Source organism: Rhineura floridana, chromosome 3 (genome assembly GCF_030035675.1).
Source record: "Rhineura floridana isolate rRhiFlo1 chromosome 3, rRhiFlo1.hap2, whole genome shotgun sequence".
In the NCBI taxonomy this organism is placed as follows: domain Eukaryota; kingdom Metazoa; phylum Chordata; class Lepidosauria; order Squamata; family Rhineuridae; genus Rhineura; species Rhineura floridana.
The window spans coordinates 95,798,800-95,870,888 of record NC_084482.1 but is presented as its reverse complement, the minus strand read 5'-3'; positions in this window follow the sequence as shown (position 1 = coordinate 95,870,888).

Below are 72,089 nucleotides of genomic sequence, written 5' to 3'. Positions count from 1 at the left end.
TGAATTTTACCTTTGTACATTAAGTTTATTTCTATACACGTTCCTCCCTGGCCTGCATCCAGGCAGGCAAGAGGTCTTATCAGAATTCAAGGACACATTCTAGCCAGACCAGAAACACGCAAGGAGGGTGTAAAGCAGGGCCAATGAGGGGTGTGGTCTAGGGAGAGGGGGTGTGGCTGAGGAAAGAGTGTGGCCTGGAGGGAGCCCTGAGGGCCTGATACAGAGGCATGGAGGGCTACATTTGGTCCCTGGGCCTGAGATTCTGCATCCCTGACATAGAGCTCCTGAAGCAAACACAACTTGCAACTTAAGAGGGTATACGAAGTGTATACATAACCAAAACTGGGAACCCCAAATCATTTTTCCTCTTCCTGATTTTAAAATAATGAGTGGCGACTTGATGGAAATAGCATAAAATGAGAGCTTCTCTTCTTTGTTTTGTCTGCTTGCAAGTGACGACTTCAAAGGATCAGCTAAGGTAAGAGGCAATGAGCAAAGCAAGGAAATAAAGATAGCCGGGCATTGTTTACTTAAGTGGTATAAACATTTTCACATAATGTATGGTGGGATTGCTATAGATGAAATGCAGGGGAGACAAGGTTTCTGCCAAATGTCAGCAGGTTCAGAAATCCAATCAACTTTCCCATCAGATATGACAGCCTCTAGCTAGCATTCAGCCAGATAAGCCTCTATAGGTGTATTTTTTTAAAGCAACAGTGTCGCTGTGGCTCAGTATTCTTTGTCAAAAATTATAATATAACTGACCAAGAAAGACTATCTGGAAACCACAGTTTTGGCAATAGTATGCATATGTTTTCTTTTATTACTGGATGCTAGGCAATGGTGAAAAATACCTACCCCACAAAGCTAACATTTGTCCTTTCCTATCCTGCAAACTTGGAGTGGGCATAAGGTAGATCAGGAGATATTGGTACTTCTCTTGAGTGAATTGCAATAGGGCTCCATCTACACTATACATTTAAAGCAGTTATTATACCACTTTAAACAGTCATGGCTTCCCCTCAAGAATCCTGGGAACTGGACTTGGAATTGTTAAGGGTGCAGAGAGGAGACCCCTATTCCCTCCACAGAGCTATGATTCCCAAAGCATTTTAACAGTCAATCCCTCTTCCCAGGGAACTGTAGAAATTATACCTCTGTGAGGAGAATCAGGATCTCCTAGCAACCCTCAGTGCCCTTAACAAATTACAATTCCCATGATTCTTGATGGGGGGACCCATGACAGTTTAAAGTGGTATGATACCACTTTAAATGTATAGTGCAGAGCGGGCCTCTGTCTGTAAAGATTTCTGACTCCCAATTGTTCAACAACAGCAGCAACAAAATGACTCCCACTTGCCTCAGATTATATTGCTGAAATGAAAAAAGTTTGGGGTAAAATTCTAGAAGTGGATTTTTGTGCGGAAGGACTGTGAGTTTAGTTCTGATACTCAAAACAAGTCACCTGGGCTCAGAATTTGTTAAATCTAAGTGTCTGCCTTTTGCATCAGTCTCAGGATGGTGGATCACAAGGCTTTAGTTAATAAAGAAGTAGGAGTAGTATGGTTGTTCAACTCAACAACCTTCAGATGTAGTGCAAAACCATAGTTTTTGCTATGCTTTTCAGAATTCTGCAGGCAGCAGTCTAGACAACCGTAAGTTGTAAAGGCTATCAGAGACCTTCAGAAGAGGCTATCAGGAGGCCTGTGAGGCCTACTGGAGAACACAAAATCACCAGAAAGAAAAGCCAGTGTGATGGTACAATGTCTAAAAAGATATACAAGCAAGAACACACGCAAATTAACCACCTCTTAATTATGTTAATTATGGTAAGAAAGAGACAATTCCTTTCATTCTCCCTACAGAAGTCCCTGGACTTGTATGTGAGGAAATTGTCAGGCTTAATCCATTTGGGGGGAGGGGTGTTCCTGTGTCTGTAAATTTCATCCACTTTGGCCAAAAAGGGGGAAAGTTATATATGTTTTTAGATTCCCCATTTTATACAGAGCTATTCAGAACCTGAAACACAGATCAAAGTGGAGAGAGAGCACAAAGTGACTCAGAAACAGGTTGGAATATTTTAAAATACACGTATACAGATTCAAGACAAATCTTGAGATCTATGCACCCCTAATGTCTATGTTCCAGTCAACGTATTTGTCCAGGAACCTTGTCAATTTGCTTAAAAATGCGGACTGTATGATGTTTGATGACACTGAATCTTGTAATTACCCAGTTTGGAATACAACTTTGCCTTGCTCTTAATGCCCAAACCTAGGCACTGACACCATACATTTATTCTACTATTACTCTACTTTAAACAGTCATCGCTTCCACCAAAGAATTCTAGGAAATGCAGTTTGTGAAGGGTGCTGAGAGTTGTTAGGAGACCTCTATTCCCCTCACACAGCTACAGTTGTCAGAGTGGGTTAACAGTCAGTTCCTCTTCCCAGAGAACTCTGGGAATTGTAGCTCTCTGAGGGGGAAGAGGGATCTCCTAAGTGTCAGGACCCTTCACAAACTGCACTTCCCAGGATTCTTTGGGGGACGCCATGCCTGTTTAAAATGGAATAATAGTGGAATAAATGTATGGTGTGAATGTGGCCTTAGCGCAGATCAAGCACTTCCCCCCCCCTCAAAAACAGAACAATATGAAGCAAGAATAACACATTTCTTCTTTGAAAGCACTTATCAGTTCAGGGCAGAGTGCATACTACTTTTTTGTTTTGTTTTGCTTGAGCTAGCTTAAATTGGAATGGTTTCATGTCAGACTTAAATGCCAGGCAATCACTAAGAACACCTGGGCAAGTCTGAAGCATCCACTCTCAAGAAGAAATAAAGCCATTTCTAGAAAAGATTAATTGACATAGGACTTGCCGCATTAATACAAACAAAATCCAAGGAAACCATGTTTTCCCTCGGTTTCTCATAAATATATTATAACAGCTAAAAGCAAACTCAATAAATGGAAGAAGTAGCGTTAAAGACTTATTAAAGTAATAATACTATGTTTTAACACAGTGATTTCCCTCCCAGAGAAATGCCCAAATGGAATTTTATAGGCTGTCGATCAACTCTCTTCCACTGCCCATTTTAAAGGCCAATCTTCATTCTGCAGGTGCATGTAACCACAGGGATTATGTTGTGCCTGCAATTATCCATGCAGGAGGGGGAGAATGTTAAAATAATGCAAATCAGATAATTAACTTTTTTTAGGCATTGCTAGTTGGCAGTCCAGACAGACATTAAAAATGCGATTATATGGATGACATATAGGAAAGACTTGTTTGGTAAGTAGGTCGGTCCAACATATAGGGATCATGCATCTAACTTTACAATGTCACAAGAGGCCTGGTGGTATTTCAGCATTACTCACCCAAGTAAGGAAGGACAGAGAACCAGTGTGGTGCAGCAGATAGATACAGTGTTTGTCTTAGTTGGGAAACTGTGGGTTTAAATCCCTTTTCAGTTGGAGTATGCATACATTTCTAAAACAAATCAAATCTAATATCTTTCTATGAGAAATGAAATATTTTAAATAATCTATATCTTACAGTTTGGATCTTTTAGTTTTAACAATTGTTGTAAACTCCCCAGAGAGCTTTGGCTACGGGGTGGTGTACAAATGCAATAAAATAAATAAATAAACAATTCTGTCTTTTAATTTTTAACAGTTTTTATTGTTACTGCATTTTAATTGTGGTGTTTGTTTAGTGAATTGTCCAGAGAACTTGTGTTATGGGGCAGCTATATAAATTAAGTTAATAATCAGTAAAAATACAGAAATGAGTGGGAGAACTGCATTCATTTGCTTTGTTTCTCCCATTTATTTCTGATGGAAAAGATTCTTGAAACTGACAAGAGACCTTGTACTGCATTGCTTAGCAAATTGATACCTAAGCCCTATTCAATTGTCTGTAAGACTCTCACAGTTTTAATCTGGACTGGTACCATGCTTCTAGCCCCGCCCCCAATGTCATGTCCCTGCATTATCCCCACCCTCCAATGTCCATGTGTTGAGCATGTTTATTGGCAAAGGAACTCCTCATTTGTAGGTTGCACAGATGTCTCAGCTGTCTGGAGCCTCTATGCACCAGCAGCTGCTTGCATGTAGGGATTCCTTTACAGACAGTGGTGCTCAATGCACGAACATCAGAGAACAATGCCAGCGCAGGGATGCCACATGGGGGGAGTGGCATAATGAGCACAGTCCTTGCTCCTGATTCAAACTGTGATTGCTCTGCACATGAGTAATGTTTGAAGATGGCCATATTGTTACCTCTAGGGAGCATTCTGTACAGAGGAGGGGTCTTGGGGGGGGGGGCTCTGGAAGTAACAATATGAAAACTTCCAATCTGAAGCCTAAAGCAATGGGAAGATTAGAGGATATCTGTCAGCCTTTCAAAAACCGCAATCTAAAACGGACTTTTTGCCAATCTGTCTCAAACATGGCAAGCCTCATACCTTTGGAGAGTAGCAGAATGTCAGCAAGTTTTACAACATTTGGATGGAAAGTATCAGGTTCCAAGTAGGAGAATGCAAAAATATCTCTGTTGAAGGCAATGGGAAGCATCCTATATCATGCTTGTTTAAATTGCTTGTAAAATGGGGCCCTTTTATCCAATCTGTCCATAATTCAGCAGATCCCAGAGGGGATAAAAAAAGAACATGGAGGTTCTTCCTTAAGCAAACTATCAAAGGATTTCTTGGGAAACCAAAAGGTTTTCAATATTAAATTTAAGACTAGGTAATGTTTGTGAGAGGTGCAAGGATGCATTCCTCAATGGACTTTCATTAAGTATACAATTTCTGCTCATTGATAGCATTAAACTGGGGAAAAGAATATAAACTAAGTTGAATGGTGTGTGCCACATTTAACAACTGGAGACACATTACCATTTTATCTGCTCTGTCACTGAAATTGTGCTTAGCAGAGGAATATTGTGAGCCTGACACATTCTCCAGGGTTTTCTAAAGGAAGGCTATTCCATGGTTTGCGTTTAGATGAAAATGTTTTGTGAGTAAGCACTGTAGTAAACAGTATAAGACCGACAGTGAGAATCACAGACATATCTCTGCAGGCAGACTTAGTGTTGATGAATTCTGCCAAAGATTCTCTCGTCTGAGTTTACTTTTTAAAACAGGGATTTTTGCTTGGAACCTTGTTAGAATCAAGAACTCCCTTGTAAACTAAGGGTTGCTTGTGCAGGAATCGGGATGCAAATACAGCACTCTAATTAGATGCTAGGTAAAGTAGATAGACTAGAAGAAGCAGCGGCATATGAAATCAGCTCACCGCAGGGTTGGTGCAACAATGTTGGAATATTTAGTGGGGAGGGGGCAATGCAGAAAAAAAATTCTGAGTTCACCTAAGTTGGAGTCCATTAGGAAAATCTATACTGCATCCCACTGTACTGCCCATGCCATGCCACGTTCATATATTCTCTCTTGAAAGAGAACGTTTTATGTTTAGAGTCCTGTTTGGAAGAGACTTCAACATCAGATCTATTCCCCTGATGTCCACATCTTCACCTAGGGTCTGAATGGTGAACCTCCACACATAAAGCTCCACACACAAAGTCTCCTCCATGCGATCAGTAGCCTTGTGTGACTTGGGGCTCATCCAGACGACTGCAAAATGTGTGACATGACCGCTTTGTGTTCTCATTATTTTTCGGTCATCCTGATGACGCCGAGTGCAAAAGCGCGTTTTCGCGCGGTTAAATCCGCTTTCGCACAACCGTGGAAAATGCGATACACTTTTTTAAAGCGTGAATCATCCACGGTTCCTTCGGCCGCTCGGACGCAATACCGCGGATTTAAGAGATGACGCTGTTGCATGGGCGGTCCTGGGGTGGTTCCCCAGTCCCCCTCCTCTTTTCCAGCCAATCCCGTCCTTTGCACGTTTGCGCTTGTGTGGAAACGTCGCCTGGGAAAACGTGGCCAATCAGTGCTGTTGGATATACTGCGCAGGTGCGGAAATGCAGGTTTGCGCAGAAGCAGGAAGTAGAGGCCGGCACTCTGACCTCCTAGAGAGCCCGGCGCACACTCTTTGTGTGAAGGGAACCGCTGCTGCATTGCTTTCCAAAGTATATGGGAATTGAGACGTTCGTGTATATAAAAAGGAGTGTAACAGGGCTGTTTAACCGTTTTGGATTAACGTGATTGCAGAAATGCAAGAAAGCATATTTGTGAAAGCAGCAGAAGGAAGGGGAAACTGGAAGGGGAAACACAAATCACTTTTGCGCCCCAATTATGATGTACTTGCTGGGGCCTATAAATGGCTGCAATAGGGAGTGTTTGGCAAGCCGAAAAGGGAAATATCCAAGAAGCCGCTTGCTAAATGGAGTAACTTTTCTGCTTTACCATGAATGCGCATTTCTGCGAGACTTGCCAAGCAGATATGCTGCTATAGGTGCTCTGTCACAGAGCTATAGCCTTTCGCCCATAGCAACAGAATTAGCTGCGATCCTGACTTATGGCTAACTGTAACCAGAGGGAGTGTTTGGCAAGCTGAAACGGGAAATATCCAAGAACTCGCTTGCCAAATGGAATAACTATTCTGGTTTACCACAAATGCGCAGTTCTGCAAGACTTGCCAAGCAGACATGGTGTTGTAAAGTGGGGAACACTGTAACCATAGGTGTTGTTTGTGTGCGATGAGAAGCTTGGTGGGATGTGGCGTGTTTTTCTCCTTTGTAGCCGTGCAGCCTCGTAAGCCGCTTCCCGCTCTTGGGGCATCCCCCATCCCCAGATGAGTGGCTGGACAGCTTCCCCCCTCTCTGCTCATCAGCTGTGAATCGGGTTTGTGTGAGGTACTTTGGCGGGAGGTTTGAATCCCTTGAGTGAATTCCTTGTGCTGCCCGATTCCGGCTCATCAGCTGTGAAGCAGGCGTGCTCACGGCTTTTAGGGGAGAGGTGCGAATTCCCTGCCTGAGTGGGTTCTTTGTGCTGCCTGCCGCCCTTTCATCAGCCACATATGATTTTGCCCAGGGCCCCACAGGCTACGGGAGGACTCGTGGCCGCCTCCTCCAAATTCGGTTTGGGCCATGACCGCCAGCTTTTTGAGCTTCCGCGTTCAAGCACGCATGCGCAGAACTGATAGCAGTGGAAGGGGAGAGGGGAGCAGACGTCATATTTTCCCAACGAATCAGATGTGTCGTGGGCATGGATAGGAAAAAAGCAAGAAGATGCCGCATGTTCGGGCTGCGTGTGCGGCCGGTAAAAAAGCGTGTTTTTAATATCAGCAAAAAGCGGGAAAGGAGCAGGAAAAGGGGCAAGTGAGGACTCTCAGCTGACAGAGCGGGTATGGAAAACCTGGATTATCCCGCTCCGTCTGGATGAGCCCTTGGACTCCTGTTCATGTGGTGGAACCCACATACCTATGGCTGTATGTGTTCAGAGCTTAGTCAAACATGTGGAAGTCAGGGGCAGAACCAGTGAGTATGATGGCATTGGGTGTGGGGCCAGCGGATGCAGTGAATGCATTGCAGACCCTTCTTCATGGTTGTACAAAGGGAGTTTATTCAGTGAAATTCCTTCTTTAAAGCCTTAGTTTCTGAAGTCTTCGGTCACAACATCTTTTTACAAAACTTAAATTGAGCAAAAATATAAACTTTAACTTGTCCAGTTTATCTGGGAGATAATTAGAAGTTAAGAGAAATTCATAATGCAACATGGTAGGGATGAGTACACTATAAATTTGGCTAAATCAGGAGCAAAAGAGAAAATCACAGTTCAGATCACAGGAGCCTGACTAAATACAGCTTTGTAAATATATATTACATAGAAAAAGCACTTGCAGCATTTGGCAATATAAAAACAGCATTGCCCCCACCAGAGCAGCTTGGAAATGATTTTGCATTTCCATGGAAACGATCTTCATCAAGAGATGTTTGGGGAAAAAAATAAGGGAAACGCAGTGTTAGGGGGAAAGGGAGACATTGAGGAATGGCCCTAAGGACTCTTCTTAGGCCATGCTCCCTGTCCAGGCCACATCCTTCACCAACCTTGTTCTGCACCCTCTTATAGTGCTTTTGCCTGACTCGAATGTGTCCTTGAGATGTGATAATGTCTCCTGCAAAGGTAAGAGTCACATCCATTGGTCCATCTGCTTGTTCCTCTAGTCCCATCCAGCGCTAGCGTGCAGCGACCAGAGGGAATGTAGCCCTCGGGCTGAAAAAAGTTCCCCACCCCTCCTGTAATCTTATGAAAACTTTGTTTAGACTTGTGACAATCCGTAGATTTTGTAACTTTAGCCACCATAGGATCAATCTGGGACCAGAAGAGAGGGTGCAGGTGGGTTGATTGGAAACGAAGTGGACTGCCTTCAAGTCAATCCCGACTTATGGAGACCCCACTGAACAACCTGTGATTGGGAAGTAGATCACTATAAAACATTTTTTCTATCCTTGTCTTTGCCTTTAAAACTACCTACCACTCGAATCACAGTGGGTGCACAGTGGGTGCACTCGAATCACAGTGGGTGCACAGTGGGTGCATCACGAGATGGTGGGAACGTTTGGACAACTGCAGGAAAATTTATAGAACACTGAGAATCTGGCCAGAAAAAGGACAAGGCTCTGCTGATGCTACTCTATGGCTCTGTCTTCCCTTTGTCCTGGAAATGGCTAGAATAACACAAAACAAGATATGCTGTCATATCATGGTTCGATGTCAAAGTATGTCTTTCCCCATCTTTTACTAAAAGCCAGTGAGGGGAAGGGAAATGCACAGCACAATGACATAATGTAATTCATCTCATTATACTAACCACGGCCCCTTCTGCACTATATATTTAAAACACTATTATACCACTTTAACGGTTGTGGCTTCCCCCAAAGAATCCTAGGAATTGTAGTTTGTTCAGGGTACTGAGAGTTGTTGGAAGATCCCGTATTCCCCTCACAGAGCTACAATTCCCAAAGCAGTCTAACATCCCTCTTTGCAGGGAACTCTGGGAGTTGTAGTTCTGTGAGGGGAATAAGGGTCTCCAAACAATTCACAGCACTCTTAACAAACTCCAGTTCCCAAGATTCATGACTGTAATGTGGTATAATACTACTTTAAATATATAATGTAGAGACAAGGGGCTAGATGTTACTAAGAAGGTGGTTATAATACTAGGGGCCATTCAATGAAGCTGAATGTTGGAAGATTCAGGACAGACAAAAGAAAGTCCTTGTTCACAGAACTCATAGTTAAACTATGGGATTTATTCCCACAAGATATTGAGATAGCCACCAACTTGGATGGTTTTAAAAGGGATTAGACAAAGTCATGGAGGATAAGGCTTTCAGTGGCTACTAGCCACAATGGCGATGTTCCACCTCTCCTGCAAAGGCAGAAAGTCTCTGCCAGTTCCTGGGAAGCACAAGTGGGGAGAGTGGTGGTGTGTTCGGGTCCTGTTTGCCATAGGCATTTGGTTGGCCGCCATGAGAAGAGGATACTGGTCTAGATGGGCCTTTAGTCTGATCCAGCAGGGCTCCTCTGATGTTCTTATGAGAAAGAGACACAACAACAGACAACAGTCTTTTGTAAATACTAGGTACATGCTGAGTAGGACAAGATGCACAGAACAGTGTGTATCTGTGTGTGTGTGTGTGAGAGAGAGAGAGAGAGAGAGAGCATGCATGTATGCATGTTGGATCTATAGTTATTTGCATGCTGGATCTATAGAACGGCCATACTGTCCCTTGATCTAACTCTGCCACTTGTTAATATACGGAAGGGTTCCACAATAATCTGGCTTTAGCTTTTTACCCAATAATTGACCTCACCAATGTATCTACATAATCTGAAACAAAAAATATTTGTATCCATCTAACATGGCTGAAAATGTACTTTTCCCTCTGCTAATCTGTCTGCATCCCCAAAACAAGGTTTATATCCTGATGCCTGCCATTTAGTGCCACTCAGTCAGTGAGTCACTAATCACACAGTGAATTTCCCCACTCATGGTCCACACCAGTGTTGTGATGTCTGAACTCACAAATGCGCTGAACTACACCATAAAGTCAGGAAGTGGAAAACTTTCTGTGAAAGTGTCAAACCCCACATGAGTGTAATACAGAGGCCAACTCTTAGTCATAATGATAACTTTCATTCTACTGGCTCAAACGTCTTTTTGGTGACCAAGCTCCAATTGTGTTTGGAGGGCTCAGACTTGAGTCATGGCATGTAATACTTAGTATTAATGTTTGCTCCAGTAGGTAAGCTAATCTTCTGAAATGATCTTCAAAAGAACAGGCTGCTCTGAGGCTTCTAGAATCATGGTGCCTCTGTTGAGTGAAGAAGAATAGCTTGCAATTTTCCATGTGTGTACTTTGATTTCAGACTCCAGCACAGTAGATAAGACAAAATAATTGTTGAAACCATGTTACTGCTAAGCATCTTTAATACAAATGAGCTATCATTAGGAACCACTTTTACTGCCATTATTTAAGACTTAGAAATGATTACTGTTGGCACATTTATTGAAATAAAAAATAAATCTCTTGACATTGTTTAGGCTAATGAGTTTAAAATGATCTTTATAATAACAAAAGCAAAAGTGAGAAGAAATACCCAAGTCGTCAGCACCCTAAAGAGATCAAGCTGCATTGAAACAATTGGCCGCTTCATTATGGAATACAAAACTCCTGCTCTGAAGAATGTGTAATTCAAAAGAGTGAAAATCAGGACATGCAAGATGGAATGTAGATGCATATAGCACCACTGTTTTCCTGTGACACCAAGTACAATATTTTGTTATGAGGAATGGAGATTAAGAATGAAATGTACCTCAGTGGGAAGTGGGGATGGAAGACAATACTTAGTTGTGGAGCTTTCAGGTAGTGAGGGTAGTGAGGACACCATTGAGAGAAATGCCTATCAGGGATGGAAAGATCTGTCAGTTTCGGTGTTCTCAGTTTCTCATTTTTCTGATCTTAAATTCAGCTCTCCACATTTCTGCAACAATTTGTAATATTTTTTTTTAAATCCTCATGAAAATCTTTCAGCATTTTAATATGAATTTCTCCTACTAAACACACTTTTGTATGCAGTTTTAACAAATGTACACACTTTACAAGCAATTTCTCCTAATATAATGCATTGGTGTGTTTTATTCACGAATATATTCATTTTTATGCACACATTTCCCTAATATATGCATTTTTGTAAACATTCTTTGGTTACAGAACTGCATCGCACATTTTGCGATTTAAGTGCACATTTTGAAGAATGGCTGTATTTTGGTTCTCATATTGTTTCAGAAAGTGCAAATTTGAAAAGTTGGCTTTCAGTGTCTCCCCCATCCCTATCAGGGCCCCTGATACCAGTATAGTATCTGCTAGTAGATTGCTGTACTATGCCCATGTAATGCTGTGTTTTGTATGGCATCTTCAACACTGTAACAGTTAAACATATACCAATAAATAATTAATGTGAATGTAACCATCTACCCACTGACTAACACTTCTAACTACTGAGAGCTGGCATAGTGCAATAGCTGAATATTTTAACTATAAGCGCCAGAGTACAAATCCTGTCTCAGCCATAAGCTGTTTGGGTGGCCCGGAGCAAAAAGTCCCTCAGCCTAATCTTTCTCCATGGGAATCATAATACTGACTCAACATACAGAGTTGCTATAAGTATTAACAAAATAATCGGCTAGTATCTCCTGTGACCCTTCCTGACACTGTGGGCGGCTTATGAGACAGTTACCCCAGGGCTAACAATAGCCCAATCTTCAGCTGTCTTTTTGTAAGAAATTGTGATGTCCTCCTTCAAGCTCTCCTTGAAATTCACTTTGCTGCCCACCTTATTCACAGCATCGTAACCATTGTCTGAATGCTTGGAGTGGAGATATATTGTCCAGGGCACACAGGTTTTTTGGGTGACTTATAATAGCGGATAATGAGGGCTGCACATACTAGATAATGCTTGGTCTCTCCATGCCTTGCTGTGAGGAACAAATGGAGCTAGCCAAAGTGGTGCCCATGGCTCTGGGTTTCCATCTGTTTAAGGCAAACCCTACCTTTCCCACAAATGTATACACAACCTTGCCCTAATGACATGTATAGGGAGATCCATGTTGTCTGGAAGTCACCGTTGCAGTGGAGGCAGGTCCGATAGGACAAATGGGACACTGCCCCATCCACCTCAGTCTGCCCCCAGCCAGCCCTCACTTGTGTACCTTTCCACTTTCAAATCAGTCCAGGGGCTGGCCACGACTGTCAGCATCTTTCTCCCCTTTAGTCTCGGTGTTGCCCTTGTAGAACTCAGCAGAGTTGAGGATGGGAGCAAAACTAGATTTAGTTGGCTCTGCCTGTCATGGGCTCTGGGTCCACCTATTGCTTGGACTCCCTGTCTTCTGCTCCACCAATTTCAATGAGTTCCAGCCACTGGACTGGTGAGGATTACATGGCTTTTTCAAAAAAGTATAGAATGGATGCAACACCCTATTTTAGTACTCTAGCTCCCAGAGTAAAGTCCATGCATGCTCAAAGCATCTGGCTCTTTTCTATGTGTGGAAAGGCATAATGCCAGCATTGTGTTTTAAATGGCACTTTAAAATCAATCCATGCCTTTTCCAAATTGCCATTCAAATTTGAACTGTCACTGCATGTTATTCACTTGGTTCAGAAAACTAGACACAAGTTTCTTTCCAGTCTTAACTTCGAGCCTTTTGTTTGATCCTAAATGCTGATCTTAATCCTTTTGGCCTGCGGCCAAAGTGAAATTTGTGGGCCTCACCTGGCAACATAAGCTGCCAGGTGGCTGCCCATGGACTATTTCTGATCCTTACTTTCTTTTGCTCAGAAAGGACTCTTTTGACCTAGAAAGTCAAGAAGGTTATAGCTATAAACTGACACCTGTGATTCACCTATGACCTAGAAAACTGATCAAAGGGCCACAAAAACAGCTGGAGACCATGAGGGAGTGTACATCGCCTTAAGCTGTCACATCAATAGTAAACATCTTTAAATAAAAAAAGTCACCTATTTGGCTGATGGTATGTTATGCACCTGTTTGGCACTGGATTTATCAAGTTTACAATTAATATTTTGCCATTCTTACTGATTGATTCCATACAGGAAGCCATAGACATGAACTTACAAGATCTGAACAGGGTGGTTCATGACAAATGCTATTGGAGGTCGCCATAAGTCATAATCGACTTAACGGCACATAACAACAAGCCCAATACATGCCCAATAGCTGGGAGCAAAATCTGCAGTGTATGGCACCCGTATGGTAAAAGACACACAGAATGGTAAGGAATCATTTTGAAAACATGCTTTCTAGGTGGAATTGAAATGTTCATGTTAAATTAAGATTTCCAAATCCATGGAATGTGTCAGCCACCAGACCTTCATAGAAGAGCAGCTTCATGCCCTCGGCACAGGGCACCTCTGTGGGGCAGCATGCGGCCCCCAGAAGCAATGGAAGGGGGGACGCCTCTTCTTCCCTTTTGTGGCTCTCATGGGGTCACTTGTAAGCTTAGGCAATCCCACAGGAGTCTCAGAGGGGTGGGAATAGTTCCAGGCCTTTAAAAGGCATTAGCCTGCTGGGCGTCTTTCTTCATGCACCAGCTTTTGAGGAGGAGGCGGAGTGGCAGTTCTGAGAGCCATGAAGCAGCATAGACAACAAGGGAGAGGTCAGTATGTGGCTCCAGAATGCAGCCGCTTCACAGATTCCTCCCCAGAAGCTGGCACCATCTGGCACACCCCTTCCATCAGGGCTCACGAAGGAAGATTTGTGGGGGCAAACAGCCAGGTGATACGATTGTCCTTGGATCACCTGGCATTGATTGCTGGCTTATAGTGAGGCCTCATATTGGTGAAGCCAAGGCCTCCCAGGATCTCTGAGGCCTTTGTGGCACTGCTTAAGGCCTCCACTTTCCAGGCTGTGAAGCACTAGGTGAGCCTTGTCCATCTCTACCTTAGCTATGTATGCAGTGCAGGCAGGCCCTCAAAGGGGAGGCAGCTCTTCTTCTGTTCAAGTGGCATTCACAGCTCTATTTTAGGCTCCTACTCGCCCTGTCCTGGATTGCTGATGGGCATGAATAGGTGCCTTTCTTTCCCCGGTCCTGGTCAGCATCCCTGGACCTACATGGGCCTGCCACAATTCTTCCAGGGCAGGGGGCAGGCTGAGATCCTGTGTTTTCTTCCTATAATTGTCACTTTATATTGTATAGTGTAGGACTGGAGTATTATGAATAGCTGAGGATCTAGCATGAAATTGATTGCCCTTAAAGTATAAGATGCCCAATGTACTCAGAGAGAAGGTAGTCCTATTTTATAGAGTTAATAATCTACCATAATTAGGATAAAATGAAATTGAGGCTTTGTTGCTGACATATTTACTTGTTTGGCTAGATTCTACAACAGCTTCCTCCAGTCTTCCGTCTGACAAGTTGGCCAACCTTCAGAACCTCCTACAGGAGATGCTATGAAAACCAAAGTGCAAACTCAGAGAGTTGCACGTCCTGCTTGGCACTTAAACTTTCCCTGCAGAGTTGTCAGGCCAGGCTGGCCATTCTGCACAAGGCTTGTACACAGCACAGTAGAGGTTTCCTCTCCACATCACCACATCTGCATCACAAGATCCATAATGCAAGACCACCTGGCCTGGGTTCACTTCCTCAAACAATTCAATGGGGTATCCTTCTGGCAGGGCAGCTTGGAAGCAGGAACTAGCAGGACCTGTCTTACAGGTTCAATCTGATGCCTCTGGGAGCCTTGGTTTTGGGGTTTACTTCAAAGGCCACTGGTGCACCAAGCACTTGCCAGAGCACTGGTTGCTGCAGGGGTTAGCTGCGGCCTCATGTTTTTAGAACTCTTTCCTATAGTTGTGGCTGTTTTCCTATGGAAGGAACCCTTCATGAATGAGAGGGTGCAGTTTTGGTGCAATAACCAGGCTGTAGTGAGGGTTATTAACAAGCAGTGATACTGCTCTGAGCAGGTCATGACCCTGGTTTGGGAATTTATCTTGTTGTGTCTGGATGCTAACATCACCTTTTCAGCATGCCATGTCCCTATAGTAGACAACAGCTTTCCAGATGCCTTGTCTCTCTTTCAGGAGGGCAGATTTCAGGTTGTCGCACCCATGGCCAATGCCAAACCAGAAGCATTCTCAGAAGCCCTGTGGGAGACTGGGACAAAAACATCATGCAGAGAGTATAAGATTTCTATTGCACCTTCCACTTTCTATTCATACCTGGCAGTAGTGAAGGCGTTTGCTGATATTGCTAAAACACTGGGGTCTTGGAAGCCTTGGCCAGCTTCCAGGCTTTAGTTCTCAACTACTTGTCTAATCTCAGGGACCAGGGATGAGCCCCCCAAACCATGGCATCCAACCCATCTCCTTCTCCAGAGTGCAGGGTTTCCTAGACCCTTGCAACTCCTTTAGAGCATGCAGCACTACTGTGGGATGGCAGAAGCGGGACCCACCCAGAAAAGACACCCGGTGTCCTATCACCTTTGACATCCTGTCATGTATAGTGGAGCAGCTACCCTCAGTTTGCTGGTCCAGTTACAGGGCCATGCTATTCAGGGCTGCATTCACCGTGGCATTTTGGGGGGCCCTGATGGTAGGTGAGTTCATGGTAGCAAGCAAGAGCGATGTCTTGGTCATGTCTCTTCCATGTGGGGATGTGACAGGCTCTGAAGCCAGGCCCTCTGTCTCCATTCATAACTCAAAGACAGACTAGAAAGCCAAAGAGACCTCCCTCTCCTTCACTCCATCCCCCACCAAGGGTCCCTGCCCACTATGAGACACCAAGGCTTACCTCCATTAGAGGCCACAGAGCCCAGGACAGTTTGTTATTCCCTTAGACACCTCACCCTTCGCAAGGCACCAGCTTGCAGGGGTCCTCAAACCGTGCCTTGCAAAACAGGTTTTCCTATAAAGGAGTTTTTTATGCATTCCTTTTGAATTGGGGCTGCCATGTCAGCAGCAGAATAAGGTCTCCCCACTACCCAGAACAAGATCATTGGGTGCTGGAGATCATATGCATTTAAAAATTACATCTGCCCTCAGGCTAAACCACAAGCTGCCAATAGTTTTTTATTCTTTGCAGGCTGAAAGAGAGTGTGGATGATTGGGCACAGCATCATGCACTGGGCTGAACACCATGTGAGGTCCAAACTGTGGTCCGATCAGCCTGGCCTGTCATCTTGGGCATATGTTTGCCGAATCTCCAGGTGTGGCATGAGGTGGGGAGAGCTTCACCCCTTGTTGGATCAACAGATTGGCCATTTTGGCTCCCAAAATTACTGCTCATACACCTGGAAGAATGGTCTTTGTGTGCAAAGAGGCATTGTCTTGCTGCTGTCTGCGAAAGCAGATCTTGTCTGCTTGACAGAAGAATGCCCATCCATGACAGCAGGTTGGTCCACATGGCTCAAGAGGCAGCAGTGGAGAAAAGCGAGGCAATCATGCAGAGTTGAGGTGGCCTGCCGCCATGTCAGCAAAGCTATAGAGAAGCTTGTCCAAGTGAGAGGTGGCCCTGTAGTCTGCCATCCCCTAAGCAAGCATGATGGTGTCCCCAGCCCCCACTTCTGCCACACAGATTGAGTCCATCTCTCTGCAAAAAGCAGTGATACCTGGCATGGCAACATAATCAGCAGCCTAGTTTCTTGGTTCCAGCATGTGAGTGGGGTTGGTGGTGGGTTAGGAAGCTCTGCTCCCCTCCCTTGTGGCAGAAATGGCATTAGGCAGGATTAACCGAAAGAGGACACATAAGGAGTCTAGTGGGGTACTCGTTGGCCATGCCCCTAGCTCAGGAAGAGTCAGGCCTCATCCAGCTTTCAACCACCTTCATTGGTTGGCCAACAGGATCACAGGCAGATGGGCGGATGCCTCCCATCAGCTCCCAAGAGTTAGGCCCCCAACTGCTAATTGGGCTGACTCAGCATTCCCTCAGCACTGGCTGCCAGAAGGGAAGCAGATTCTTGCCCTACTGCCATGCCAATCCTGTTTACCTGCTCGAATCAATAAAGATGTGGCCTGTTTTCATCCATAAACCAATTGCTGGGTGTTTTATTCCCATTGTTAAACAGGGGAACATAGCTTATACCTGCCTCACAAATGGCTTCTTCTTGGTAATTCACTCATGATGATGAGGAGGAGACTATTCTCTCAAATATTGAAATTGGACCTATCATCATCTGTGTACTGCACAGGTTGCTATGCTATAGTTCCATGCAGGGGTCAATTGTGCTGGGAATACACTCATTTCAAGCTGTGATTTCTCCTGCCCCCCAATACGTTATACACTCTAACATGAAACCAGCTGAAATGGCTTCTTATGCTGTCAGTGTCAACATTTTACACAGCATTTAGATGTTGCTGTTTCCAAGCAATCTGTCAGAAAGCAACCTGGAAAATCCAAGGTGTCAACAAAATAATAGAAAAAGGCTTTCTGAATAATAGCTTGAGGAAATCAGATCAAAAATTCCTCATAGGCTAATGCTAGGGACCTCACATCTCTAAACTCCAGAGCGATTGTGAGGGAGAATTTAATAGCAAACAGTGGGATCACAAAAGTGTAAAATTATCTCACAGTGCTGCTAACTACCTGACGCTAATCTGGCAGATGATAAATTGGAATTCATTTGTTTTGAGATAATATTTTGTGATTTTAAATATATGGCAGATTGTGTCACATATAGTACTATATGACCAGAGAAAATCAAGTTCTCCTCTCTCCCATGTTAGCAATGCCTAGCACATTCAAAATATGCCAAAGATGTTTTCTTATAAAGAGAAGAACATGTTCTATAATCAATATTACTATGCACCAAACATAGATAGTTAGGTATGGTTAGATAGCTATGGAGTATCAAGGACATACACTATTTTGAGGCTTAGAAAGTAATTTCTAATTACATAGAAAGTAATTTGAAGGCAGAGCTTGGAAGTAACTCGTTATTTTTAACGAGTTACTTGTAATTAGTTACAATTTTAAATAACGAGTGGGTAATTCCATTACATTTGGCAAGTAACAGAACGACTAGTAATTTCCCTACTTTTCAGCTGCAACTTTAACATTTCCACGTTAGGTTGGACGTTACTTGGGGGTGGGAACAAGGGGAAGTCAGCTCCTGGCTGTGATTGGTTAATACAAGACATGTGCCTCACACTGATTGGACCTCTGCGCAGACTCTCTCTTCCCTCGTGATCTGTGTTAGGAGGCATGAGGGAAGAGGTGAATAGGCAGGGCCTGCTAGCGTCTGAGAGGAAAAAATGGACGCCGGAGGAAAAAGCCAGGGCAAGGACAATGGAGAAGGCAGCAGCAGAATGGGGAAGAGCTGTGGAGGTGAGTGACGATGGTGTGTGTGTGTGTGTGTGTGTGTGTGCGTGCCCCCGCGGCCCCTTCTGCCCCCCGTGGCATTTTTGCCCCCCCCACGGCCCCTTCTGCCCCTCCCACTGCTTCTCCTTGACTTGCTGCCGCCCCCCCATCAATCACAAGGCACTTCTGAAACTTCGGCCCCTACTTCTCTTCCTTTCCCCCCTTTTTGAACTCTCCCCCTTGTTCCTATGCATACCTGTGTGCTGTATTTATCCAGACAGAGCACTCCTGCCTTTTAAAATGCCGGCTAGCTTTTTATTGTATATTTATTTGAACTCCATCTTTCTTTTTATTTGTATTTTTGTCCTGTTTAATCACAAGACTGAATTGTATGTGGGACAAAAACTGTCTCAGTAATAATAATAATAATAATAATAAAATCATTAGGCATATAATAAATGGCTTAAGGCTGATTTTTTTGTTCTTGGCAGAGATGAGGTGAGTAGGGTCCTTGCAGCTCCTCCTCTCAGTCCCCCAGCTCTCATACTCATGTTCTGTGAGAGAGAGTTTCCCAGTCCCAGAGAGAGATAGACTGTTGACAATCTCTGCTAATATCTGTACAAATGTACATAACATGCATCACCTGAACTCACAAGATCTAGAGTTACCTTAGATCTTGCAAGATTTGCAAATGAGAAGCAATAGGGTTTTATATTAGTTCTGATTGTCTATTGGGCTATCATAGGTTATAGGTTTTTTCATTTTCTATGGCAAAAACTCCAACTTCAGTGGAATTTATGTGATGTGTTCTAATCATTTGAATTTGGCTAATGAATGCTTTATTCTTTCATCAGAACTTTAGCAGTAGTACTAAAATATTAATAAAAAAGAAAAGGGAAAGAAAAAATACTTCACATACATCATTCACCTGTATTGCTAATTATAGATATAGATATAAAAGATAAATGGCATTTTGTCAAAAGTATTTTTGTCTACATTTTATACCTCATCCTTGGTTTTCCAAGCTTGGCATGGAATGCTTCTCATACAGAATTAATTTGAAATGCTGCATATTTATTATCATCATCATCATATTCAAAATAAAAAATATATGTACCGCCTTCAAGTTGATTCCAACTTATGGTGACCCTATGAATAGGGTTTTCATGAGGCTGAGAGGCAGTGACTGGCCCAAGGTCACCCAGTGAGGTTCATGGCTATGTGGGGATTTGAACCCTAGTCTCATTTTGTTCTCACAACAACCCTGTGAGATAGTAGGTTAGACTGGCCCAGGCAGGGTTATTCAGTGAGCAAAACTGATGCAAATAGGATCTCTTTTAATTGTGCTATCGACCTGCTTACTTCCACTCTGACTGGGGGATCTTGCAGCATGGGGAAGAGATGGGGGCACATCACAGCTGAAGTTCACCCATATAGGAGCATTATCTCTTGTTTATTACAGAGACGCCTGTTGCAGGTTTTGCTGCTGAGAGCAGCAGTCAGTTAGTGTGGCCACTTGAGTCACAGCTTGTTGATCCTGAGGAGGCAAAACCAGAAAGTGAGGTTCAGAAAGGAGGCCCTGTGCATGAGGAGGAGGGCATGAAGCAGTGCCAGTTGCCCACAGCCACATCTGCAGAACAGCAAGTACCATGGTTTGGCTTTGAGAAAGCTTGTACATTTGTGAGCCAGAGTGGGAAAAATGTTGTTGTACGATGCAATTACTGCCTTCCAAGGATCAAAAATCTGAGATCAGCTGTTTCCTCCTCATCCAATGTGAAGAAACATTTTGAGGTAAGCCTTTGTCATGCTGGTCCTCAAAGAGTGTCCATTGTCTATGTTTAAATTGTGAAGTTCCTCTTCCATTTTTTCTTGGATTCATGCTTTGTTCTTCTTCCTCAGAGGGCACACCCTGAGAAGCTGAGAGCAATTGAAGAAGCAATAAAGGCAAGGAGACATGGCCTTCCTGAACCAATGCATGACACCCCTCCTCCCAAAATGCTGAAGCAGCAGCAGACAACCCTTGAGAGGTGGGGATCTGGCAGGGAGCCTGTCACCCAGAGCAATCTCGACAGGAGAATCATTGATTTCATTGTAGAGGAGACATTACCACTTCAGACTGTGGACAAACCATCATTCATTAATCTGGTTCGCATTGGACTCCCCAAAGATCTCACCATCATATGTGCCAAGACTCTGAGAGACAGAATTGAGAAGAGAGCATGCCACATGAGAGAAACTCTTGCAAACCGAATGGGTGCTGTGGCATATATAGCAACCACTGCAGATTGTTGGACCAATGGCAAGAAGAGTTACTTTGGGGTAACAGCCCACTGGATCAACCCAACTACCCTGAAACGTGAGGTCGGGGCCTTGGCTTGTAAGCGTCTGAAGGGGCGCCATACATACGATGTCCTTTCAAAAGCACTGCATGATGTACATGTGCAGTACAGGATCCACAACAAAGTTATGTGCACTACTACAGACAATGGCTCCAACTTTGTGAAAGCGTTCAGAGTTTTCATGGCCAAAGAACCAGTGGAAGCTGCAGGCACCAGTGACGATGATGGTGATAACCAGGAGGAGGAGGAGGCTGAGGTGGAGTTTGTGCCTATCTGTGAGATCCTGGACACAGGTCCTGAGGCAGAGGAAGAAGCTGCAGACTCAGGAGAGGATTTTGTTTTACCACCACACCAGAGATGTGCTAGCCACACCCTCAACCTTGTGGCAACACAAGACATAGAGGCCATGCTTTCTGACTCCTCCAAAAGTAGTCTTCTTGGTCCTTTCAAGAAACAGTTTCGTTCCTTGATGGGAAAGTGCAGCAAGTTGTGGTCCAAGCAGAACCAGTCAGCCTAGATTGCTGAGTATATCCATCCGCAATGTGGTGTGTATCAGAAGGTACCGAATAAGACCAGGTGGAATTCCACCTTTGATGCGTTGAAGCAACTACATGAGCTCCTGTCAACTGTGCCACTAAAAATGCATGCCATAATGGACCGCTGCTCCTTGTCCAGGATCACAGCTGCTGAGACTGAAGTGGTACAGGAATACCCAGAGATTATGAAGCCACTAGCCCAGTCCCTAGATATCCTGCAACGGGAGAACGGCATGTTCATGGGGTATTTGCTACCAACGCTCTGAAATCTGGACCGCAAGTTAGAAGGACTGGAAAACAAACCTGAGAGGTACACATACTGTTTTCAGCTGCTGAGAGGTGTGAGCGAAGCCCTAAGAAAGCGGTTTGCAGCTATCTGGGAGGACAAGAGGCTTCTTCTGGCAGCCTGCCTACACCCTCGCTTCAAACTAGATTGGCTGGAATCGTGTCAGCCCACCACCCATACCAACAAGTAAGAACATTAGGGAAGCCCTTTGGGTGGATTACTCCAAGGGAAATGTTGTCTCAAGGGAGGCATCAGAGGGCTTAAGGTGGTAGGCAGGGGCTGGGCCTTTTCTTCCTGGGGCTCCTCATCACAACCTTGGGTTGCTGCAGGTAATCCTTAAGGGTCTGCTGTGCTGCCCCATGAGTGTGGTGACTTGGTCACCTTCCTACCTTCCATGTCATCATCCACAGGCTCAGGCTGGACCCTGAACCAGGGGACATGACAAGCATCAGGAAATGAAGAGCAGATGATGGTTTCCTAACATATATGTGTTAACATATCATCTCTCTTTCTTAGATACACAATGGAAGCCTTGTTGAAAGCTGAAATAAAGATGGGTGTACTTAATGAGGACAGTGATCAGTCTTCAGATAAAGACCAGGAAGGAGATGACTTAGAAGATGACTTCTTTAACTTTCTGCCCCAGGGCAAGAAGTCAGCAGTGGACACTGCTGAGGAGGAACTGGTGAGGTACCTGAGGTCTCCCAGCAGGGAAGTGTCATCACTCCATGGCTTTCCACGTGTGCTGCGGTGTTTTTTGCAGCACAACACAGGCATGCCTTCAAGCGCCGCAGTAGAACGCCTGTTCAGTACTGGTGGCAACGTAATGACTGTAAAAAGACATTCCTTGTCTGACATGCTCTTTGAGCATCTTGTTCTTTTGAGACATAACAGAAACATATTATAAAAGCATTTCAAGTGTAAAATTTGATTTCAAGAGTTGGAGTATCTTCATTGCTTGGGGGGATGTGAGATTCTGTTATGCCATTATGTTAATCTTATGGATAAAATTTTTATTCTACTACCCCCTGTGTGTGTGTGTGTTTATTTTTAATATTGTTTTAGGCTTCTTAGATGTGCAGCAGCCAAGGCCAGCACCTTGTAGGAGTTTTTTAAAAAAAGTAACTGAAATGTAATTGCAGTGATGACTTTTGAGAAAAAGTAAAGTAATCAGTTACTTTCAGAGCAATTGTAATTGTAACGGTAATTACTACTTTTTTGGGCTAAGTAATAGTAACTGTAATTTATTACTTTTTAAAAGTAATCTTCCAAGTTCTGTTTGGAGGTCACTTGAACACTTCCCAGTTCCTCGGTGCAGAATGGCCTAAGGCTATATAGAGTAAGAAGCATCTGACAGTTTCTTCTTAGGGCCAGACTAGATGAGACAACAAATGTGTCTTTGCATTTAATGCATGCATTTTGTTTGCTCTTTATATGCACATAGCATCCACTAGAGGAAGGGTGAATATTGATATTGGAGCAGGCAAGACAAAATTTGCTCCTCTGAAACTGTTTTGTGCTGGGGGGGGAGCTCCCATTGGTGTTCTCCAGCATTACTTCATTCAAGTGGCCCCATTCATGTATTCTGAATTCCTCACAGGATGAAGGAGAGTGGGAATGACCCATTGCTGTCATGACAGTTAGAGGAGCAACACCTGTAGCAGGCAGCAATGGATGACTATCAATTTCGGTTTCCCCAGTTTCTCATTTTTCTACTCTTAAATTCTCTTCTCTGCATTTCCGCAGCAATTGGTGATTTCCTCCGATGAATATTCATCACCATTTTAGTGCAAGTTTATCCTAATAAACATTCATATGCAGTTTTGGCTAACACACACATTTTTGCAATAAATGTTCCTTAATACAATGCATTTTTGTATGTTGTTTTCACTGATATTTGAATTTTGTAGACACTTCTCACATCCATTTCTGTATACATTGTTTGGTTTGAGAACTGAATCACAAAATTTGGAGAAATATGAATTTTGAAGGATAGCAGCTTCAGCTGCCAGATTGGTTCGAGATATGCAAATTGGGTAGTGTCTCATGAAAAAGCAGACAACATCTATTTCGCCACCATCCCTTTTAGCAGGGAGGCTTCTCATGCAAGTTAGCTCTTTGATTTGAGATGCCTACATAGGGCTAGTGTGCCAGCTGTAATCAAAGACCATGGACTTCTGTCACATGACTGCATTTTTAGAGATGCTCAAGGCGCTCCATGAGAAAATACTAGCAAATTTCTGAATTGGACCCAACCCTTTTGAATTAACTAAGATGCAAGAAGTCCCTGAGCCAGAATATCATGGAGCCCGGGGAACTGGATGTGGGGATGGGGAGAAAGACTAGAATGAATCATTAACTTTGTACTTTGGCTGCATTTCTGTAAAGAGAGAGGGAAGGGATGACAGAAAGGGAGGAGGAATAGTTCTTTTCCAGCAAGGCATCAAATTTATTTTACATCTAGGGTGATTTACAAATTCATTAGCTGAAGCCAATGGTGTTAGTTACATTGATGTAAAATGGCTGTAAGGCCCCTAATAAAAGGGTACTGTAAACTTGCCAGCATAATAATGATTTAGGAAAGCAAGGGGGGTTGTGTATGTGCACTTAAGTGAAGAACAGTCACTAATCTTTCAGAAAGCCTAAAACAACACAGAATCATTTCAGCACTTTATCAGTCAGGTTAATTAATCTTGATTCTTAGGACTCTTTTATTCAGTTTATACCCTAAGAATCCTTTCATTCTCTGCAACCATAAACTTATTTTTTCTCTAGGAAAAAAAACAGTTGGCCAAAGGATTTGTGAAATGCACAAATGTTTCAGCTCATTGCAAGCAGCTTGTATCAGGCCGCATCAACTGAAACCAATCCCAAGAAATTGCAGCAGTCGTTGCACTGGACACCTCACTGGGGACCACAGTAGATGTGGATGGAGTACCACGATTACTACGGAGGCATACTACATAAAGACAGAGGTCCTGTCCACAGATGGACATTGTGAGATGATACATTTGTCCATCCAAGCAGAAGAGACCAATGTGAGACCTTATGGTGAAGGGTGGGGTGCCTTTAGCCTTGGCGGCTCACACCTCTTTACCATCGCCGTCATCTGAACTTCATTTGAATTTTCATCTTAACTTTTGAGGACGGTGCCTGCGAAGAAGAGAGGACCAGGACTGTCGTCCATGTGCGGAGTGCAGGATTATGTATGATGTGTGAATTTTAACTGGATGTTTGGTGCTTGCTGAATGCATGTTGTGCATGAGTGTGTATACGGCCCCTTTAAGAACGAACAGTGTTGTTAGCCTAGTTGCGACTCTCAGATTGCAACATTTTAACTCATTGCTGCCACCTGGATGTAATAAATATGCTGAATATGTATTATGTTTTTTTTGTGAATGATTGAGCTGTTAGTGTTTATGCGCCTTTAGTTGGAATGTGTTGTAATGATTTAATATTATTTGAGTGTATTTTGTGTATGTTTATTGTATTGTACTATTGATCAAGTGTGTGTGTGTGTGTGTGTGTGTGTTTGTGTGTGTTTTATTATTCGTGTGAATGTGATTCGGGGTGTGTGTATTGGTGCTTTTATCTGTTTTAATATGTGCCTGGGAGAATGTATTATACACCAACCGGGGAGACCTTCGGGGGCCCCAATTAGCATAGTGACGGGTAATGGGAGGTATGGTGTTGTGAGGAGAACATGCCAGGTAAGGGGAACCTGTCCCAGACAAGTAGTGTCTGTGACCCGTTCCGGTTCTCCTCATATCCCCAGGACTGCTGGTTGTCCTATCAGTCAGCCTTCGGATCTCCATATGCTGTTGTTAAACGCCAGGTCGGTCCAGCATAAGATCTCCCTTGTTCATGATTTAATTGTGGACGAGGCGGCTGACCTGGCGTGCATAACCGAGACCTGGGTGGGTGATACAGGAGGAGTTGCTCTTTCCCAGCTTTGCCCATCTGGGTGTTCGGTGCAGCACTGTGGTAGATCTGAGGGCCGGGGAGGTGGGGTCGCCGTAGTCTATAGGAGCTCTTTCTCACTCATTGAGCACCCTGTACAGGTGACGACTGGATTGAATATAAGAACATAAGAAGAGCCTGCTGGATCAGGCCAGTGGCCCATCTAGTCCAGCATCCTGTTCTCACAGTGGCCAACCAGGTGCCAGGAGACAGGAGTGTCTCCACCTTGCGCTGGGCCAGAGAGACAGGCTGGGAATTTTGTTGGTGTACCGCCCGCCCTGCTGTCCAACAAATTCCCTAACTGAGCTGACAGAGGCAGTCTCGGAGGTATTGTTGCAGTCCCCTAGACTGTTGGTACTGGGGGACTTCAACGTTCATGCCGAGACTGCTTTATCTGCGGCGGCTCAGGACTTCATGGCGTCCATGACAACCATGGGGCTGTCTCAGTTTGTTACTGGCCCGACACATGTGTCGGGACATACCCTTGATTTGATCTTCGCCACTGGACAGGGAGATGGTGATCTGGAGGTTGGGGTTTTTTCATCTACCCCATTGTCATGGACAGATCACCGCTTGCTGAGGTTTAGGCTTACGGCGACCCTTTCCCTCTGCAAGGGTGGGGGACCCATTAAACTGGTCCGCCCCCGGAGATTAATGGATCCTGAGGGTTTCCAAAGGGCTCTGGGGGATTTTCCGACTGAGAAGACTGGTGCTCCTGTTGAAGCCCTGGTTGAACTGTGGAATACGGAGATGACCCGGGCGGTTGACACGATCGCTCCCATGCGCCCCCTCCTATGTAGAGCTCATACAGCTCCATGGTATACCGTGGAGCTGAGAGTGATGAAGCAAGAGAGGAGGAGGCTTGAGTGCAGATGGAGGCGAACCCCCGATGAATGCAATTATGCCTTGATAAGTGCCTGCTCTAAGCGATATACAGCAGCGGTGAGGGCAGCAAAAAAGAGTTATTTTGCTGTCAGTATTAAGGCATCACTCTCCCGCCCAGCAGAGCTTTTTAAAACTGTACGAGGGCTTTTACATCTTGGCCCTCGGGATACTATAGAGTCATCTGTAGCCCGCTGTGATGAGTTCGCTGGACACTTCCAGGACAAGATCACTAGCATTCGTCGGGACTTAGACTCCAATATTATAGCAGTTGGATTCAATGAAGCATCCAGAACACGGTCTTGTCCTTATTTATTGGATGAGTTTCAGTCTGTGCAGCTTGAGGATGTTGACAAGATCCTTGGACTGGTGCGGGCGACCACGTCGGTGCTGGATCCTTGCCCCTCTTGGCTGGTGAAAGCTGGCAGGACCGGAACCGCCGACTGGGCCAAGGAGGTAATCAATGCCTCTTTGCGAGAGGGAGTGGTCCCTGACTGCCTAAAAGCGGCGGTAGTGAGACCACTCCTGAAGAAACCCTCCTTGGACCCAGATAACTTGAACAACTATAGACCTGTGGCGAATGTTCCGTTCCTGGGCAAGGTTCTGGAGTGGGTGGTGGCCGACCGGCTCCAGGGGCTCTTGGATGACACTGATTATCTTGATCCGTTTCAATCTGGTTTTAGGCCTGGGTTTGGTACCGAAACAGCCTTGGTCGCCCTGTATGATGACCTTTGTCGGGAGAGGGACAGGGGGAGTGTGACCCTGTTGATTCTCCTTGATCTCTCAGCTGCTTTTGATACCATCGACCATGGTATCCTTCTGGGAAGGCTCACGGAGTTGGGAGTTGGGGGTAATGCTTGGCAGTGGCTCCGCTCCTACTTGGTGGGTCGTCAACAGAAGGTAGTGCTTGGGGAACACTGCTCGACACCCTGGACTCTCCATTGTGGAGTCCCACAGGGATTGGTACTGTCCCCCATGCTTTTCAACATCTATATGAAGCCGCTGGGTGCAGTCATCAGGAGTTTTGGAGTGCGTTGTCACCAGTACGCTGATGACACGCAACTCTATTTCTCCTTTTCATCTTCCTCAGGTGAGGCTGTTAACGTACTAAACCGTTGCCTGGCCGCAATAATGGATTGGATGGGAGCTAACAGACTGAAGCTTAATCCAGACAAGACCGAGACGCTGTTAGTGAGTGCCTTCTCTGCCCAGATGGTGGATGTTCACCCTGTTCTGGACGGGGTTACACTCCCCGTGAAAGAACAGGTTCATAGCTTGGGAGTTCTTATCAACTCTTCCTTGTCTCTTGAGGCTCAGGTAGCCTCAGTGGCAAGGAATGCTTTCTACCATCTCCGATTGGTAGCCCAGCTACATCCCTATCTGGACAGTGACGACCTCGCCTCAGTCGTTCATGCTCTGGTAACTTCTAGATTGGACTACTGCAATGCGCTCTACGTTGGGCTGCCCTTGAAGACAGTTCAGAAACTACAGTTAGTCCAGAATGCAGCGGCCAGATTGTTGACGCGGACAAGAAGGTCCGCTCATATTACACCCATTCTGGCTCATCTGCACTGGCTTCCTATTTGTTTCCGGGCTAAATTCAAAGTGCTGGTTTTGACCTATAAAGCCTTACACGGCATGGGACCGCAATACCTGGTGGAGCGCCTCTCCCAATATGAAACTACCCGTACACTGAGCTCAACATCTAAGGCCCTCCTCCGAGTACCATCCCATCGAGAAGCTCGGAGGGTGGTGACTAGAAATAGGGCCTTTTCGGTTGTGGCTCCCGAACTATGGAATGGTCTCCCCGATGAGGTGCGCCTGGCGCCGACGCTGCTATCTTTTCGGCGCCAGGTGAAAACCTTTTTATATTCCCAGGCATTTTAATGCGTATTATTATATGTATTGTTGTATTTTGCTACTGTTTGATTATTTTTGTTTACCTTTGTTGGTTTGATTTTATTGTTTTATTGTATTTATATATTCCTGATTGCTTTATTTTATGTACACCGCCCAGAGAGCCCTTGGGCTTAGGGCGGTATATAAATTAAATAAAATAAATAAATAAATAAAATAGCATAAAGTAACATTTTTATATAGCAGGAGAGATAACAAATAGAGAGTGATACGGTTAAAAATGTTCAAAAAGCAAGAAAAATGTTCAAGCAAGATAAATACATTGATTTTTAAAAAAAGATTCTCCCCAGAATGTTACTGGTATTCTCTTAGACCACTTCTAATTCTCCTTAGACCGATAAGCATCATGCGAGTTTCCAATCTGAGCACATTCAATTTCATGAAGGTGGGAGAGGATTTTATTAAGCTCTGGCCAGCAGCCAAATTAATTCCTTATTTTTTTCAACTAGTTTAACAGACTACAACTTTATAAATAATAAAACTGGATTTGGGGGGGCTTGCTTTTTTGTTTTGTTGCCACCAACTGTCATGTCTTATGATGATCTCTAAAGATAACTTAAAATGTGAAATTTCACATTGTGTATGTGGCCTTAACCTGCTAATGAAATTCCTGGGGGCCAAGGGCTCTCCACCAAGCTGCTCAGTCAAGTAACCATGTAAGAAAGGGAGGCTGTAGATAGGGTAGATTAACTTCTAAACTACCGCTTCAGACTTATAGGTGAAAGGAGAGTCTAAAATGAACCAAGTATAAGCTTTATCAGCTTGCTAAAGTTACCCAAATATTCCCAGGCACATGAATGTATAATGGACCAGGAGTTTAAAATAATCCAGAATTCATGAGAACCTGACACTGCATTTACTAATGGAGATGATTTATAGCCAGAGCACTTTAAGTCTTGAAAGCAGTTTGCAGTCATGTGAGTTCTTAGAACAAGCCCTCTCCTCTTGAAATAAATCTAAATATAGTCTGTCATCACTCTTCAGACATGAAGGGTGTTTTCAAACCACACTATTTTGGGGGTGATTCAGTCACATACCAGCAAATTCAGACTGTAGATTGAGAGATGATTGGGAGGACTAACGTATCCACTTTCCTAAAATATTGAGCTTCTTGTGATAAGGAAAATGGTGGGAAAATGCACGGGAAAGTGTGGGATACCACTTGCTTTGATGCTAAACCACCTAACTTCCTGAAAAAAAAAATCAGAATGAATGCTTATTAAATAGCTGATGTTGTCTAATCTCCCTGCAAATAAATCGGGATGAATGCTCAATAAACAGCTTGTCTGGAACCACCTGAAATGTTTAAAATCCAATCTAATCATAATATAATAGTGGTTTGTGCTCCCCAAACTGATGATTCAGTGGACATCACCTTCAAGACAGCTTTGACTGGCTTCATCAACCAGCCCTCCCTTAGTCACCATTTCTACCTTTCCACTGGTTGGTGAAGGAAGCTAACACAGTGCAAATGCAGTCAAATTGCAATAAAATACTAAGTAAAAAGATAAGAACAAGGCATTTAAAACACCAGTAAATCAATAAAGCAACCAGTTAAAACCAATAACAAAATATGTTCAAATCAGCTTATGGGCTATGGGCCTTTCTAAATGAAACTTTGTATGCTTGCCTGCAGAAAGTCAAAAATAGGGCTAACTGGGCCTCCCTTTGCAAGGAGTTCTGGAGCCTGGGAGCAGCCACTTAGAAGGCTCTCTGTTGAGACGAACAGCATTTTTGCTGAGGATCTGACTGGGGCTATGCGCAAGCACAGCCCCATCTCTTAGATAGGATTGCAAAACCTGTGTGCTGCACCCATTTTATTTATTCATTTAAATGTTTATATTCTGCCTTTCACCCCTTCATTTGTGGGCATGGCACCAGCCAGAGATGTATTTGCATGATGTTCCTTCTTTGGGGGAGCATATCTGTGTGTTTGATTGGTCATTTTGATTGTCAAATGCAATCTGTCCCAGACAGGCTGTTGACAGGAGGACTGAGTGAAAATGCCTTCCCAAAATTTGCCACACTGTTTATGGCTGATGAAGTTGGAGGGGAAGGATTTTGCTGAATATTCTTAGGAGGGAGGATGAAATTCTCCAATAGAGTTTTTTCCCCCTCAGAAAACTGTCTTCTGAGAAATTTTAGCTCACTTAGTGATGAATGTAGCTCTACTGTTAGCTCATATCAGTGAAATAAGGAAGCAATGACTTAAAAGGGATGGAATGGGGGTCAATTTTTTAAAAAATAATAAAATCACATAAAAGACTATTATCCTGGGTGCACAGTTGCATCCAAGTCTCATGAATATTTTGGTAAAACGGGAGAGCCCATTTCACCAAATAGCCTCCAAAGGAAGGCTGAAATTCTCCAGCAGGTCAGGGGAAGCTAGAAAGTAACATTTTCCAAAAAATGGTTAGAAAATTATTTTCTGAGAAGTTTCATATCAGCCGATACTATCCGGCTTAGTGATGAAACACCCCCCCCTTGAATGCTAACATCTTCCATTATATGGGCCAAGTGCTTGATAATACACTTTTTTGGGTGCTATTTCCCCCAGGGATACTATGGGCTCAGCAACAGAGCTGCAGAGAGAATTGTCCCCATCAGTGCCTCCAACAGCCACAGCTACTAAGAGTTTCAAGAACTGGGAGCCCTTGTTACTATCTTTCCAGGTGATGGAGGCAGAGAAGTGGGCTTCTTCGATGCCCTCACTGCCACACAGTAGGCATGATTATGATGTTTTACTCGTGCCCAATCAGCCTCACAGTAAGTCTTTCGCCACTTGCACTCTAGCTGTCATCCAGTCTGTTTCATTGTGCTTAGCTCACTGGTGTACCAAGGTGTAATCTGGGCTCCACAATGCCAGAGAGGGAGCTCAGGGGCAACTGTGTCGAGAGCCCTACATGCCTCACTGTTCCATAGCATGAAAAGGGCTTCAACGGGGTCACCTGCTCTATCTACTGGGAACTCCCCCAGGGCATTCAGGAATCCAGTGGATTCCATTAGGCTCTGGGGGCAGACCATCTTAACCTGTCCACCACCCCTGCAGGGAAGGATCGGAGCCATAATTCTAAACTTCACCAGGAAGTGATCTGACCATGACAATGGGGTGACATCCACCCCCCCATCTCCAGACCACTCCTTCCTCCATCTGGAGCAAAAACCAAGTCGAGGGTGTGCCCTGCCCTATGTATGGAGACAACCCCATGGTTTATGATTGATGGTTTGTGAGTTACAAGTTTATTTTGTTGTGCTAGGGTTTAATAGCTTGATTTAGCTCTATATTAATCTCCAAAGATTTTTGAGCTATATTTACAGTTTTCTCAAACAGGCCAAAGTGGAGTCCAGAGCCTTCACTAATGTGAAGTGTTTAAACTTATAATCAATTATTTCCTTAATAAAACCCTCCATGACACATATTAATTTAGACATCCATGAAGCATAGATAAAAATAAATTAAAAAAAACCTTCTGGATCTTCCTCCAAACAGGAGGAAGTTGAGCCCACTATGCTGTCAGAAGTAGACACTTCATGGCAAATTTATGGAGGGGGGTCAACTCAGAATCATTGACTGTGTGGAGAGCTAATCATTTCTTAAAATGAACCTGGAAATCTCCCTCTTTAGACTACTTAACATCTTTTGACTTCCTCAGCATTTACAACAGCAGTGGCCATAGTGAGCGGAAGTAAAGCTATTATTATTATTACTACAGATCTGAGGGAAGTAAAAATAACCTCCCTGTCCCACTGTTCACAATTTAAAATGTCGAGGTCTGAAAAGAAAACCCTTAAATCCTTAAATCCCACCCACTTACTCTTATTAAAGCTTGTAGTATTGCATTGGGAATTCAACAGGGTCACACCAAGTTCGTTCATTAGCAAATACTGCCATTTAACTGTGCAGCAAGGGTTTGTCATTATGTCTTTATTCCATGAGAGGGTTGGCCTATTTTTGAAAAATGCCAGTCACTGGGGTTTAATTGCATCCCTGGCACCAGTTTAATTTGCAAAATCACTGTTTATTTGAAGAGAGTCTTCAAGACAGCTGGAAAGCCTATAGCTGAGAGAATATACACCATTATTTGATTGCTAAGCATTCCTAGACAATGTGCTTTTGTGGTCAATTTTAACAGGTGGCAACAGAATAAAATAACTATACTTCTCAGAGCTGGCTAATATATCATGTTTGCTTGTTTGTTTCTCCATGCAGCTATATCATAGATATCATGAATCATGACTTTAGCTAGCCTGATTGCTGAGGTATGGCCAACTCCAATACCAGTTTCCAGTTTCCTAAGGCCCAAATTCTGTTCATGGTGCCAGCCGAAGCTGGCAAAAGAGATCATTTTAACCAAGTTACATGTTTGTTCTCCTTCCTTGTGTGTTCCTGACTGCAACAAATGGCAGAAACACTGCCATACCTTTTTGCTGGATCTGGCTTTGTCAGGGAATATTTTGAGGGTTTTGTCTCTCTCACTTCCTTCGCTGCATTATTATTATTATTATTACTACTACTACTACTACTACTACTACTACTACTACTACTACTACTACTACTACTACTAAATTTTATTTATACCCTGCCTTTCGGCCAAAGGCCCTCAAGGCGGCTTACAAAGAAAAATAAACACAGGTATAAAAATACAATAAAAATACAATAAAAGCAATACAATTTACAAAAATAAAATTAAATAACAAATAAAATTATAATAACAAATAAAATTAAATAACAAATAACATTATCATTATCGGCACCGCCAAGAAGGAGGAGGTGGTGTTAGCAGGGGCGGCAGCTCCTGAGAGGCAGAAGGGCGACAGGCATTTGTTACAGCGAAACTGTTTTCTGTTTCAACGTCTTCCTCTCCATGTCCTCAGGCTCACTCAGTTGCTGCTCCCCGGGCTTCTGCTGCTGGTTTATGTCGGGGGGTGGCTGTGGGAGCTTGGGCTCGGGGACCTGGGCCTTGCCTGGAGCAGGAGGAGGAGAAGGATGCGGCGGCGGCAGCTGTTGTTGAGCAGGAGGCCCCGTGCCAGGAGGCCCCACACTGGGTTGTTGTTGGGCAAGAGGCCCTGCGCTGGGAAGCAGCGGCGAGGAGCGCTCCTTCTCTCTCCCACACGCCAGCGTGAAGGTGAGCGTGTTCCTCTCTCACAGGGTGGGGTGGAAGGACTGCCAGTTAGCGCTTTCCATGTTGTGGTTGTTGAGGGAAGCATGACCCCACTGGAAATGCTAAACCTCTTGCTAAGCCAAAGGTTCTCCAGTCATAGGTAAATAACATCATTCATGACTACTCTAGTCCAGAATGACTGTCCATAAACCCTCCCTGCTATAGCATCTCTGTGGACTTTCCAGTAGTCTGTGTAATCAGGGGGTGTACATCTGCTGAACTACCCAACAGAGAAGGCTATTAAAGAATGAGATCTAGTTCCTGATATGTTCAGAGATCCAAGTGAAACTGGCAAGAAGGTCTATTTCTTGTGAATGCACAGGATTGAGTTTTAACTTTCTCCTGTTTACCTGTTGGCTATTCAGATTTCTTATATGTCAGAGGTTAGCTCACCTAAGCTTGCATGTTTCCAACAGCAGTTGTCTGAATAGGTGGGTTTAATGGTAGGAGATTCCACCCCAAGACTTCTGGGGACTTGAGAGATATCAGGAAAATGAATGGGAGTTCAACAGTGAAGTATCTTTATAATTATATTTATTTCTTAAACATCTTAATACTTTGTAAACACTTTACATTAATGCATATGGTTGGCCTTAGCCAATAAGTCAGAATCAAGTTATATTGCAATATATCTTCAGGCCTTTATTCTGTTACTTTTATCAGTACCTAAAAATCTTATCCAGAAAGTAAATGAACATCTATATGACCAAAATGTGGGAATCAGACCTCGAACTGTAGACAGCAGCTGTTATATCTTCAACTCCCCCTTTTGTAGGAGTTTTTAAGACTATACCTTAATGTCACAGCTGTCTGAGCTCCACCTCTGAGCTCCATCTGGGATGGCAACTGATAAGCACTTTAACTACCTAACTAGTTGGCAGGTATTACAGACTTCTTTCTGCAATGTCCATAGAAGGCAGCTGTAACTGGCAGTCCATCTTATCTTTGTTTACAGCACGAAAGCTAGATATCTTCCCTGAATATCTGAAATGGAAGGGGAAGCAGACAGGAAAAAAACCTCCTTGAGGCTTTTAAGGAGATCCACTCACCTTAAACATACGATATTCCTTAAGATTAATACATATATTTAAATACATTAAACATGGGGAACCATAACACAAGGATAACTTGGGAGTTGCTATAAAATAACGTACTTCCTTTTATTCTCTCTGAGAACCTGTGCCTGGAGCATGATGGAGAGTGGTCTTAGGAGTAGGCATGGGATATAACAGTGGAAAATCTTGCAACTACACAGGAATGAGCCTTGTTCTTTTTGCCACTTGGAGACAAATAAAGCCTGCTTTTGAGACAGATTTAAGCTATTTTCTTGTCTTTTATGTGTGAATATGTTGTGATTCTGATGTCCTATCAATAACCCCCTTATTTTCAATTTTACTGCACCACTGGGCTTGTGGATTTAAACCCTCTAAGCCTATTTAAACCCACTAAGCCTACGCTTAGCTGCTTTGCAGTGCTATGTGCTACAAAAAGATTTTTGATTTTAGATCTGATTTTGGAATTGATTTTGTGGGGTGATGGTGGTTTCCAGCATATTCTGCCAATGTCTACCTGCCTGCAAGTTAGCTGTGGAGTGCCACTGCTGTTTTTGCTGCTGCAGAAAATATTGTTCAACTTTGAACAGCATTTGCTGCTGTAGTGGTGTTAGTCCTATAGGACTTAATAGACAAAATTAAAATGGACAAATTGCCAGGTCTGGATGACATCCACCTGAGAGTTCTCAAAGAACTAAAATGTGAAATTGCTGACCTTCTAACAAAAATATACCATTTGTCCTGCAGATCTCCCTCCATACCTGAGTACTGGAACGTGGCTAATGTAACACCAATCTTTAAAAGGGAATCTGGGGGTATCCTGGGCATTACAGACCAGCTACCTTAATGTCTGTCCTAGGAAACTGGTGCAACGTATTGTTAAAGATAAAATAACCAATAATACATAAGAACAAACTTGGTTGAAGCAGGACCAGCATGGCTTCTGTGAAGGTATGCCTTATAACCTATTAGAGTTGTTTGAGAGTGTCAACAAGCATATAGATAGAGGTGATCCAGTTGTCAAGGTGTACTTAGACTTTCAAAAAGAGTTTGACAAGGTACCTCACCAAAGACTCCTGGGTAAGCTTAGCATTAGGAGAGGGCCTAAACAGGAATTCACTAGGAAACAGAAAGCAGAGAGTAGGAATAAATGGATAGTTCTCCCAATTGAGGGATATAGAAAGTGGAGTCCTCTAAGGATCAGTATTGGGACCTGTGTTTTTTAACTTGTTCATAAATGACCTAGAGTTAGGGGGTGAGTAGTGAGGTAGCCAAGTTTGCTGATGATAGTAAATTGTTAAGGGTTGTTAAAACAAAAAAGGATTGTGAAGAGCTCCAAAAGGACCTCTCTTAAGTGAGTGAATGGGGTAAAATGGCAAATGCAATTTTGTGTAAATAAGTGTAATGTTATCCATATTGGAGCAAAAAATCTTGACCAAAAAACCCAATCCCCAAACCAGAAAGCTCATGGGGTTTGAACTGGCAGTGACTGACCAGGAACAAGACCTTGAGGTTGTAGTGGATAGCTGTTTTGCCAGTGGTTTTTCCCCCTTTCCTGAGGCAAGAAAGTTCAAGATCTGAACGATCATGAAGCACACCAGTGAGGAAAGAAGATTGAGTGCTTTATTGCAGCAAAAGCTATTGGTTGTGACAAGCAGGCACTTACACTTACAGCTAATGAGCACAGATTTTGTCTCAAGTTCTCCATGTTCCCCAGTTGGAAGCCCCCAGACAGTAACAGTCGGAGAGATCCCTTTATGGCCCCTCTTGGATTTACACTGTGCCTCTCTTCCCTTCAGGCCTGTGTTGAGGCTTATCTGCCCAGATCGAGGGCACTTTATTTATATCCAAAAAAACCCTCCTGTTGAGTGATACAACATCTTGAGTTAGTTGTGGTAAGAATCAGTGGCATTGACTGTGGCACAGCAGTAGTTGTACTGACAGAGTTCCAGCCTCTGTCATTTTTCTTTCCCTGCTAGTGTCCTTCAAAGAGTCATTCTGGGAAGGAAGACGGTGGCGTCAGAGACAGCCAGAACTAACAAACAAGTATAGATTCAAATGAACAGAAATTATCAGAGACAATAATGGCAGGCACAAATAAAATAAATGGATGTAGGAATAAACAGTTGGATTTTATTCAAATATGCATTAATGTTGCAGGAGATAAAATGGAAGCCACAATGGAGTGTTATCATTACAGGAATGTCCTAAGTTCCAGGGTTTTTTTTTAATTTGCTTGGAACAACCAGGTGCTATTTTGATAATAGCTATAGAGAAATAATGGTGGTATGACTAGCAAAAACAAAACAAAACTGAGAGGAGAACCTGCCATTCACATTAGGGCAGTTAGAGAGTTCTTAAAAAGCTTAAAGTGTTTTAGCACCACCAAATATTCACAATTACTAGTGTGTTTTTTAAAAGCATTTTAAAGCTATCCAAATTGCTTTACTCCCAGCCATCTCCTAAGGCATTCTAAACTAGAGCGCTTTAGTGTATAAGCTTATGAATCATGCCAGGCCAATAGCTAAGCGGGGGCTCATAAAGTTTTCAACCTGCCCCTGTTCGCAAGGGTAATAAAATATGTTCCTGAATGTGATGCCCAGATTGTTAATTTAAAATTTCCTTAGATGATTGGAAGCATTATATTTCTCAGTCTTTGCATGGTTATTTTGAACAGTCACATGCATTTCTTACTTCCTTATTTTTTTAAAAAATACAAAATAAACAGTATTTTTGACTAGAAGCCCCAGTTCTAAGGCTTAAAGCAGTAGTCTGTAAATGCATGTGATGCCCATGCATGACTATTGTTATGCCAGCACATTAGAAGCCAAGATGTTACACTGTTGCTACAGGGATATTGTTCTAGTGCCAAAAGGCTATCCTTTTTTTATACTAAATTTGTAACTGATGGCCTTAGTGTACTTGGAGAAGCAACCATATAAGAGTATTCACTAATTGTGCCAGGAGACAGGAAATAAATAGGCAAGCCACATGTATGGGGTAAACTAGGGCTACTTTATTAACTACAACTTAAGTACTTAAGAACATACAAACTCAAGAACTTATAAACCAGTAGGCTCTAAATTGCATAGGGGAATTGAAAGCATGTGTGGAAACTCCATTAACCCCTGTCAGGCTCCTAAGCCTGTCATGCCCGGGCGAGCCTACCTAGGCTGCTGACCTCCCTCTGCTGATGTTCTGAATGCCCCTTGCAGGCATGCCTGCCTGTGCAGGCATGCCTGCCTGTGCAGGCATGCCTGCCTGTGCAGGCATTGAAACTGCCCCAATCCAAAATGAGTGAGTACTGAACTCATTAGGACTCACTCCAGGCCCCACCAGGACCTTCTTAATCACAACCCAAAATTTATACTTTGTCAATGGCCGGCCATCCTCATGACGAAAAAGATATCCTAGAGAACCTCCCCTGTATCCCACATATTATTTCAACGCCCTCACTGGACATATGTCCCCTTCTGTAGATGGCCCCAAAACCACCACAGATCCTATCCTTTTCTGGTCTGTCTTGGACCATTGAACTCGGAGCTGTACCCCCTGGCCTATAAACAAAACATCCTTGAACTGCAGCGCCCATTGCAAAAGATCAGCCTTCAAGCCAGCTACCAACTCCCCTATTCTAAATGGTCCCCCAAAGGGCATCAGTGCTGCTGCATGGAATAATGCAGCCTCATATGGAGAACTACATATCCCTCTCCACTGTTGCTTCATGCCCCTAACTAAACATGGTGAAATGGGAGCCCTCTTGTCTTGCAACAAGGGACACTCCCTCAACCACTCTTCCATCATCTTCCGAATGCGGAAGTCCACAGAAACATCTTCTATCCCTTTCATCTTAGCTATGAAAGCCAAACCTGTCATCTTACCTCTTATTGTGCCAACAGACAACCCTCAGGCCCTCAAGTGTACACAATAATCCATCAACTGTTCCACTTCAATGGGGTATGCCTGGGGCCACCCCTTTTCTGCTCTAAACGCTGTAAATTACTTACCTGCCCTGTTATTTGCTGCTCAAGTACTGGATGCAGTGGCTAACCTCATGGCTCTCTCTCAGCGTCACTCCTCCAATCTCCCACAGCTCCACTGGCATTGGATCTGGATGCTCCTGAGCCCAGAAAGCTAACTCTCAAAACCTGCCCATCTGACCACATGACAAAGCGTCAGCTATGCCATTATCTAGACCCAGCACATGTTGTACTCTAAAAAGAATATTGAACCGCAGACACTGCAGCGTGAAGACCCTAACCAATGCCGCAACTCTGGGATTCCAGGATGTTAGTGAATTGATTACCCGGACTGTTGCCTGATTGTCACACCAAAAGTGCACTACTCTATTGGCCAGGACCTGTGACCACAAGTATACGGCCATCACAATGGGAAAGAACTCTAGAAAAGTAAGATCCCAAGTCATCCCTTCCTGGTGCCACATTGCAGGCCACATTGCAGCACACCACCTATCCCTTAGTATCACTCCAAAACATGCACCTGCTTCACCCAATGATACTTGCAATTCAGCTTCTAACAACAGGTCATCTCTCCAAAACAAAACCCCATTAAAATGATCCAAGAATTCCAACCACACACTGAGGTCCAAACACATCTCACCTGTCACCTTCCATCTATGATGTAGTGCCCTCAAACCCCTCATGGCATCACAAAGGTGCCTGATAAACATTCTGCCCGGGGCCACTACCCTGCATGCAAAATTGAGCAATCCCACTAACTCCTGTAGTTCCTTCAATGTAACTTTCTTAGCTGACTGTACCTGTTGAATCATATTCCACAAAAGATGACAACTTATCCTCAGGCAACCGGGAACACTGAGCAACTGAATCCAACTCAATTCCCAAAAAGGTCAGAAGGGAACTAGGCCCCTCCGTCTTTTCTGGAGCTAAAGGCACCCCCAACTCCTCAGCCATCTCATTAAATTCCTTCATCAAATGCACGCATCTACCTGACCCCTTGGGTCCAACAAACAGAAAATCATCTAAATAGTGTACTACCTCTTCAGAGCCAGTCCGCCTCGTCACAACCCACTCCAAGAATGAACTCAAATGCAGCACAAGAAATGGAGCAACCCATAGGAAGGGCCCTATCAACATAATACTGTCCTTCATAGTAAAAATCCAATAAATCAAAATCCTTTGGATGAACTGGAAGGAGACGGAAAGATGACATGATATCACTCTTCCCCATCTGTTCCCCGCTACCACACCTGTGCACTACTTTCACTACACTGTCAAAAGATGTGCAGCGAACTGAACATAACCCTTCTGGAATGTAGTTATTCACAGATTCACCTTTAGGATAATAAAGGTGGTGCACTAGCCTAAATTGCCCTGGTTCCTTCTTTGGAACCAGAAACAGAGGAGATGTGTGCAGTGTTGGCAAATGGGGGGAAGAGGAAGGACCCAAGACTCTACATGCTTGCACCTCCTTACTTATCTTTTCTCTAATTACCCATTCCATACCCTTAACTGACCTCAAATTCTTACTAAAACACAAAACCCTTGGCCCCTGATAGGGTATCCTAAACCCATCCCAAAAACCATCTAACAGATAATGTCTGTCCTCCAGCTTGGGATAGTTCTGTAACAATCTAATCAAACCTGATAATTTAATAGGGCTGGGGGGCCTTGTTTTGAGCAGGGTCAGTCACCCGTTTTTTTTCCTTGGCTATCCTTTGGAGGCCTGAAATTCCTGCTCCTGGGGCAACTGGTAAATGGGTGATCCCCTCCCCACAAATGGAGCATTCATGCCTGACGTGGCATGGTTTCCTGCCACAATGTCCATGGGAACTGTACTCTCAACGGAGCAAGCAGGTTGAACCACCTGTCCCATGCTCCCATGGGCTGTGCTGGTAGCCTGTAACTTGAACACCAGATGGCCACTATCTGACCACTCCCCAGATACTGCCTTTGCTCCTGACATGAATGGTAACCACAATTCCGGCTCCTGTCTTCAAACTCGGATCAAAAGCTACTTGCATCCTGAAGGCCTCATCATAGGCCAACCAGGCTCCACCCATGAATTCATTATATGCTCTAAATACAATATCAATGTATTTCATGACTACAGTTTCTTTACTGGGCTGTTTCTCCAAGATTACCCCAGCATAAGTCAGGAAGCCTGCCAGCCAACTAGACCAATTCCTATCAACTTTCTTCCTTTTATACCTTTCCTTCTCCCTCTTTTCTCCTTTGTTTTTATCCACTTGCTCTGGTTCTCTAAAAAGGAGTTAGAAAACTTCCACAAACTCTCCCTTCCTTTGTTGCCAGAAGAAGATGATACCCTAACCGACTAGAAGCCCTGCCATATGGGATTTCTGTATCTCTCACCTCAGCATAGGCATTGTTAACCTCTATGCCTGCATTTTCCACTTGCTCTTCCAACCCCTTATTCCCAGCTACAGCCTCCTCTCCTCCTGTCTGTGTAGCTGCGCTAATGGTCTGGGTGTCATTAACTGCTGCTCCGCCATTGTCTGTCCCTCTTATGGCCTCTGTCCTCCCTGTGACACATCCCCCCCAGCTGGATGTGAGAATGGCCATGTTTGTGTAGCCCCCCAATAGGGCCAACCCCATAGGGACGGCTGGTCCCAGGCCAGCCATCCCCATGGTTGTGTAAGTGCATTGCCCTCACCTGTATAGAGCTCTTTTGGTGGCTGTAGCTCCTGAGGTCTCCCATCCGATTGCTGTTGCTCCTCATCAGTAGGCATTTCCACTGGAGGGTTGGGTTTACTTGTTGATGTGTCCAGCACATCCATACGTGCTGCAATATCCAACAACATTTGCTTAGCAGAAGTCTTCCTCACCGTTGCAGGCTTCTTACGTGCTGCCCTTTCCATAGCCTTTAACCTTGCCAATATACTCCTAATATTAGGGCCATCATCATCTTCTGAAGAAGATCCATCAGCCACCTTCTGCATCTCAGGCACCCTAGCAGGCTGCTTTGGGGATTTATGCTTTTTACCCCCAGCACCCTTTCTTGGTGCCATGCTAACAGCTCCTAAACATACCCTGTTTCCCAATATAACTGGCCCAAATTGGCAACCTCCTACACCACCACTCCTAACCCTTACCTGGGTTAACACCTGTCTAAATGAAGGCCTACCAACTCCAGGCCAAGCCACAAAGCCTGCAATAACTAGGCCTGACCCAAGCTCAAGTGTGGCCTAACAACCAAGCCTAACCCCTTTCCTGGGTAAGCATCCTTCCAGATGAAGGCCTATCCATCTACGCTGAGCCAGAAAGCCCGTTGTGACTAGGCCTCTCCCAAGCTCAAATCCAGCCTACCAATGAGGCCTCCTAAACCCCTAGTGAAACCCTGGGGGTGTGTGTCATGCCCGCCCGACCCTCAGGGTCCCGGGAACATGCATCAGGCTCAGACCCCCACCCTTAGGGAAATGAGACTGGAACCGAAAAGCTATTACTTCACCCTTGCCAAGGCTGTGTACGCTCACAACAACCCTGCAAGATAGAAAGTAGGCTGCCACCACCCCTGTATACTGGTCCACTCAGAGCCAGGGGATCTCTGAGCCCAGAAGGTATATAAAACCAAGGTCCTAAAAGGCAAGAGTCACAGTTACACTCCTTGCCAGGCACCTCTGGTTTAACACTTAAAATCCAAGCTTTTAACTTCTTAACCCTCTTTGGTAGTGAGTGACTGAGGTTGGGTCAAAACACTGAATTTAGAACCACCCCTTCTCTCAAATGAACACACCAGGTTAAATAGAAGTAGCTTTATTAAAAAATATATAAGTGCACATATCATATAGCAGCAAGTAATCCTTTAAGACCATTCACCCAACAGGGGTTTAGGTTCTTACAAGAGAATTCATACACACAACAAGAAAATAATAAACTAGCTCACCTAACTACTTACATACGAGGTAGTTGGTTGCGTGGCACCTCTCCTAAGAGAGATGGATGTTCAACATAAAGCAATGGAACCAGACATAGGTTGCCTTCCCATAAGCAACCCCAGGAACCATAAGGCAGAAAAGGTTTGGAACTCTGGTGCCAGTCAGCATAGGCAGAGAACAGAGAACAAAGGCTATGGGTCCCTAGCCCTATACTTAAGGGAAAAGGATCCTAACGGTCCAAGATTAATTGACCAATCAGGAATTGACTGATGTAACTTTCTTCTCGATGTTTCTCACATTTTCGCGCCTTCAGGCCCCCCTCCCAACGGTGTTTTCCAACTGCATAGGCCAAGGATGACCTTGGGTGCCAGGCACTTGCTAATCAGCAAAGATAAACAGGTGCAGCTTGTTAAGGCTTCTTCTAACCGTCTTCAGCTGGAAAAATGAAACTTAACTTTACAAATTGGCAAGGCTTGTCTTTTCTGACTGTAACCATCTCCCAGAGTCCCTTACTGGAGCCAAAGTGTTGTCAGCAGATTTTTAATAACTCATGACCATTACAGGTTCATGACACGCCCCTTTTTGGGAAGATGATGTCAGAACTCTGGATAGTTCTGCGTCATCGCCACAGCAACCAGGGATAAGGGAACAATAATAATAAAAAAATAATAAAAAAAAAATTCCACCAACATTACACTATATACAACATATATTTAAAAAAAAAAGAAAGAGAGAAAAGAAAAGAAAAAGAAAGAAAAAAAAAAAAGAACAAGTTAATACATTTTTAAGCAAGTGAGCTACTTCTTGACTTATGCCTTCTTAATATATACTAAATTACAAAATAACAACAAAAGGGAAAAAAAATTAAGGGACCCCTAAAACACCCAAGAAAAGAAGACTTTATTAAAAAATAAAGAGATAGAATAAAAAATGGGGTGATCCAAAAACTGGTCCAGGTTCAAAAAAGGTCATAAGCCATAAATCTTATAAAAGTCCATAAAACATATTAAAGGCGTAAAAGAGTAAAACAAGGTCTAAAAACAATCCAGAGGTCATCAGAGCCGGAAAATCAGTCCGTGGAATAGGCATGAATCAAATGTCAGTCAACTGGAACAGGTAACCGAGATAGGGCATCTTCAGCAACCTCCACAGCAGGAGTGCAAGTCAAAACCAGGTGTTTCCTAGAAAAATATTGCTTCATCATATTCACATGGTATACTTTAGGTTTCTTATGGGATTTAGGGTCAATTAGCAGATAGTTGGTGTCGCTCAACTGGGCCTTGACAATCAAAGGGCCTTCCCAGGCCACCGACAACTTATTGTCTACTTGGGCCTTTAGTACCAAAACTTCTGACCCCTCAACAAAATGTCTTTCTTTAGCGTGAGCATCATAATGGGCTTTCTGCTGTTGTTGAGCCTCCCCCAAATTCTCATGAGCGACAGCCAAAACATCTCTTAAAATATTCTGTAACTTCTGGAGGTAAGTTACTACCGACACAGGCATAGCTTCCAACCTTCCTTCCCACTCATTCTTGAGTAATGACAAAGGCCCCACCAGATCCCTTCCAAAAACTAGCTGGTTGGGGCTATAGCCCAAGCTGGCAGAGGGAGTAGCCCTATAGGCGAACATCAGGAAAGGTAAAGCTACATCCCACTCTCTAGGATGTTCTAACACATACGCCCTTAACATTTTATTAATAGTGGCGTTCATTTTCTCACATAGCCCATTCGAGGAATGGTGACCAGCAGTCGTAATGTGATGTTCCATGCCAGCAAGTTCCCAAAGTTTTTTAGTTAACTTGGCCACAAAACTCGGCCCTCGGTCTGACAAAATAGTCTTGGGAAACCCCCAACGCGAAAATAACTCTAACAAGGTTTTAGCAATGACTGGGGCAGTGATGGAACTCAAAGGAATAGCTTCAGCAAATCTCGTGGCAAAGTCAATTACAGTCAAAATAAATCTTCTCCCAGTCTTAGTCGGATTAAAAGGGCCGATCACGTCCACAGCCACTTGAGCAAAAGGTTCTGCCACAATCTGGGATACTTGTAAGGGTGCCTTGGGGTGATCACGCGCATACCCAAGTTGTTGACAAATATCACAGGATTTTACATATTCTTTAACAGTCTTAGCCACTAAGGGCCAATAAAAATGCTGGGTAACAGAAAACAAAGTCCGTTTCACACCCAGGTGCCCCGCAGTCACAACATCATGGGCCAGCCGCAATACATCCAGGCGAAAAGGTTTTGGCACAACTAATTGTCTGACTGGTTGCCAGTCCGTAGAATTCCCCCCAGGTACATGTTCTCGATAAAGCAAGCCTTTGTCCCAATAAAATCTCACTTTCACAGTCTCTGATAAGGCAGGAGGGCTTCTCTCGGCTTCTTCTCTGCAGTTTTGCAAACTCTCATCCTTCAGTAAAGCTGCCTTAAAGGCTTGGGAGCTGGCTGCCGGTAATTTACATTCCTCCGTCTCCCCCACACTGGGTTGAAAGGAGTTTTTTCCCTGTTGTTCGGGCAGGGTCCCAGCCCTCCCAACGGCAGCCCTCTCTTCCTCGCCACCCAGAGGCCATTTCTCCCCACAGTCTTCCATAGGTTGTGACAAAGTTTGAGACCTGGTAAGAGCGTTTATTTCCGCTTCACGTACAGTCTCTTGATGGCTTAGGAACAACAGATCAACTCCTATTAAAACATCCCATAAATGGTCATCCGAATGAACTATAACTCTATGGCGTCCAGTCCAGCCTCGGTATGAAAGCACCACATCAGCTACAGGCACTTGCACTGTCTGCTGGCCATACCCTGTGACCGCCACTTGTAACTCTGGAACATATTGCTCCGGCTTAACCAGCCGTTCCGCAATACTGGTAATTTCTGAGCCTGAATCGATTCTTCCCTTGACCTTAATACAGTTTACATATATGGATTCGGAAAACTGCGTTTGAACCCATTCTTTACATTCCGATGAAAGGGGTCCTGGAGAGTCTTTCTCTGGAAACAAACTATTCTTTACTCCTCCCTCTCGATCCCCTGACACAGTCTGTACAACACTCACCGGCAGGGCTTTAACAACTGGTCCACGAGGAGCCTCAGGACGGTCTTGTGAATTTGGGGCAGAAAATACAAAATCCGATTCTGCTCCTTCATTCTCCTCAGCTGACGACCATGAAGAAAGTTCAGGAGGTTCCGCTCCAGGGGACGTTAAGTCTCTCACGCGTGCAACTGGAGCAACCTTTGGGTTCTTCCTTCCAGCAGGATTGGGCTTAGACAAGGTTTTAGAACAGGAATTAGCCTTATGACCAATTTGCCCACATTTAAAACAAATTATTTCTCCACGGGGCTTCTCTTGCAATGCAGCCTCGGGCCGGGCGGAAGACACTTTGAAGTAGCCAGCAGGCCCCCCTTTCTCTTCCTTCGCCGGTTGCCCTGGTTTCTGCATACCTGCGGTCTCTCGCCTCGGCGGTTTCACAGGAACGTACTCCGGTCTCCGAAACAAAGTATACTTTTCTCCAGCTCTGTTTTTAAACATACGATCTGCTAGCATGCCTGCTTCAGTCAGAGAACGGGGCTGCTGGTCTCTGACCAGAGCCATCAAATCTCGAGGGAGGCGTCTGTAAAACAGTTCTTTTGCAAACAGATCTAAAACCTCCTCTCGGGTTACAGCCTCGGCTGTGTCAGCCCAACGTTCCACATTTCTGCCCATCCGTGCAGCAAAGGCTGAGAAGCTTTCCCGAGACTTCTTCTGGTCTGCTTCTAAATGCCGAAAACAATCCTCTGATGTTAGCGCAAAGTGAGACTTGGCTAAAGCATAAAAGTAGTCAAAATCATCTGCATACTCCAGTGGCAAAGAGTTCAACAGTTCTCTCAACTCGCCTTCAGCATTAATGCGTAAAGCACTCATCCAGTACTTTTTAGGCACACCTTGATCTCTACAAGAGTGAGCAAAAACTTGGAAGAAGGTAAAGATGTCATCTGTCTCACGAAAGGTCGGAAAGGATTTTTTATGGAGGTCTGGTCTTCCTCCTCGCGGTTGTTGCATCTCACGAGCAAAGCTTTCCCTACTCCGGCGATCTTCCTCCATAGCCTTGAACTGCAGGGACAACAGCTTCATTTGCTTAGCCAGGTAGCGCTGCATGCTCCTAGGCAACTCTTCCTCATCCAAATCTGATTCCTCCTCATCTTCGCTATCCTCAGTTTGCTTAGACACGAACTCCTGGTCATCCACAGAAGGCTGAGGCATAAACGACAGAGCAGCAGCGCCTTCTTCCAGCTGAGCAAGCTGACTAGGCAACGCAGTGTCTGCCAGGAGCACATCCTCGGCTCCATTCTTTTGAGATCTGGTTCTTATCTTTTGAGACATTCTGCACTAACCTTACTACCCAAAGTAACAAACAATTGTGTCAGAAGTCTCTTTAAAATTTACAACTTGCTGCAATGCACTTATCTCACACAGCGTGTTCACTTAAGAGCAGGAATGGCTTCGATCCCACCGCTGCCACCATGTCATGCCCGCCCGACCCTCAGGGTCCCGGGAACATGCATCAGGCTCAGACCCCCACCCTTAGGGAAATGAGACTGGAACCGAAAAGCTATTACTTCACCCTTGCCAAGGCTGTGTACGCTCACAACAACCCTGCAAGATAGAAGGTAGGCTGCCACCACCCCTGTATACTGGTCCACTCAGAGCCAGGGGATCTCTGAGCCCAGAAGGTATATAAAACCAAGGTCCTAAAAGGCAAGAGTCACAGTTACACTCCTTGCCAGGCACCTCTGGTTTAACACTTAAAATCCAAGCTTTTAACTTCTTAACCCTCTTTGGTAGTGAGTGACTGAGGTTGGGTCAAAACACTGAATTTAGAACCACCCATTCTCTCAAATGAACACACCAGGTTAAATAGAAGTAGCTTTATTAAAAAATATATAAGTGCACATATCATATAGCAGCAAGTAATCCTTTAAGACCATTCACCCAACAGGGGTTTAGGTTCTTACAAGAGAATTCATACACACAACAAGAAAATAATAAACTAGCTCACCTAACTACTTACATACGAGGTAGTTGGTTGCGTGGCACCTCTCCTAAGAGAGATGGATGTTCAACATAAAGCAATGGAACCAGACATAGGTTGCCTTCCCATAAGCAACCCCAGGAACCATAAGGCAGAAAAGGTTTGGAACTCTGGTGCCAGTCAGCATAGGCAGAGAACAGAGAACAAAGGCTATGGGTCCCTAGCCCTATACTTAAGGGAAAAGGATCCTAACGGTCCAAGATTAATTGACCAATCAGGAATTGACTGATGTAACTTTCTTCTCGATGTTTCTCACATTTTCGCGCCTTCAGGCCCCCCTCCCAACGGTGTTTTCCAACTGCATAGGCCAAGGATGACCTTGGGTGCCAGGCACTTGCTAATCAGCAAAGATAAACAGGTGCAGCTTGTTAAGGCTTCTTCTAACCGTCTTCAGCTGGAAAAATGAAACTTAACTTTACAAATTGGCAAGGCTTGTCTTTTCTGACTGTAACCATCTCCCAGAGTCCCTTACTGGAGCCAAAGTGTTGTCAGCAGATTTTTAATAACTCATGACCATTACAGGTTCATGACAGGGTGTACCATTACTACACCTAAAGGCCATACCATCCTGGACCACCCTCCTCCCCCAGGCTCCAAACCATATGGGGGCTAGGTCCTGCCACTCCTTGCCGCCCTGCACCTCCTGGACCTCTGCTGCTTGCCGCTGTCCTCTCTGCTGCTGTTGCTGATCGCTGCCGCATGCTTGCCGCCAATGCTGAGGTCACTGCACTTGCTGCCACCAAGCTCTCCACTCTCAGCTGCAAGTTTTCTGCCGCTGCTGAGGTCACCACCACTGTGCTTGCCACTGCACATTCCAGCCATTGCACTCCCTGCCAAAAAGAGGAGGTCAACAGGGACACAGCCTTAAATAGCCTATTATTATTTATTTAATTTGTATCCCGCCCTTCCTCCCAGCAGGAAGCCTACTCCTGCTCCTCCCCTGCATTGGCTCTCTTGGTGCCAAAAGAAGCCAGAAGTGGCTTCATGCCCTCCTTCCTGTTCCTGGCGCAAAAGTGATCCCACCCGGACCTCTTTTGGTGCTGGACAGAGAAGAGTGGGATAGGCAATAAACCCTTGCGGTTTATAGCCAACAGATTTTTCTATCAAACTTTAAATAGCAGGGTAATTGGGCAGCAATAGTGAATGCACCAGGGTAGCAGGAGACCTGACCTCCTCTCTGAGATATTGGACTGCCCTACAAATTGGTCAAAATGCAGACACAATCCGGGTTGGTCTTTCACAATCTAATCCACTTCCTGTGTAGCTTGGAAGAATTTGGTAATATGTGCCTCTGAGCATATGGTGAGTGGTGGCAACACCTGCAATCAGGACTGCATCTCCAAAGATGTAGAATTACATTTTTTGTATGTTTGTTGGTATTATTCTTACTTTGCTTCTTTCCTGTGTTACTACTGTTTCTACAGAGAATCTAACCTAGAAAATTATTTCACTCATTATTGATCCTAGAAATCTGTTCAAATTTATTTTTATTAATTTCAAAGGCTTTTTATTGGTCAGTGTCACATGATGTTGAAGACAGCCTTTTGTGTTTCAAACTGGAGGTTCGATTTCTATTTTGGGTGCATTAACAGTTGAATCTGAAACTGCTGTTTGATGTAAAATTAGACTGATTACAAGATGTTGCTACTTAAGCAATGAATCTAGCTGTTGGAAAAAATAAAGTTGGTCTACCCAAGATGCATGTGTCCAGCCTGCTATGCTTAAACCACTCAAGAAATGGTGGGCACAGTCAATTAAAAACATAGAGCACACCTATAAATTTTCTAGATATATTTCACCTCCCACTGTTTTATCTTGTGCAAAGTTAGACACTTCTCATCTCTGCTGGAGACTATTCTGCAAAATAGTCAGTGCCATTATTCCACAGTTGTTTTTAGAGGTTTTTTAGTGCAAATTTTGCAAAGTGTTGCTGTATTTCACATATGCACAGAAACAGAAGGAAAAGAAAATAATTTACCATAGGAAACTTCACTAAAATTGCAAAGATCAAACATATTTAAAGCAAATATATGAACTATATCAACTGTTTTAATATTGTTGCTTCCTCCATGCTAAAACAAGATTAGCACAGTAGGGGAAGAAGAGTAGGGGGGAGGGGAAGAGGGGGCAAGAAAGGGGAAGGAAGGGGAGGGGAGGGGAAGGAGGGAGGGAGGGGATAGGAGGGAGTAGGAGAGGAGGGAAAGGTTTATCATTTGCATGCTTATTGAGTTCAATGGGATTTACTCCTGTGCAATCATGCTTAGGATAGGTGAAACTGATCTGAGAGAAGGGGCAAGGAGAGGGGGGAGGATAGGAAGAAGGGGAGGGGAGGAGATTGGGTGGGTGGGCAATGGGCGGAGGGAAAGCCGCATTGTGAACAGTATCATTATTTTTCAAGGTTTCCCCCGCCTTTTAATTCTACAGCAGGCACATGTAGCCTCCCACCAAATTTAAAACAAAGCTGTCCCTGGCCACATTCACACCAGACATTTATTTAAAACATTTATTTAAACAGTCATATCTTCCCCCAAAGAATCCTGGAAAGTGTAATTTGTGAAGGTGCTGAGAGTTGTTAGGAGATGCGCTATTTCCCTCACAGAGCTACAATCCCCAGAAATCTCTGGGAAGAGGAATGATTGTTATCCACTTTGACCACTGGAGCTCTGGCAGCAGAATAGGAGCCTCCTAACAACTCTCAGCATCCTTCACCAACTATACTTCTCAGGATTCTTTGGGGGAAGCCACGACTGTTTAAAGTGGAATAAATGTCTAGTGTGGGTGTGTCCCCTGATTAGCCAAGCCAAAAAGCTGTTTGTCTGGCTTTTAGAACACTGATAGTTGGTTCTTACTGAGCATGCCTGTGTGATCATAGACTCCAGTGTTAATTTTCTTAAATGAATTAAAATCAGCCATCTGTTTTTTTAACTTTTAAAGTGCTGGAGATGAAGGTCAGAGTATGGTGCAAGGTCAGTAAAAGAATTACAGGTAGTCTGTGAACATGGCTGATGTTTAATTAATTTCAACAAATTATGAGACCACTGACAGAAAAAAAATCCAACAGGGGTCTGGATTATTTTACTCTTGAATTAGACTTTGAATTCTGGATTCTCTCTGGGTGTTTTGTGTATCTCCATGAAAACTTAGAGGGCTGTTAAGCGAGTGTTTTTGAGTTCAGCATTATAAATTTTGTAAGATTTTGTTTTGAAATAAGCTTATGGAAAACAGCAGAATGGCATGGGGTATTTTCAGTTTAACAAGGCAGAATGTGAAAAATCCATGCTGGTTATAGTATACAGCCATCCTCATGCCTGTATAATATCAGGGCCATAGAGGTTAGGACCCCCTTATGGAACAGGAAACTGCCTGAAGATGTCTTCTGAGGGTGAAATTCTCCTCCTCTTTCCACCATGGCAAGTGATGTTCATTTAAAATGCTGTTGTTTATGGAGAAAAATGAACACATTGAGATACACAGGTTTGACAGCACAACTAGACTTGCCACCACATTGTAAGCAACCTTGTGGTGCAGATTTTGGAGTAGGGGAGGACGCTGCAGAGGTAAGAGGGAATCAGTGAATATTATGTGTCCTCCTCCCGTCCTTTCAGAGAAGCCTTCCATTAACAGAGGGACACAATTGCTATGACCCACTCTGTCTTTGACTTTGCAAACCCCAAGTCCTACATTCTCTGAAATTCAGCCAGCAGATTGATTTCAACCACTATATAGTGAGACATCATAGATCATTGCCTTTTATTACCCATAAGCTCAGCCCCCATATTGGAAAACTTCTCTGAGATGATAAGTAGCAGTGATCCATAATGAGTCACTATGTGAAGTCATATTCTAGCAGCTTATATGTTAGAAAGTCATTCCTCTTTCAATTGTGTGTTCTCAGAATTCTTTGCATGCGCACATTTGTCATGGGCATTTGTACATGGAGTGACAAGCACCACATAATAAAAAAAAATCTTCTCATATGGGAAGTGCACACCTAAATCTGTGCCCAGGATTAGTTAATAGGCATAATGTTCCTCACAAAACCATAGAATTGGAAGGGAACTTGGAGGCCATCGCTGTTGTAGGCCTGACAGAGCCAAAACAAAAACCAGCCTTCCTTATTGGTTGACCTTTTAGAAGACAGCCCTGTTTAGGATCAGATATTAGACAGTTTTAGTTTGGTGTAGTGATCTGCTGAACACTGGCTTCAGGGTGTTTGACTATGAAATCTCTCTGGCTGAATTGCTGCAAGCAGAATTAAGGAAGACACAATCCAACTTTATCAGGCTCCTCCCATTCTGCACACACACACACCAGCCCTCTACCATCCACTATTACTTCCCTTTCACCAAGGACAAAGAATCCCCTCACCTTAGGGAAAGAAGACATGATAGCAGGTGGGGAGGGGGGCAATCCAGAAACAATGGGAACAGCTCAGATGGGCCTCTCCCAGTGGGGAAAATACGCTTTGAACACATTTTCTTACAAGAGGCTGTAGGGTTTGTAGTGGAGTCCCATGACCAATTGCATGAAAAAGTACTCAGCATTTCATTTGCCATCTGATGGGCCTCTCCCACCATTGCTGGAGCCCTCTCCTGCCCTCTGCACACTCCCCCTTCTCATCTTTAGCAGAGGGAGAGGGTGTAGCAAGAGGAGTAGTACTGATGGCACTCCAGCCATTGAACATCAAGTTGAACACTCAGAGAAGCTCCGTGAGAGCTTCCATATATTTCACTTTAATGTTTAAGGGGCACAACTGTTTTTCAGGACAAGCACAAGGCCTCTCCTCATCTCTCCTTTGCCTGCTTAAAAGTGTCAAGTCCTCAGTAGGGTTGCCAGGTCTCTGGTTTTTCCCTGGAGACTCTGGATTTTTGGGGTCCTGTCCGGGTCTATGGATGACTCATCCCAATCTCCACACTCTCAGCTTCCTTTTTTTAAAAAAATCAAGTGTCTAGGTGGTCTGGTTGAAGACATATACACTAAAACGTCAGTCACCCCCCACAACTTCTATTAAATGAGCTTGTAGCAGGCTACTGTAACCCTGCCCTTTCAGGTTTGCAGCCAATAATGAACTCAGGGTTGTGATTCACAAGGGATTTGTTTATCTCCAAGGAAATAGCTAGAACCCACTGCAAGTTCAGAAAACTGTTGCCTATTCCTGCTTGTCTGAAAATCTCTGAAATTGAGTAAGTATATAGCTTTCAGCAGTAGCAAAAGTCCCTTTCTCTCTGTAGCCAGGAGATCCAGAACAAAAGTTCACAGCAGGATCTTGGTAGGCATGCACAGTAAACAATTTCAGTTATGATTATAATAAAAGTATGCATGCAGGGTTTTTAAATTACTTGCAAAAATAGCATGTTATGCATCTTATCTTTCAAAAAAATCTGAATATTTTTTTAAAAAACTATACATGCAGCTTATGATACCATTATAATGTGTTATACTTTTCTAATTATGAGGAGTCAAACAAGTTTAAATTTTCCTGTGCTGTTGAAGAAGGCAGTTTATTTGTCTAATTCGTAGCCTGTTTTGAAAACCTTCCCAATATGAAGCTTTAATCCTATGCTCGCTTTTCTGGGAGTAAAGCTGCAATGCTAACCCCACATACTAGGAGTAAACCCCCACTGAATTCAATAGGACTTACTTTTGAATAGACATGGATAGGATTCTGCTGTAAACCAAAGTAACTTTTGAGTGAACATAGCAAAGGATTGTAAATCTTTCTCTCCCTCTCCAATCCTATTTTCAAAGCAATTAGGCAGGGCTTACTTAGGTATCACCATTTTTATTATGTAGGAAACAAATACTAATTTTTTTTTAAAGTTCTGTGATGACCAACTGGTTTTGACAATAAACTATCATATGGGGTGTTGTTGGGTTTTTTTTTACATCTCCAGTGTGTGTGTGTATGGAGTCCTTCCAACAGCCTGTGAGGTAGGGTTGCTGAATGAAAACCAAGGCAGCTCACTACAAGAAATAAATCCATTTAACATCCAATAACCATAAAACAAGTATAAAACGATTGCAAAACAGCTTAAAGTGGCATGATTTTGAATTTTGGGTTGGGTGAGTGAAGTTCCTTATCACTGAATTGCAGTTCTGTGCATGCTTCCCTGTCTGAGTAAGCCCCATTGAATACATTGGGACTTGCTTCTGGGTAAACATGCATAGGATTGCACTATAAATATCTTTACAGGTTGTGTAAATAATAAACATCTTTGACATTCATGCTCATATAAATATTTCTTTATACTATGTCTTGATATTATCTGATTTCACACTATGGTTGTAAATTATTATTTGTGTAGTGAAGAGGCAAGACAAGATGAACTGTGGGTAAATCAAGGGCCATGTTTATTTAAATAAAGTCAATTAAGTGTTTTACTGTATCATAAATGATCTACAGAGAAAAGTGCGGGACTGAACTCTTACCCAATCAGGTGAGGACACCCTGCCATGGAAAAGGGGATGGTCCAAGCCCAATGCCCTTCTCTGGGCCCCATCCCCGCAGAGTGGTTAGGGAGGACTTCCCACTCCACCCCCCTCAGGGCCACAAAACTCTGAGTGGGTGTTACAGGTTAGCCCCAAATGTGACCCTTATCCTGCCAACAGGCCGCACAACCCAGAAGGCAGGCCTCAGATCCCACCTATCACCTTAAAGGATGCCTAAGGGTGCTCACCAAATCCTACCCTGTGAAATTCCCATACATATCTGCCACAAAAGAGGACAAGCCTCAGCTTAGTCCCTCTTTCCCCACGTGCGGCAAATAATTACAAGCAGGGCACTCTGCAGATCAGTCAGAAACAGATCATTACCCAAGTCAGACGTATGAACACTGTCTGGCCAGTAAAGATCAGCCCTGCCACACTTCACCTCCAGATGATATATTACTTCGCCCTGCCTATCACCAAGGGTGAGCCAGACCTCCCCATTTACCTTCTTACTAGCCTTGTTCAGGCTCCTGGGGTCCATTCCTGCCCTCCAAATCCTCCTCGGGAGGATACTGGACCAAACAATCATGGTCCCAGGCCACCTTCTATGTATGGCCTCAAAGTCCAGGCAAGCCTGAATGATAAGGGCTTTCCCCTTCAACATTCCCAGATCATTGCCTCCCAAATTAATAACCAAAACTTGTGGAGAGTGCTGCACCAACAAAGCATCAAAAAGCATTGGCAGGAGGTATTCCCACAGCATGCCACATCTACCCAGCCACTGGACCAAAGCGCAATGGCTGAGCCCCAACTGGGTTCCGTGCCTGGACTGTGACACCCTCCTTTTGGCCTAGAACACCATGCTGTGGCCACAAATGAGTACCTTGACTCTCTCCAGCACGGTCCAACCTGTTAAAATAGAAACAACAATTAACAATACTCTCATTAGCACAACAGTCAATGTGGGCCCTTGATTGGCCTAAAGTAAGCCCAGAAAGCACCTGATCGCCAGTGCCCCATTGCCTGAATCGCTGTGCTCCCAAATCCCAGGCTATCTGCCATGGAAGCCACACCAATCCTGAAACAGTGCGTACCAAATAGCCTGAGATACAGACCCAAACATGACAAGCCCCGTCTGGTGATGGACCAAAACTGGAACTTAGTCAAAGGCTGACTATCCTGGTGACAAAATAGGAAGCCCCCTGACGTTCCCCTAAGTCACAAAAATGAACCCAAGGCCTCGACTGGACACAACCCATCAACAGGGGGACAGGCCAAGGTGATAATGGCTCCTCACCCTTCCTGGTCAGTCTTTGACTTGCACAGCTGAATCCGCACACCGCTGCCATCTATCATCATATCACCTACCTCCAAAGCCCGACCGGACCTGTCATTTCTCAAAGAGGCAAGCAACCCTCCCATGCGAAAAGCCCCCCAAAATGCTATATCAGCAACTGCATGAAATAAAACTGCCTCATAGCTGGAACTACATAAAGGCACCCATCTCTGGTGAAATAGGGCAGTGAGTGTCTGGTGCAGGAGGATGGGCCTTAGTTCACCCGTCGAGCATCTTCCTTATCTGAAAATCCCCGGACAAATCAGGAACACCCCTAACTTTGGCCAGAAATCCAATTCCTGCTAACACCCCTAATGATCTTCACTGAAAGTCCCTGCTGATGAAGGGCCACGCAAAATTCCACCAACCAATCCTCTGGGATAGGCCAAAGGAGAGAATACCCCCTACTCAAATGCAAACTATCAAATTCCCTACCTGTTCTCAAATAGGAGATTCTTGTGCTGGTGGCAAGGGACAACATTATGGCCTTCTCAGCTTCAAGCTGCGAAGTTCCCACAGTGCCACTGGCATTGGCTCTGGTCAAAGCCTGGCCAAAGGGGCCAACTCTCGAAAATGTGACATCTGATGGTGAGAGAGGGCATCAGCCATGCTGTTGTCCAGACCAGGAACATGGCAAGCAAGAAAAAGAATATTACATTTAAGGCACTGAGTTACAAAAGCACGTACCAAAACCATCACTCTAGCACTCCTAGAAGTAAGAGAGTTGATTACGTGCACTGTGGCCTGGTTATCACACCAAAAATGTACCACGGAGTTAACCAAATCTGCTGCCCACAGATGTACCACAACCACTATGGGAAAAAACTCCAAAAAGTTCAGATTCCTAGTGATGCCAGACTCAGCCCATGCCACTGCTCACCAGCTATCCTGAAAAATAACCCCAAAACCTAAGGCCTCAGAGTGAACTTATTCTTTATTTATTTATTTGTTTATTTAGTATATTTGTATGCTGCTTTTCATCACCAGGTGACTTCAAAGCGACTTCCATAGCAAGAACAAAATAATATGATAAAAACAATTCAGAACATAATTTAAAAACTACAACAGTGTCAATAAATAATACCACAAAATATAATAAAACAGGATGAAATCTCAAATCAATCTAGTCTGCAAAATTTAGAGAAAACATACATATATAGGCTAAGGTTGCCAGGCTCAGGGCCTGAGAATGATCCTGTATCTTTAGGAGAAGAGAAAGTCAGCCAAGTGCAGGTGTTCTTGCAACACCATAATGAGAAAAACCACAAGGTAGAATTCTCCTTTCCCCCTGTACAACTTTTAAAGATACAGAAGACCTCTTGGTTGCCAGGCTTGGTGAAGGGCCCTCAGTTTTCTCTCTGGCCAAAGGCATCCCCAACTCCTCTGCCAGCTGCCCAAATGCAGACATAAGCTGACTGCACTGCTGTGAGCCAGCCGGACCAGCAAAAAGAAAATCATCAAAGTAATGCACTACTGCATTAGAGCCAGTTCATCTCCTGACAGCCCACTCAAGGAATGTACTAAAGCATTCAAAAGCTGAACACGTAATAGAACATCCAATGGGCAGAGCTCGATCTACATAAAACAAACCCTTAAACAAACCCCCCAACAGATCCAAGTCCAAAGGGTGGACTGGCAGGACACAGAAAGCTAACTTGATATCACACTTACCCATGAGAGTGCCTGGGGCAAAATGCTGAACCATAACAACTGCACTGTCAAAGGAAGCATAACTTACTGAATGCTCAGGAATAGCATCATTTACCGACTGCCCCCTAGGGTAAGACAGGTGATGAATGAGGCAATATTCTCCAGGAACTTTCTTACGAATGATACCCAAAGGGGATATCCTTAAAGTGGGCATAGGAGGGTAATCAAATGGACCCAAGACCCATCCGTCAGCTACCTCCTTATCTATTTTCTCCTGCACCACTCTCTCCATTCCAACTACTGACTTCAGATTCTCTGACATTTAGGGCCTATGCTCCCATCCCCAACAACTGGAATCCTACAAGCACAACAAAAACCTTCCCCCAAGTAAACTGCATCCGCCTGCTTAGGATACTGATGAAGCAAATGCAAAAGCCACCAAATATTAATCTGGGTAGGACCACTTACCTGAAGGCTGCCCTCCAGATCTGGGTTTTTTCCCCTTCTGAAAAGCCTTAATCCCCCAAGCTCTATAGTAGCATGTGAAAGGATGGGAGCCAGCACAGATGGAACACTCATGTCTAAATTTACAAGGGTTCCTGTTGCAAAACCCCTTAGCACTGAACTCCCAACAAAGCAGGCGGGGTTGAACCCCCTGCCCCGTGGACCCATGGGAAGGTGCCACAGTGACAGACTTACCCAGTAAATGCCCGCTATCTGCCCTATCCTCTTGCACAGGCTGAGCTGCAGTCATGAACTGCAACCACAACTCTGGGTCCTTTCTCTCCCACTGTAGATTTATATCCACTGCTGCTCTCATCCTAAAAAATTCATCATAGGCCAGCCATGCTGACTCCATGAATTCCAGATGAGCCCTAAATATTATGTCCAGGTATTTCACCAATTTGCTGCCCTCATAGGCTGGCACTGAATCACCACCCCCATATAAATTAAAAATCCTGCCATCCAATTACCCCAGGTCCTATCCACCTTTTTCTTTTAAAATTTCTCATTGTCTCTCTCCTCCCGTTTATCCTTTTCCCTCTGCTCAGGCTCTCGGTATAACAGGGAAAATACATCTATGTATTCTCCCTTCCAAATATGCTCCCTTGTTGCCAACAAGTGAGCCCCCAGAGGAGCTGACGTCTCCCCAAATGCAACCGCACCAGCCAGAACAGAAGACAATGGATCAGCAGGGGGGTGGGCTGCCCCTGCAGCAGGAGTGCCCATGGGGGTCCAAACTGTTGACGTGTGTGCATTGTTGCGTGAAACAGCATACATTACGTTGGAGTTAAGTTGAGCAAGAAACTTCTTCAGAGCATTAGAGCATGTTAAGAGTCTTTATTAAGACATTACAGCCAAAGGCTTAAGAGTAAATACATGTAGAGTTTCTTCAGTCACCCCCCTTCTGGTACATCTCTCTTCAAAGGTAAACACAAAAGAGAACCTCTCAGTTCAGAGGCAATACACAGAAGACCCAGCTTAACACAGATAGCTGCTAGAACTTTTCCCAGTTTATCGCGATGGCTACCATAGCAACGGCCTTCGCAGTCCGTTCCCAGACTGGGCAAAGACATAACTCCCCCTAGTTACAGTTTTTCAGACTTGATGGAAAACAAACTCAGTGACAGTGCGGTTCAATGGTCAACAATCCCCCCTTTTTTTCCCATCATGTCTGTAACTCATTACAACAATAACAACAATACATTTCTCCAATACATCTTGCAATACAGCTCACATTTCAGTACAGTTCAAAACATCTCTGTACATTTAGCTAGAACTTTATTCAATCAAACTTTGGCTCATTCCAAGCCTTGTCACCAGTTTGCCAAATTTCTCCTCACACAAAGACTTGGTCATTATGTCAGCCACCATGTTTTGTTTCTTGCTGCTCCAGTCAATGCATGACCCGTGCCACATCACAACTATGCCAGAGGTTGACTTACGACTGCTCAGTTCCCCTGCATGATCTGCATCCACAAAACATTCAAGACCTCCTGTCTTTGCTCCTGACAAAACCAGACTCTTTGTCTTCGTGCCTTTCAGATTTACGTCAAGATCTGGTTTAAATGTTTGCGCTTGTGTTTCTGGACACCAAACTCTGAAATATGCATTCTCTTGTGCTCTATGTGCACGTTTGCCACGTCTCTTACCCTGTGGCTTGTAAACTCGGCTGCGATGCACTCTTTCAGGCATCAGCCTGACTGCATTACATGAATACTGTGGCTGTGTGCTTTTAACAGCTGTCTTCTTACAGCTCTGACCGTCATTCTCTTTCCGCCCCATTACTCAAGGCATCAGCACACTTCACACCCACGGTCATTCTAAACTGCCCCTGTGTCATGAAACCCTGACAGACAACTTTGTCTCTTCTCTGCATAAAACATTTTCCTCTATCAAATGTTACACAATACCCAGAATTCACCAGTTTTTGAACTGATAAAATATTATGAGCCAATTCCGGAACAAACAAACATTCTGACATTATCCCAAGTTTATTAAATCTCACCAGTCCTCGGGCTTCCACCCGTTTCTGTGATCCATCCGCAAGTTGCACAAAATCCTGCACTTCTTCTGAAGCATAAAACAAACTTCTGTCTTTGATTAATATATGGCTTGCCCCGCTGTCGACAAGCCAGTCAATAGGTGCTAAAGTTTGTGACTTCTGTTTATAAACAAAGTTCACACTTCCCTGCTTCAAACCTCCGTCCCTGGAGTTGCGCTTGACTGCACAGTCTTTTCGGAGATGCCCACGAGCCCCACAGGCTTAACAAGCCTTTAACAGCTGCTGCTTGTAATCCTGTTTGCTTTCGGCTGCCTCCTCCGGTTCAACACTTTTCTCCTCCTTGCTTCTGACAGCTACCATCAGCTCGGCTCTCTGCGCCTTCTGCCTCCGCTGCCATTCCTGGGACAAATCCTGCAACGCGTCCCACGTCTGTTTAGCCGACGGCTCATCTCTCACACACATCAGTTGAGAATCCGATACAGCCAAGATTATAAACGCCTGCGCCCTCTGGTCTTTGCGCTTCCAGGCCGTGGTCAATACCGCCGGGGGTGGTCCATCTATAATGTCCCATAAATCCTCTGTTATCAGCAAAGCCCGCATCCTCGGCTTCCAGCTGCCATAATTCATTTCCGTCAATCTTTCCATTGGCAAGCCTCCCCCAGACAGGTTTACAGCCATGTTGCTCACCTCCGTCTGGTACAATCAATCAAGCTGCCCTCTGGAACTCCGTCTGCCGTTCAGACCAGCAACTTACTCCCGTGTAATGCGCTGTGGATCTGGGCCCATAACCCTGTTGACGTGTGTGCGTTGTTGCATGAAACAGCATACATTATGTTGGTAACAGAGGATGGTTTCGATCTATCTATAATGTCCCATAAATCCTCTGTTATCAGCAAAGCCCGCATCCTCGGCTTCCAGCTGCCATAATTCTTTTCCATCACTCATAGGCTGCTGCTGGGCAGAAGGAGAAACACTCCATCCATATCCAGCAGGTACCACCTGTCAGCTCTACACTGCATCAGCAGTGTCAGGGGGGGCTGGAAATTCCTGGGTCTTTGGCAGGGAAGGAAAGTCCTTAGCCAGCAGTCGGGTTGTAAATCTGCCAGGCCTATCCGAAGCGTTCTTGCCGAGTCAGAAGTCCAGAAGCGAGGTCAGTGGAGGTCCGGGATCAATTGCCAAGGAGGTCAGTCAAAGAGACGCTGCAGGGAAACTAGGTCTACACAAAGCCACGCCTGACGTTGCAGTCAGCAACAAGCTGCAGCCAAGGTGTGCCTTATAAAGAGCAGGATGGACAGCAGGTGTGAGCCCTCAGCGTTTGGGCCTTAAGGAGACAGGCCTGCCTCTCTTCTGCCTGACCTTCTGCTGTCTACGTTCTGCAGGTGAGGGGGGAGTATCCTGTTCACTGTCTGTGTCTGGCTGCAGGGCCTCTGCTGTCCCTGGGGTGCTCTGCAGCTGAGGGGCAGAAGGAGCTGGATTCTCAGGAGGCTCCTCCGTGTCTCCTGCTGCTCCTGGGTCTGCTGCTGTTACTCCCGAGTCATCCTCATCTGAGGAGTCCTCTGACGGGGCCATGACACTGCCCCCGAATATGTCAGGTAAGGCCACCCCTGAGCAGCTCCCCATGGTATAGCCCAAGGCCCCATCCCAGGCCACCCAGGCATTCCCCACACATTACCTTGAGGAGTGGACTCACCAAAACCCAGATGAGCTACAGCAGCTTCCATGTCAGGACTCCCTACAGCCACCAACTCTGCCGCAGGCACCGAATACACAGGTGCAAACTGGCCCAATGAGTCCTCCAGTGCACCTAAGCAGTCTAAAACAGACTTCCAATCATTACCATCCTGTCCCAACTTATCCTGCTTACCTTTAGTCACCTTAATCCTCTTTGCAGTATTCTCCTGAGGTTGCCTGTTCAACCTCTCAAAGGACATGACAGGGGTAACACTAAAGACACATAAGGCCCTTCATCCTCGGAAGAAGAGGACTCCTGGGGTGGAGGAGGTGGCTGCTGAGCTGGCCGCTTAGGGGCCCTCCCCTTCCCTTTAGAGCCACCCCTGCCCTTCTTAGGAGGCATAGCCACACAGCACTAGCAGCAACTGCAAGAATAAAATAGTAGTAATAGTAACAGTAACAGTAATAGTAATAGCAATAAAAGTAAAAACAATAATCATAATCATAATAAAAAACAAGTACTACAACCTCTGCCCACCACAGATGAAAAGCTGACAGGACAAATGCCTGACCCAGAGGACTACAAAAAAAATGGCTGCCCAGGCAATATGGCCCTACCTAGGCCCACCTAAAATGGCTACTCAGGCAAGATGGCAACCACCACCCTAGGCCCACCCAAAAATGGTGCTGCAAGATGACTGCCAATGGAAAATTGTGCCAAATATGAGGCCCTACCTAGGCCCTATGACAGATGCTCTTGGAGGTCACTGATTCATAGGGTCGCCATAAGTCATAGTCAACTTGGAGGCACATAACAACAACTACCTAGGCCCACCTAAAATGGCCACCGCAAGATGGCCACCACCCAGAAAGGATGGTTCCAAACATGAGGCCCAGCAACCCTCCACAGGAGCCCGCAGCTGAGGCCCTACATAGGCCCACTTAAAATTCCCACTGCAAGATGGCCACCACCCAGAAAGGATGGCAACAAACACAAGGCCCACCAACCCTCTGCAGGGGCCTGCAGCCCCCCACAGCCCCATCAGGCCTCTAAAATACCCTCAGCCCCCAACACCAAACCATGAGGGCCCTTAAGAGTCTGCTTGCAACGCTGCCGCTGCCGCTGAATCCACCTGCAATGCTGCTGCTCTGCCCACCGCTGGTGGCTGAAAGCCAAATAGACACACAGCCAGTTAAGCCAGCCCCAATGATGCACTGCTGCTGCCGCTCCATGACTGCTGCTGGTCGCTCCTGCTTCTGTTGCCTCTCCCCCCCTCCCAGGCGCCACTGAAACAAGCCACCGAAACAGACCTCCCAAAGACCCACCATATGTGCAACCTGCTCCAATGTTGCACAAGGCCTGAAAGAGGCCGAGGGAGGGCGGAGCAGGGCTTAAATGGTCACCCTGCCCCACCCCCTGCACGATGCAGCATGCATAGCCACGCCACCATCGGGGGGGGGCTTTGAAGCCATGCCAGGTCTTCCCCGACAGACAGAGCCCTTGCGGTATGTTGATGGCAGGAATTCCACTACATTTTAAGTGCCCTTCTTCCTTTGGGTGGTCATGATCCTCCTCCGTTGCTTTCACCCTGAGGGGCAGATTAGGCTGAGAGATGGTGAGTAGCCCATGGTCACCCAACAAAGTTTGTAGCTGATTTCCATTTTAAAACATTAATTAAAACAATTTATATGCAGGCAAAGTTTATGAAGCAGATCCACATAATACATTTAAAGCACATCCATCTCGCATTTAAAGCGAATGTCTTCACACAAAGAATCCTAGGAAGTGTAGCTTCCTACCACCTTTAACAAACTATAGTTCCCATGAGTCTGTGGTGGATTCATGTGCTTCAAATGTATGTTGAATGTGTTTTAAATTAATGGTGTGGATCTACCCTAGGTGTGCTGTGCATTCATTAATGAATTGAAAAGAACAATTTTTAAAAGATACTTTTTTAAACGGGAAGGGCTGTAGCTCAGTGGCAGGGCACATGCAAAGATCCAAAATTTCTGGAAAAGACTATTGCCTGCAATCCTGAAGAGCCAATGCTAGTCCATGTCATCAGTACAGAGGCCTGCATTGGTATAATACAGATTCCTTTGTTCCTGAAAGGAAGTGACCCAAGGGCCAGAGTGACTCCGAAATTTATTTATGTATTTTCTTTACAACATATATATACTGCTTTATTGAAAAAATCTCAAAGCAGTTTACAGAAGGAATTAAAACAATAAAATTATTGGCAAAAACAGACAAGCATTTAAAAACATTCAAAAGAATAAAACCAACAATAAGAAAAAGAGATAAAAATAATAGCTTCTACATGTCTGGGTAGGCTTGTCTAAACAATTTGTTTTAGCAGGTCCCCAAAAGAGTAAAATGAAAGTGCCTGCCTGATGTCAATAGGCAAGGAGTTCCAAAGCATAGGTGCTGCCACACTAAAGGACTGATTTCTTACAAGAGCAGAACAAGAACTATGTGGCATCCATAACATGGAAAGCATACCTTAAATTTGGCCTAGTAGCAAATCAGCAACCAGTGCAAATTTCAGAACAGAGGTATTATGTGCTGATAAGGTCTCACTCCTGTCAGCAATCATGCCACAGCATTCTTCACTAACTGCAGCCACCTGGTCAGGTTGAGCTGCATAGAGATTTCTGGGACATTGGTTGACTGGCTACCAAGATTTTTTTAGTTTTGGTTAGGAATCCTGATTGGTTGTAGGATGCTGAGTTTCCTGCCTTACTCATAGGAATTTTGTTGTTGGTATAAAGTTACTTTTTTGAACTACAACTCCCATCAGCCCCAGCTGGCATGGCCACTGGATTGAGCTGATGGGAGTTGTAGTTCAAAAAAGTAACTTTTCCAAGCTCCGGGTATGGTATTGCATTTAGGAAATCATCACTGTCTTTTGTTTTCCTTTTTCAATTTGCATTTCATTTACCTTTGACCTCATTCCCTTATGTCTTGCCCAATAGTGACAAAAGAGAATTCACATACTTGGGAAGTGTGGCAGCAATTGCCTATGAAGGTAGACCAAACTATGTGTTTTTTCTCTGTCACTTATTATTCACTGGAATTGGTTTGGCTGTCAAAGTGAGTTTATAGTAGCCCACAGAGTAGGCAGAAAAGGGTGTAGAATCTTCTTATTCTTACTCATTTCTGAAACCTCTTTCTGCAGTGAAGGATCAAGTCTGTAAAGAAGTTTGGAGCAGCCATGTTAAAAGGTAGGGGCAGGGTATTCCATGCAGGGGGTTGCTAACCTAGCTTGGATATCGATATCTTTGCAGAGGATTCCTAATCAAGCTTTACCATCAGCACAACCCTAACCATATCTACTCAGAAGTAAGTCCTATTGAGTTCTATGAAGCTTAGTTCCTTAGTAAGTGTGTTTAGAATTTCAGCCTTCAGGGGCATCCATCATTCCTGAGTGCTTCTATGTAACATCTCCACAACACTCGGTTTCTTTCTTCCTACAGTGGCCTTCTGGTGACTGGCCTGTCCTGAGGGCACTTCAATCCTTCTTCCAGAAGCAAGTAGGCTAGATTAAATGTTCCCTATCCAGGCTCCCTCAGCAGATGAAAAGGAATGATCCCGTCATTTCAGCTGGACCTGGGAACATCATTTTTAGCTAAGATTTCTGTCTTGATTTCCAATCAGAGAAAAAATTGTTTGGTCTGCTGCAAGCAACTATGGTTGATGCTTAATGTATCATGCTTGATGATATCCCCAGGGCCCACCCTGTGACATCACCAAGGCTCACCCCTGGACATCACCAGGGCCCACCCCATGAGAATACTAGGGCCAGCCCCTGAAATCTAAGGGTTTTGAATGTTTATGACCTGGCAACCCTAGTCCTTAGGGATGGGCTAAGGAATATAAGATGCCAGTCTACATTCCACTTCCTATTATCCAGACCATCTTTGTCTTCCTCTTTGTATAGTTATAACACTACCTGTTATACTAATGAGACAAGCTGTTTTCTAGTGAACAATCTTCATCTTGCTAAAATTAACTGAAGTAATACAAGATGCCCCCATGGGCAGTAGAAACTAATACTCAAATTAATATTACAAGAAAGTGACATCACATGCCCACTGGGACATAATTACAATCTGGCTATGAGGATAACAGAAGAGAAGTGTTTTCTTCCTGAATCCTCCTTACTGTGCGTTGCCTTCTCTTGCCATTAGCTATTTACTCTAGTTTGTTGAGTCACATCTTGGGTTATATTAGCAGACATTAAAACTGGTTTATAACAAAACACAGTTTTCTTTTGCACAGAGACCAACATATCTTTGGCTTATGATATGTTGGTCTCCCTGCAAAAGAAATCCAAGTATTGTGCTTCTCATAATAAGTTTTAATTGGATTTTAGCTCCTTGCTTTTTTTAAAAAAAACTTCAGCATGGGCTTTATTAGGTTTAATTACAAATCCATTGCTATTTGTTATGTGGCTCCATTTTGATATTTTGCTGTGACAATTGTGATTTTATTCAATGGGAAAAACATATTAAGGAAAAATAGCAAGAGACGGGCTCATTGTATGGGTTGATTAATTGAATATCATTTTTGTGTGGGTTTGTGATAAATGATTACATGCTGGAAAATAACGAGAGCAGTAGATCAGAATGTGCTTGTTCATTTTCAGAGGTATGCCCAAAGTGCCAGCCACTGCTCTGAAAGATCAGTTTGGAAAGTACACAATCAGGCCTGGCAATCTTATACTCTGGCCTTTTATCTCAGCAGACTACAGTTCTGTACATTTTATATTCCATTAAAATTGTCCTTTCCAAAACTAAACAGAGCCAAGACAAATAGTCGATTTGGATCTCTCTGAATTGCACTAACAACTCATAGATCCATGCTGAATTAGTAAGTATTGCAAGCAAGAGAGTGCTTTTTAAAAAGCAAATGAAATACATTACTGTGTACTCTTTCACTTTCACGGCTGCAGTTTGATTTAATTATTTATGATTGTTTCCTAATATATTAGCAAATAATACTGCAGTATGTTTTTTAAAATAATGAGGGCTCAGTAACTGACAACTGTGGGAACAATCTGAATCCATAAAAGTCAACACAAGTTTTACTGTTGACTTCAACAGGTTGCATGCCACCTCCTTTCTTCTTTGCAGAGCTGAAGAAGGGGCATCGTTTTGTACAATAAAGATTTTAGTGCTTTTAATAAGTATGAAAACAAATCTGAGCCCTTTTTTGTGACTCGGTAAATGATTCCATATAACAATAAACAACATTTTCAGCTGTTATTACATGGCAGTATCAGACCAGTTTCAGTTTCCATAACGTGAAGGATTTCTCTGTCTTTTTAGTAACTTTGTGAAAACATTTATCTTTTTTTTTATAATAATTTTATTCAAATTTTCATAAAACAAACAAAACAAAATCAAAAAACATAACACAATAGAAATGAAAATAAAAAACTTGACTTCCGATTTGTCACAGATCAGCTATAAGTATATAATATATATCAAACCTGTCCCTAAATACATACAAGATCACTTTTCTCCATAGTCTATCTTAATTAATCGTCAAATCCCATTATCATCATTTCATTTTTATCTTTCAACAAAAAGTCTAAGAGAGGCTTCCATTCCTTAAGAAATGTATCTGTCGATTTTTCTCTAAGTAAACATGTCAATTTATCCATCTCTACTAAGTCCATTAATTTCAATAGCCATTCTTCTGTTGTTGGTGTTGATTCCATTTTCCACTTTTGTGCATATAATAATCTTGCTGCCGTAATCATATATAATATTATTCTTCCATATTTCTTTTCTATTTGTTTATCCATAAAACCCAATAAAAAAAAATCTGGCTTTGACTGAATATTTATCTTTAAGATTTTTTGCATCATCCTACCTATCTGTGCCCAAAATAATTTTGCCTGTTTACACAACCACCACATATGATAAAATGATCCTTCTTGTTGTTTACATTTCCAACAAACATTAGAAACGTTACTATACATTTTTGACAACTTTTCTGGAGTCATGTACCAACGGTACATCATTTTATAGAAATTTTCTTTAAGATTATAGCATAATGTAAATCTCAAGCCTTTTTTCCACATATTTTCCCATTGATCCATTTGTATGTTATAACCAAAATTTTTTGCCCACTTTACCATACACTCTTTTACTTGTTCTTCTTCCATATCCATTTTCAGCAAGAGTTTATACATTTTCGCAATTATACCTTCATCATTTGTACACAAACCTATTTCAAAATCAGATTTACTTATTTCAAACCCATACATTTATTTATTTATTTATTTAATTACATTTCTAGGCCGCCCTATAGCAGAAAGCTCTCAGGGCGGTGTACAACAAATAAAATCACAATTAAAATATGAGCAAGTGTGGAAAAAAATATATATATAGTACAATTATAAAACATTAATAAAATTGCCATTGAGATTTAAATTAAGATCATATTAAGTTTAAAATGTTAAATTAAAATATTTAAAAATTTACAAAATTTAAAAAGCCTGGGCGAAAAGGTAAGTTTTTACCTGGCGCCGAAAAGATAACAGAGAAGGCGCCAGGTGTATCTCGTCTGGGAGGGCATTCCATAGTTCGGGGGCCACCACCGAGAAGGCCCTAGATCTAGTTGTTGATCTCCGGGCCTCTTTATGGGTTGGAACCCGGAGAAGGGCCTTCGACGTCGAGCGTAGTGAACGGGTAGGTACATAGCGAGAGAGGCGCTCCATCAGGTATTGCGGTCCGATGCCGTTTAGGGCTTTATAGGTAAGAACCAACACTTTGAATCTGGCCCGGAAACATATCGGTAGCCAGTGCAGCTGCGCCAGGACAGGTGTTATATGGTCAAATTTCTTTGTCCCAGTGAGAACTCTGGCCGCAGCATTTTGCACTAGCTGAAGTTTCCGAACCGTCTTCATAGGTAGCCCCACGTAGAGTGCATTACAGTAGTCCAATCTAGAGGTTACCATAGCATGGATAACTGAGGCAAGATGCTCCTTGCTCAAATAGGGTCGTAGTTGGGCTACCAGCCGGAGCTGGTAGAATGCATTCCGTGCCACCGAGGCTACCTGAGCCTCAAGTGACAGGAGCGGATCTAATAAGACCCCCAAACTACGCACCTGTTCCTTTAGGGGGAGTGTAACCCCATCTAGGACAGGTCGAACATCAACCATCTGGGCAGAGGGTCCTCCCACCAACAGCATCTCAGTCTTGTTAGGATTGAGTTTCAGTTTATTAGCTCTCATCCAGCCCATTATCGCGGCCAGGCAGCGGTCTAGTACATCAACAGCCTCACCTGAGGAAGATGAAAAGGAGTAGTAGAGCTGCGTATCATCAGCATATTGCTGGAAACGCACTCCAAAACTCCTGATGACCTCACCCAGCGGCTTCATATAGATATTAAAAAGCATGGGGGACAGAACTGAACCCTGTGGGACCCCATATTGGAGTACCCAGGGACTCGAGTAATGTTCCCCCAGCATCACCTTCTGGAGATGATTCCCGAGATAGGAGCAGAGCCACCGCCAAGCAGTGCCTCCCACTCCTAAATCCGTAAGTCGCTCCAGAAGGATACCATGGTCGATGGTATCAAACGCCGCTGAGAGATCAAGGAGAACCAACAGAGTTACACTCCCTCTGTCTTTCTCCCGACAGAGGTCATCATACAGGGCGACCAAGGCCGTTTCTGTACCAAACCCCGGCCGAAAGCCCGATTGAAATGGGTCTAGATAATCAGTTTCATCCAAGAGAGCCTGGAGTTGGCGAGCGACCACACGCTCTAGAACCTTGCCCAGGAATGGGACATTTGCTACTGGCCTATAGTTGTCCAAATTATCAGGGTCCAAGGAGGATTTTTTTAGGAGCGGTCTCACCACCACCTGTTTCAGGCAGGGTGGGACCACTCCCTCTCGTAAAGAGGCATTAATCACCTCCTTGGCCCAGCCGGCTGTTCCATTCCTGCTAGCTTTTATTAGCCATGAGGGGCAAGGATCCAGAGCAGAAGTGGTCGCCCGCACCTGTCCAAGCACCTTGTCCACATCCTCGAGCTGTACCAACTGAAACTCATCCAATAAAACAGGACAAGACTGTGCTCTGGATACCTCATTAGGATCAACTGCTACAATAATGGAGTCAAGGTCCCGGCGGATGTTCATGATCTTATCACGAAAGCGTCGCGCAAACTCATTACAGCGGGCAATTGATGGTGTTATTGCGTCCTGGGGACCAGAGTGTAAAAGTCCCCGGACAACTTTATAAAGTTCCGCTGGGCGGTTAAGGGATGACTGAATAGAGACAGCAAAGTATTGCTTCTTTGCTGCTCTCACTGCCTTCACATAGAGTTTGGTAGAGAGCTTCACAAGTGCATGATTACAGCCGTCGGGAGTTCGCCTCCATTTGCACTCAAGCCGTCTCCTTTCTTGCTTCATCACTCTTAGCTCCGGAGTAAACCAGGGAGCCAATTGAGCTCTGCAACGGAGAGGGCGCACCGGGGCGATCGTGTCAACTGCCCGGGCCATCTCCGTATTCCACAGCATGGCCAGGGTTTTGACAGGACCGTCAATTCTATCAGCCGGAAAATTCCCTAGAGCCATCAGAAAACCCTCAGGATTCATTAGTCTCCGGGGACGGACCATCTTAATTGGTCCTCCACCCTTGCAGAGGGGAGAAAACAGTGTAAGTCTAAACCTTAATAGGCGGTGATCTGACCATGACAAAGGAATAGATGAAAAATCCCTCACTCTCAGATCACCATCCCCTAATCCAGTGGCAAAAATCAAGTCCAGAGCGTGCCCCAACACATGCGTAGGGCCAGTAACAAATTGAGACAGCCCCATGGCTGTCATGGAGGTCATGAAGTCCTGAGCTGCTCCAGATAAAGCGGCCTCAGCATGAATGTTGAGATCCCCCAATACCAAAAGTTTGGGGGAACGCAACAATAGATCCGAGACCACCTCTGTCAGCTCAGTTAGGGAGGCTGTTGGGCAGCAGGGTGGACGGTACACCAACAGAATTCCCAGTCTGTCTCGCTGACCCAACGTTATGTGCAGACACTCTAGACCATTAGCCATCTGGATAGGGTGCCTAACAAGAGGGATGGAACTTCTATAGACCACAGTGATTCCCCCTCCCCGACCCTCGGATCTACCCAGATGCTGAACCGAATACCCAGGTGGGCACAACTGGGAGAGATTAATACCTCCCAGATCGCTCACCCAGGTCTCGGTAATACATGCCAGATCGGCCGCCTCATCCACAATTAGGTCATGGATGAGGGAGGTTTTATTATTTACCGAACTGGCATTAAAAAGCAGCAACTGGAGATCCGAGGGTTGGCTGATAGAACTACCAGCAATCCTGTGGGTGTGAGGAGGACCGGAACACGTCACAGCCACCAGTTGTCTGGGGCGAGTTCCCCTTAACTGGCATGTCCTACTCACAGCGCCATACCTCCCATTACCCGTCACTACACTAATAGGGGCCCCCTTTGGTCCTCCCTCCCACAACACTGTCCTCTCGCCCAGGCACATAATAAAAATAAAATAAATAATAAAACTCATGGCATATACACACAATCACACACTCACTCATACAACCCACTCATACATTCAGACAACACAGCAGCATCCGAGGAGCTTCAGCAGCCGATAATCCGTAGTAGCTGATGTAATGGGACCCAAGAACGATAGACAGCAATGACCCCCAACCTGGTGATAATGACAGCAGCAACGGTGGCATACACCTCAGAAGAGGCAACAGCAGCACTTCAGTCTCACATTCCAGGACAGCCCAACGGCAGCAACAGAAACGTCCACGCCCTGATCAGGATCAGGCCTGGGGCCTGGTCCTGCCAGGCAGAAGTCCCTCTGGGAAGGGTGGTGGAGGTGGTGGTGCCACGGCGGCAGCAGCAGCATCAGCAGCATCAGCAGCATCAGCAGCATCAGCAGCAGCAGCAGCAGCAGCAGCAGCAAGAGCAGCAGCAAGAGCAGCAGCAAGAGCAGCAGCAAGAGCAGCAGCAAGAGCAGCAGCAAGAGCAGCAGCCTCTCCTTCCCTTGGGCGATGGTCTCTTCCTCCTGCAGGCCCTGGGTCTCCCAGGCCACCTCAGCCAGCCGGCTTATGTATCCCTCCAAAGAGGGACAGGTGGTAAGAATCAGTCCTGGCTGGCTGGGTACCTGGGGCCTGGTCCTGCCAGGCAGAAGTCCCTCAGGGAAGGGTGGTGGAGATGGTGGTCCCACAGCAGCAGCACAGCAGCAGCAGCACAGCAGCAGCAGCAGCAGCCTCTCCTTCCCTTGGGGCGATGCTTTCTTTCTCCTGCAGGCCCTGGGTCTGGGGCCTGGTCCTGCAGGATGCAGGTCTGCCAGGCAGAAGTCCCACAGGGAAGGGTGGTGGAGGTGGTGATCCCACAGCAGCAGCAGCAGCAGCAGCAGCAGCAGCAGCAGCAGCAGCAGACTCTCCTTCCCTGGGCGGCGATGTTCTCTTCCTGCAGGCCCTGGATATATATCTTTCTAACAATTGTAAATAGGCAAACCATTGAGAACTATATCCCTCCTTTATCAGTTGCTCTCTCTCTTTCATTATATATTCTCCATGTACATTTTCTAATAGTTCTTGATAAGTTAACCATTTCTCTTTTCCAGCCATTTCTCTTCTGTAAAACGCTTCTTGACTTGAGACACATAATGGTATTTTCGAATAAAACCTTGGTTTATATCTATTCCATATTTTCAACAGAGAACGTCTTATAAAATGATTATTAAAATCCACATTAACTTTTACTTTATCATACCATAGATATCCATGCCATCCCCACTTCAGGTTATGGCCCTCCAGATCCAGTAGTCTTTTATTCCTCAATAAAAACCATTCCTTTATCCAGACTAAACAACAAGCAGCATAATAAAGTCTCAAATTTGGTAATCCGAGTCCTCCTCTTTCTTTGGCATCTTGTAATAATTTAAATTTAACTCTTGGTTTTTTTCCCTGCCAAACAAATTTAGAAATATCTTTTTGCCATTGTTTAAAAGGTAAATCAGAGGATATTACAGGTATTGTTTGAAACAAAAACATCATTCTCGGCAATACATTCATTTTTATCACGGATATTCTGCCCATTAATGACAATTGTAATTTATCCCATCTTA